The sequence below is a fragment of the Salvelinus namaycush genome, chromosome 35, assembly GCF_016432855.1.
Source record: "Salvelinus namaycush isolate Seneca chromosome 35, SaNama_1.0, whole genome shotgun sequence".
Taxonomy (NCBI): domain Eukaryota; kingdom Metazoa; phylum Chordata; class Actinopteri; order Salmoniformes; family Salmonidae; genus Salvelinus; species Salvelinus namaycush.
The window spans coordinates 4,541,627-4,612,884 of NC_052341.1; the positions used below are offsets into that span (position 1 = coordinate 4,541,627).

The 71,258-nt window shown below is 42.5% G+C and overlaps 6 protein-coding genes across 6 annotated transcripts in view; 2 read left to right on the forward strand and 4 right to left on the reverse strand.

Moving 5' to 3' along the window:
• Positions 1-1,334: 1,334 nt before the first annotated feature.
• LOC120029563 (cystatin-like) lies at positions 1,335-3,964 on the reverse strand. Its single transcript, XM_038974832.1, has 3 exons — positions 3,720-3,964; positions 1,899-2,000; positions 1,335-1,415 (listed from the first exon to the last, which is right to left on the reverse strand). The coding sequence occupies exons 1-3, from the start codon at positions 3,927-3,929 to the stop codon at positions 1,335-1,337; spliced, it is 393 nt and encodes a 130-aa protein (XP_038830760.1). The 5' UTR covers positions 3,930-3,964.
• A 4,244-nt stretch (positions 3,965-8,208) lies between these two features.
• On the reverse strand, positions 8,209-24,977 carry LOC120029362 (epoxide hydrolase 1-like). Its single transcript, XM_038974590.1, has 8 exons — positions 24,895-24,977; positions 13,669-13,894; positions 12,115-12,281; positions 11,639-11,862; positions 10,157-10,265; positions 9,642-9,767; positions 9,538-9,547; positions 8,209-8,578 (listed from the first exon to the last, which is right to left on the reverse strand). Exons 1-8 carry the CDS (start codon positions 24,915-24,917, stop codon positions 8,402-8,404), a joined length of 1,062 nt encoding a protein of 353 aa, XP_038830518.1. The 5' UTR covers positions 24,918-24,977; the 3' UTR covers positions 8,209-8,401.
• A 1,179-nt stretch (positions 24,978-26,156) lies between these two features.
• LOC120029564 (cystatin-like) lies at positions 26,157-28,649 on the forward strand. Its single transcript, XM_038974833.1, has 3 exons — positions 26,157-26,366; positions 27,991-28,092; positions 28,569-28,649. Exons 1-3 carry the CDS (start codon positions 26,157-26,159, stop codon positions 28,647-28,649), a joined length of 393 nt encoding a protein of 130 aa, XP_038830761.1.
• A 10,988-nt stretch (positions 28,650-39,637) lies between these two features.
• On the reverse strand, positions 39,638-42,155 carry LOC120029562 (cystatin-like). Its single transcript, XM_038974831.1, has 3 exons — positions 41,946-42,155; positions 40,202-40,306; positions 39,638-39,718 (listed from the first exon to the last, which is right to left on the reverse strand). Exons 1-3 carry the CDS (start codon positions 42,153-42,155, stop codon positions 39,638-39,640), a joined length of 396 nt encoding a protein of 131 aa, XP_038830759.1.
• Positions 42,156-48,243: 6,088 nt separating this feature from the next.
• LOC120029363 (epoxide hydrolase 1-like) lies at positions 48,244-56,690 on the reverse strand. The gene is made up of 7 exons (XM_038974591.1): positions 56,441-56,690; positions 56,008-56,217; positions 52,862-52,991; positions 51,318-51,541; positions 49,598-49,706; positions 49,070-49,195; positions 48,244-48,510 (listed from the first exon to the last, which is right to left on the reverse strand). Exons 1-7 carry the CDS (start codon positions 56,688-56,690, stop codon positions 48,309-48,311), a joined length of 1,251 nt encoding a protein of 416 aa, XP_038830519.1. The 3' UTR covers positions 48,244-48,308.
• Positions 56,691-70,429: 13,739 nt separating this feature from the next.
• Positions 70,430-71,258, forward strand: part of LOC120029560 (cystatin-like) — a 3,461-nt gene continuing 2,632 nt past the window's right edge. Inside the window, exon 1 of the mRNA XM_038974830.1 lies at positions 70,430-70,750. Coding sequence (XP_038830758.1) covers positions 70,541-70,750 — 210 coding nt within the window. The 5' untranslated portion in view covers positions 70,430-70,540. The remainder of the gene's footprint in view (positions 70,751-71,258) is intronic.

Here is a 71,258-nt window from a genome sequence, read left to right on the forward strand (position 1 = left end):
CTTATATTATTAATTTTTATACTGTTTTTTGTACCGTCTATTGCACATTGCCTATGCCTCTCGGCCATCGCTCATCCATATATCTAAATGTACTTATTCTCATTCACCCCTTTAGATGTATGTATTAAGTTGTTGGGGAATTGTTAGATATTACTGCACTGTCGGAACCAGAAGCACAAGCATTTCGCTACACTCATATTAACATCTGCTAACCATGTGTGTGTGACATTTGATTTGAAGGCCTAGTAGGGGTATTAGCTGTAGGCCCACTGTTGGGGGTATTAGCTGTAGGCCTAATAGTGGGGGTATTAGCTGTAGGCCTACTAGTGGGGGTATTAGCCGTAGGCCCACTAGTGGTTATAACTTTCAGAAGCTTATTTACATTTAAAGTTTTGTTCTGTCCCACTTTTCTTGAATGCCAGGCCGTGCACCATGTTATCAGCAACATAAATAGCCTAATTTGAATGATATGAGTCTGTAGTCTTGTATGAAGCCAAGACACTAACACCATTTTGTATAATCACAAAATTAAGCTTGATTTCAGTTATTTGCCAAGCATTAGGCATCACTGACAGTTAAGCAGTTACTCAGCACTGCAGTAGATGGATTTATCACAAGCCAATTACCTCCACTAAATGGTACCCCCTTGTAAAGGCTTGAAAGCATTTCACTGTAAGGTTTACACCCGTTTTTGGCATACAAACACTTCCTAAGAGTAATACCAAGTGGTAATGCCCAAGGGGGTTGTGGTATATTGGCCATAACACAAATCTGAGGTGCCTTATTGCTATTAACTAGCTACCAACGTAATTAGACCAGTAAAAATAAGTTAGCCTGATACACCATGGCTGTCAGCCAATCAGCATTCAGGGCACCAACCACCCAGTTTATAATACTGCATAAATAGCCAACACCTTTTCAGTAGTCCCTTCTCTGACCTATTTAGAGGTTGTGATGGACAACCTCCATGTTGAATGCATGAGCCTTTTTAACATTGGTCTGTCCTGTGAATCATTGGGCGGGTGACTGAACGTTATATTTCTCAACATTTAACTATTTTTTCACAAAATCATGGGTCTAAGATTTGTTCATCTGGCAACAAAATGAAACATGTAAATGTAACAGGTTTTATTTAGTTCCACTGTTGCATAGCGCTGACAAACCATCATCAACACAGCAGTTCTTATTTTAAGTGCTATATTGGTGTGGGAATGCAATAAGTAGGAAAATGAGTTGGATTCTCTGAATACATCATAGATGAGGTAGATCTGCTTAGGTAAGACTAACACCACCGGTAATAAATATTAACTGGGTAGACTAGACAATTGAAGTCTTTACTCCTCGCAGGCTTGCTTGATCAACTGGCTCGCTCCCAGCCAGGGGCGGCTCCACACCTCAAAGATGCACTGGTAGGTCTGAGGAAACAGGAAGCAACACGAGTTGGTATGGTCACACCCCTTCAGCAGCATAACACCTGACAAAAGGTTTATTGGACATTGCATCTGACTACCTGAGCTACAAATCACCTTGCATCATAAACACATTTATTATTTGTAGAGTAGTTAGGCAAAATGTACCCACAATGAATCATGGTTTTGATGCTCAAACACTGCCAACAGACATTCATCTATAGAAATCTCACCTGAAACTTCCCTTTGCAAAGGAAGCAATTTGTAACAAACTCAATACTGAGCCAATAGTGAAATGGGTAACACGTTAAAAGTAGGATTTACTAACGGTTTATAAGTAGTTTATTAGTTACCAATGTGTTTACTGTTGGTAACAGGTTATAAACTAAAAATGGACCATTCTTAAGCTGTACATGTAGGAAGCACTGAGCTGAAGTGCCAGTGTTAACACAAACAGATCTGGGACCAGGCTAGCCTTGTGGTCCTTACCTCAGCTGGGCCATGATGCACAGCGCAGTCCTTCACACCTTCCTTCCTGCACAGGGTCCTTGCCATCAGCACTGTGAAGATGTACTTCATCCCAGCTACCACCTGTAAGCAGAGGATGGTCAGCACTTCAGACATAGAAATCACCCGTCTTGAATGAGGAACCTGTTCTAGTGATTAATTTATGAATACAGAAGAACAAAGCTCAATGACAGTCATCTCCTGCAACCGAACCGATACGACCAGCCGGCTTGGATAGCAACCTTATGTTTGTGACGTTAATACATCTCGTGGAAGTACGAAATAGTGTTGACTTTAACCAAAATAAAGTTTAATTAAAAAATGTCATTCAATAATTGACTGTTGGTAACCCGTATAAAAAGTGACAATGCCCTCGAAGCCAGTGTTGAGGATATATTGGCATGGTTGCCGGCCCTCGACGAACCCCTGTGCAAATATATCCTCCAAACACCGGCTTCCCAGGGATTAGCACTTAATGCATGCGGTAGAAATACCCTTCAAGCCAAGCTAAGGCCTATTCAACAACGCCATTGTATAAAGTAGTTACGGTGTATTCCTAAATTAACTCGACGTCCAGAGCGCCGTCTGGGCGTTCATAAATGCAGTGTCGTCAGATTGTCCACGTAATTCAGAGGGTGTTGCTGTGAGCAGGGTTGATCCAAGTATTCAGACCTTACAATAGCAGTCAAGCACCCAGGTTAACATCTCGACCACACCGACAGCATCTAGATGTGCGCAACAAGTTACATTCACTTTCTACCATTTGTAGAGCCATAAACGCATACGTTCAATAAAATACAAATATGCACCACACATGCAGCGTTCCATTGGAAATGACCACCAAAATGCAATTAGATTGTTATGGGTGTATAATGGCACAGTGATGCCATCTGTTGGTAAATGTTAATTACTGCAAGTCCAGTGTTTTTACAGGTGTGCTTGAGATACCCGGAGGTATTGCAATGTACTGAACAAGACTGGTTACTCGCATCAATGCCTCGGTCTCGTCATTTAACATTCAAACAATTGTCGGTGCGATTGAACTGTAGTTGGTTAGCTTGCTAACTACTTCCAGAGACAAATTAGTGTACACCTCACTGACCATTTTACTGCCCTAGCAGCAGTGGAACAAGTACCCAAATTGTCACACTTGAGCTAGAGTGAAGAAAATGACTCGTTAGTTACCCAGTAAAAATACTACTTGAGGTAAAGTATAAAATCATTTCACGTTCCTTAAATGAAGCAAACCATTGATCACAACTCTTGTATTTGTCATTAATGGATATGCAGAGGCACACGCCAACAATGAATGAACAAGGCATTAGTGTTTAATGAGTATGCCAGAGCAGAGTAGGTGGGGATGATCTCTTGATAAGGGAACTTGACCATTTCTGTCCTGCTAAGCATTTGAAATGTAACGAGCACTTTTGGGTGTCAGGGAAATTGTATGGAGTAAAAGTCAAATAGTAAAGTAAAAACAGCCAAAAAATGACTTTAGTATTTTAACATGTTTACGCCACTGCCTAGCAGAGTTGGTCAGCTGTCCTCATGTTTAGAGCGTTGATGACTGTTGCTGCCAACAAACTGGGTTTTGGGCGACGTTTACCGACACCGGTCCTATTCGACAGGTGTCGTACATTAACTAAAACATTGACCATTCTGCCGCATTCAGAGTAGATGGAGTGCGTTAATTAATTCACTGGTCTATATTAAGATATTTCAACCGTGGAAACTATGCTACACAATGAATGACCAACATTGTGTCTTCTTTACACTGATAAAAATATTTATAAAAGAACTGACCTGTTTCTGAGCTTTGACAACCTTGGCCACCTGCCAAACATACGGGTCGTTTGTTCCCTTGTTGTATTCGGCCACCGCGAACTTCAGCGCGTCTCTGGTAGCGGGGTCGTTCATATCTGCGTCCACGAGGCCCCCCGGTATCCCATCGGCGCTCGTCACGATGAATGCCACCGCGAGCAAAGGAACGACGATCTTCCAATTCATGAGCATTTTCCCGTCTGATATCGGTCTTTATTGCAACTCCGATCGTATCTAGTAACGTTACACCACAACAAATCCTCGCCTCCGACGACTTTTATATGAACGTGTTGAGGTCACTTCTGATTGTTGAGGGGTGGGGCTTGATTCTGATTCCACTAATCACTTCAATTAAAAACCTAACGCCTCCATCACACCGAGAGTGAGCATTTGCGCCACATGGGAAGTAGCATCGTCTACTGTGCAACAAAAGTTAACCATTCACCTTCTGCTACCATTTCTGTCAAACGAGTTTAGAGTGGCATACCCCGTTTTATTTGCTTGGTTGTAGGCTACAGCTATATAACTCATAATGGAAGTATATTACGAAATGAGAGCCTGCACAGCAATGGATTTCTTAAAAAACTAATTCTCTGTTTTTATATAAGTGACGCTAAACTAAATAGGACTAGGCTTTATCGGCTATTATTGACTTTAGGGAAGATTGGTTATTTATACATTCTAGCATTAAGCCCACTGTTAGACCACAGTTACAAGTTACCAGTGTCTTTGACATTAGACAGTGGTTACATGGGGCTAGGCTATATTCGTGACTTGACTTCTGTGCTTGTTATATGTCAATGGCCTCAAGTTATTGATGACACAAACCTGAGAAATGAAATTAGAATGAATAATTGTATTTTCTTATCATCACTGCGGACATATGTCAATAGTTTAGTGAAATGGTGCTTTCAATACAACTGAGAACTCGGGAACAAAACGAAGTCAAAACATGATGTCAGTGATCTTCAAGTCGGAACTTCTGAGCTCTAGAAAGATGCGTGAGGTCCCGACTTCGAATTCCGAGTTGGATCGCCGTTCAAAAAGATTTTTCCCAATCGGAACTCGTTTGTCCCGAGTTCCCAGTTGTCTTGAAAGCACTGAAGTCGGAGATTAACGAGTTCACAGTTGATTTGAACGCGACAAACGTCCAGACTTCAATCACTGACGCACAGACAGGAGCGCACTTTGGAACTGCAAGACTCTTGAGTAACCATGCAGACTATTGAAGTTCTGAAGTGAGTAGTTCTTTATGTGGATAAATAGGGCGTATTTAATCAAACCATTGCATAAGAGTATATTCATCGCCTATAGATGTGATTAAGACTAAAGAGGTCAATGGAACGCAGACAGTCGGGAGAGAAGAAGGACGGCGGTTTGGCGGAGCACGTTCAACAAACAAAGTAGATATTCGTCAAATCATGATCACAGTTGTCTGGAACAGCTGGTGCTGTCCTGCCCGGCCGGGCACTTCATCCCTATAATAGTCCTACTCTTAGCAGTGTTGTCTATGAGTTGCTGTTTGACCCCAGGCCTCTCTCTCATTCTCTCCCACCAGAATGAGGAGGTGATGGGTTGGAGGCCCGGTCAGTCCGCCACAGGAGGCCTGGACTGGAGGTGGTGCCAGCGTACCTTCCAAGACCTTGAGGAGGTTCTCTAACAACTGGAGGTGCTCTTCACCCTGGGTCCCTGCGTGCTCCTCCTCCTCCGTGAATCCTTCCTCCCCAAGGAGCTGTACGAGGTCAACATGGAGAAGGTGATACTAGCCGACGGTGACCAGAGCCTCCATCTCCTCCTGCCTTATGTAGCTCTTCCGCACGCTCTTCATGGCCAGCCTGTTGTCTGACGCTAAACCTGTCCGGCACAGGGCCATGGTTCTGGCCCATAGGGACTGTGGCGTTGGGTGGTTCCAGCCCAAACTGGATGTTAAGGTCCCCACGCGGGTGAAGAGACAAGTTACTGCTCTGTCTTGTGTCTCTGGGTCTGGGCCCTCTCTGGGAGGAGGGCAGACTGACTGGCAGGATTATGTCTGGTTTCAGGACCCACATGGCAATCAAAGGCAAGTGACAATGAAAGGATTCCCAACCACAGCCATAGTATGAGATGACAGGAGGCCATGATCACAAAACGTTTCTCAGAGTAGGAGTGCTGATCTAGGAGAAAGCTAGGATGAACTGAAAGTCATTGACAGCCACCATACTGATCAAATCCTGCCAATTTGCTTGTAAATATCCTTTGCTATTTATTTTTAAATGTGATCTGTTTTATGACTGCTGCCATATGAATTGCCTCTGAGGACATTAAAGTTGTCTGAATCACTTATCGGAGGCATTTTGCTTATCGTTCATTAGGATAAGTAGCCTATACTAGAGAGATGTGAAGTTTGAATTCAGTTTCCTAATATGGGGGTTTGTTAATGACTACAACCATCAAACTAGTAGTTTAAAAATGATCATTTTAAACTGTGGTGTACATTCATCTTATCAATGTATTATTCATTTTTATCCAGGATTTTTGTCCATATGGCCCAGCGCTGATCTAGGATCAGGTTCCCCTGTCTATATAAACCTGCTGATCTAAAAGGCCAAACTGGAGTGCTGATCTGAAGTCAGTTTGACCTTTTACGTCACAAAGACTAACATTATATGGACAGAGGGTACCTGATCCTAGATCAGCACTGACGATTTGTGACTACAGACAGAGGTGTTGACCGAGCGGATTGACATGTATACACCATACCCCTCTCTCTCTGTCAGGGACGACTCTCTCTCTGTAACCCTGAGCCCAGTCCAGGGACGACTCTCTCTCTGTAACCCCGAGCCCAGTCCAGGGACGACTCTCTCTCTGTAACCCCGAGCCCAGTCCAGGGACGACTCTCTCTCTGTAACCCCGAGCCCAGTCCAGGGACGACTCTCTCTCTGTAACCCCGAGCCCAGTCCAGGGACGACTCTCTCTCTGTAACCCCGAGCCCAGTCCAGGGACGACTCTCTCTCTGTAACCCTGAGCCCAGTCCAGGGACGACTCTCTCTCTGTAACCCCGAGCCCAGTCCAGGGACGACTCTCTCTCTGTAACCCCGAGCCCAGTCCAGGGACGACTCTCTCTCTGTAACCCCGAGCCCAGTCCAGGGACGACTCTCTCTCTGTAACCCCGAGCCCAGTCCAGGGACATTCTCTCTCTGTAACCCTGAGCCCAGTCCAGGGACATTCTCTCTCTGTAACCCTGAGCCCAGTCCAGGGACGACTCTCTCTCTGTAACCCCGAGCCCAGTCCAGGGACGACTCTCTCTCTGTAACCCCGAGCCCAGTCCAGGGACGACTCTCTCTCTGTAACCCCGAGCCCAGTCCAGGGACGACTCTCTCTCTGTAACCCCGAGCCCAGTCCAGGGACGACTCTCTCTCTGTAACTCCGAGCCCAGTCCAGGGACGACTCTCTCTCTGTAACCCCGAGCCCAGTCCAGGGACGACTCTCTCTCTCTAACCCTGAGCCCAGTCCAGGGACGACTCTCTCTCTGTAACCCCGAGCCCAGTCCAGGGACGACTCTCTCTCTCTAACCCTGAGCCCAGTCCAGGGACGACTCTCTCTCTCTGTAACCCTGAGCCCAGTCCAGGTACTATGTTTCTATAGAGGTTCATATGAATGACTGGCATCACTTGTACAGAATGATTGTAATGAATATGTTGTCTGGTGTAGCTTGGGTATGTGCTGTACTGAAAGCAGTGTTGGTGCTGTGACTGTATATAGCCTACTAAGTTACTTTGTGCACTGTATACCTACTTGTCATCTGGTTGTACCTGTATAATGTCTTGGTTTTCTATTGTTTAAAATGTTTTTCTGAAACAATCTTTTGGAAATATACAGTACTGTATGTAAATCTAAACTGGATCACTAAATTATAAGGTTCATTTGAATTATACAGATTTTGCAGCATACATAGGTCAAAGTCTTGTGAGTTATTGACTTGGATGTTAATTTGTTTAATTTCTTTATTTGGATCCTCATAAGCTGATGCCTTAGTGACTGCTAGTCTTCCTGGGGTCCACAGAAAATTCATCATGGTTTCCTGGACATAGATTAGGCTAAATCTAGACCTAGACTAAAAAACATGCTCAATGGAACACATTGAAGTATATTTAGTAAGGAACTCCTCTCACCTGGTTGTCTAGGTTTTAATTGAAAGGAAAACCCACAGACACTTTGCCCTCTGTAGAATGAGTTTGACATCCCTGCCTTACAGGGTCGTCACAATAGACATGATTACAGCAGTATTTCATTATTGCAACAAGAGAAGAACAGACATCTGTGATTGAGGCTGCTTTCACACAGTTGTTGTGCAATCTGGAAGACATTTGTAATCTGTATTTAAGTGCTGATAATTTCATTTTTTTATTACAGTATTGGTCCATTATGTTGACTGTATAGGCTTAATATTACACCAACACAATCACTGAGCATGATCATAATGCAGTGTTAACATCACTGATTGACAAAGTATTTACCTGATAATCAGACAGTGCTTCTGACTTTTTATCATAGATTAACATTTAAATGTTTTTAGTACAGAGCTACAATTCCAAGCTGTAGTGTTATCAAGTTCTGCAGTCATGTTGGTTTTTCTTCCAGGCACTTGGCAGGAGTGGAGAGTCGACCTCTTGTATCCATCAACTCTACAACTTCTCCACCTTCTTCACAAACTGCAGCAGGTCGTCAGCCAGGAGCTGTGGCTCCTCGAAGGCAGCGAAGTGGCCTCCTCGGGGCATGTAAGAGTAGGAGTAGATGTTCCTGAACCTGTCTCTGGCCCACGACTGGGGCACGTGCATTAGCTCGTTGGGAAACGCGGCGTACTGAGGACAGGAGAGACAGGTTAACAAACACAGCCACACATTTACATTTTTAGTCAGAGCAGACACTCATTTTAGCAGAGTGTCTGCCAATCAGTGCATTCAACTAAAGTAGGGAGAAAACAACCACCTGGAACATCTCATTATTGGGAGCCTGTTATCATAACACAAAGCAAGCATGATCATGGGTTCAAGACCCACAAGGATCACATAAAACTACAAAATGTAGTATACGTCCCTTGGCATGTATTATTAAATAGTGTCTATTATTGGTTTTTAGGAACAGCCCGTGTCATATTAAACTGGACAGACCCTGTAGGAACAGCCCGTGTCATATTAAACTGGACAGACCCTGTAGGAACAGCCCGTGTCATATTAAACTGGACAGGCCCTGTAGGAACAGCCCGTGTCATATTAAACTGGACAGGCCCTGTAGGAACAGCCCGTGTCATATTAAACTGGACAGGCCCTGTAGGAACAGCCCGTGTCATATTAAACTGGACAGGCCCTGTAGGAACAGCCCGTGTCATATTAAACTGGACAGGCCCTGTAGGAACAGCCCGTGTCATATTAAACTGGACAGACCCTGTAGGAACAGCCGGTGTCATATTAAACTGGACAGGCCCTGTAGGAACAGCCGGTGTCATTAAATGGACAGGCCCTATAGGAACAGCCCGTGTCATATTAAAAATGGACAGGCCCTGTAGGAACAGCCGGTGTCATATTAAACTGGACAGGCCCTGTAGGAACAGCCGGTGTCATTAAATGGACAGGCCCTATAGGAACAGCCCGTGTCATATTAAACTGGACAGACCCTGTAGGAACAGCCCGTGTCATATTAAACTGGACAGACCCTGTAGGAACAGCCCGTGTCATATTAAACTGGACAGGCCCTGTAGGAACAGCCCGTGTCATATTAAAAATGGACAGGCCCTGTAGGAACAGCCGGTGTCATATTAAACTGGACAGGCCCTGTAGGAACAGCCGGTGTCATATTAAATGGACAGGCCCTGTAGGAACCGCCCGTGTCATACTGGACCATATGACACAACACATACAAACTCACTTGTTATCCAGTCTGTTCTCAATGTTGGTCTTTAAGTTCTCCTTGTAGAACCTCATGGAGGACACGATGGAGCCGGTGGTCCAGTAGATCATGATGTTGGTCAGCAGGTCGTCCAGGGTGAACTTCCTAAAAGACAGGAACCAGGCTCTCAATGAACCAATCAACAGCCCTGGGTTTTATTCATTCTCCAATAAAAACACTTTTTCAGTTGTAAATGTGCACTGATGAATACAACAAAGGTAGTCCCTCTTTCAGTTTGTGATTTTCCCATTTGGTGTCAAGTGAATAGGACTGTGAATGGGTGCTACCAAGGCAACATGTTCATGCAAATAGATTAGGATCATTGTTTTGCTGGGACAAATAAAGTTGTATTGAATGTTTCCCCTACAGTTTTGGCAGATCTGACCATCATTTGGTTAAGAGTAATTGATGGGACAGCAATATATTTACCCCCTAAAAAGTATATATTTCTCCACTCACAACCCAAAGTAAACAAGCTGAACTGTAGCTTGTACCTCTCCAGCCCCCCATCTTCCAAGTCCCTGTTGTTGAAGTCAGTCCAAGTGGAAAACTTATCCAGTATGTAAGCAGCCAGGCCAACTGGAGAGTCATTCAGTCCACAACCTGCAGGGGGAGACATTTCACAATATGATTAGAACGACTACTACAGCTAAACTATCAGAGGTCTGTGTGTCCGTGCATTTATTTATTTTACCAGGGAGTCATACTGAAACCATGGTCTCTTTTACAGCCCTGAAATACATACAATACACACAAAATATAAATAAAGAAAGAAAAACAAGATCATAAAAAACACATTCATTGGTAATAAGGTCATCACTCAGCTTTCTGAATTGCCCTAGAGGCACCAAAACATAAAATGGAAAAACATTTTGAAGATAGTTCTTAGACATTATTTGTGGAACAAAAATCTGCATGAGAGCACCAGCTGTTCCAGAGGACCAGCTACGGTATGTTTTGTCACATCTATATTTTCAATTTGTTTTCTATAACATTGATGTGGGGTTTAGAACAGTAGGCGTATTGGAAAAATTCCAGTTTTATATTTAACCTAACTTTACACATTCTTTGCGACTGTGTTCCAGACGACTGTGTGATCATGCTCTCAGTTGCCGATGTGAGTAAGACCTTTAAAAACAGGTCAACATTCACAAGGCCGCAGGGCCAGACGGACTACCAGGACGTGTACTCAGAGCATGCGCTGACCAACCGGCAAGTGTCTTCACTGATATTTTCAACCGCTCCCTGACCGAGTCTAATACCTACACGTTTCAAGCAGACCGCCAAAGTCCCTGTGCCCAAGAACAGCCAAGGTAACCTGCCAAATGACTACCGACCCATAGCACTCACATCTGTAATGTTTTAACCCGTTACATGCAGCCTGGTCTAGGACAATTGAGGAAAGCCTCTGAATTAGCAGCGAGTGATCAACAGTATCAAAAGCCTTTGACATGTCATTGAAGAGGGCAGCACAATGTTGCCTTTCATCCAGACAGTTAACCACATCATTTATAACTAGGGATGCAGAAGAGTTAGTGCTATGACCTGGTCTAAACAGACTTATTTAATTTTAAAATACATTTCAAAGACACAAAAGATCTTAGCTGAGATTTATTCAAGGATTCTAATACTTTAGCTAGGCAAGAAAGTTTAGAAATAGGCCAATAATGATTTAGGGCACAATGGTCACCACCTTTGAAGGTTGGAGTACATGGGCCGTCTTCCAAACCTTGGTGCCAGTACCAGATATAAATCGTCAGGTTAAAGATTCAGCCATCAGGGGGACAGAGAGCTGCAGCAAATCTGGATCAAGCATATCACCAGGTGTGTGGTGGTGGTGTTAGGAGTACTACAGACGGATGGTAAAAACTGACCAACAAAGCAGTCCATTCATGCTCAAACAACAAGCCTGGGAGTTGTGGGTCATCAAAACGCCAGGTGAAATATCAGGTAAAATAAAGCTGTGACATTCTCACCAGCGGAGTCTGGCTTGGTGCCCTGGATGTGCAGGTAGCCAGTCTCTCTGATGATCTCATAGATGTTCCTTTCCATGAAACCTACTGAACCAAACAACCTTCTGACATCTTCCCTGGTGAACCCAACCAGCCAGGGCACGTAGCGGCCAATCAGGATGGAAAACAGGACACCGAACCCCCTCAGTTTGCTAGTTAACATGTTGAGGTGGAGACCCTTCACACACCTACACAGTAGCACAGGAAGAGAAGATAAAGAGTGTGGTCATCCAACAGAGAAATCTTTCTGCTTGATGGTTACAGTGTTGATGTTCTGAAGACATTTTCTTCTGTGTACACTAAATGTCCCCGTGACCTAGCGTTTCCCAAACTCAGTCCTGGGGACCACAATGGGCACAATTTGCTCTTAATTAAAATACTAAAACTTGATGAGTTAAATCAGCTGTGTATTGCTGTACAGTAAACACCCAAATGTGTACACCTTGGAGTCCCCAGGAGCGAGATTGGGAAAGGCCACTGTAACCCTTCGATATTTGCAGATATGAAGGTTCTGGACAGGTATAATCAGTATAGTGGTGGAGCTGTGTATCTGAAGGGTCTGGATAGGTATAATCAGTGTAGTGGTGGTGCTGTGTATCTGAAGGGTCTGGATAGGTATAATCAGTGTAATGGTGGAGCTGTGTATCTGAAGGGTCTGGATAGGTATAATCAGTGTAGTGGTGGAGCTGTGTATCTGAAGGGTCTGGATAGGTATAATCAGTGTAATGGTGGAGCTGTGTATCTGAAGGGTCTGGATAGGTATAATCAGTGTAGTGATGGAGCTGTGTATCTGAAGGGTCTGGATAGGTATAATCAGTGTAGTGGTGGAGCTGTGTATCTGAAGGGTCTGGATAGGTATAATCAGTGTAATGGTGGAGCTGTGTATCTGAAGGGTCTGGATAGGTATAATCAGTGTAATGGTGGAGCTGTGTATCTGAATAGGTATAATCAGTGTAATGGTGGAGCTGTGTATCTGAAGGGTCTGGATAGGTATAATCAGTGTAATGGTGGAGCTGTGTATCTGAATAGGTATAATCAGTGTAATGGTGGAGCTGTGTATCTGAAGGGTCTGGACAGGTATAATCAGTATTGTGGTGGAGCTGTGTATCTGAAGGGTCTGGATAGGTATAATCAGTGTAATGGTGGAGCTGTGTATCTGAAGGGTCTGGATAGGTATAATCAGTGTAATGGTGGAGCTGTGTATCTTAAGGGTCTGGATAGGTATAATCAGTATTGTGGTGGAGCTGTGTATCTGAAGGGTCTGGATAGGTATAATCAGTGTAATGGTGGAGCTGTGTATCTGAAGGGTCTGGATAGGTATAATCAGTGTAATGGTGGAGCTGTGTATCTGAAGGGTCTGGATAGGTATAATCAGTGTAGTGGTGGAGCTGTGTATCTGAAGGGTCTGGATAGGTATAATCAGTATTGTGGTGGAGCTGTGTATCTGAAGGGTCTGGATAGGTATAATCAGTGTAATGTTGGCACTTCCACCATATTGTTCCCACTAACAGATCAACAAATATCAAAAGGGTTTGAGTTCCAAGGGGAAGGACTAGAGAGAGAATTGGGGCCGGCTGTCTTATTTTTTTTAATTAAGTCAGTTAAGAACACATTCTTATTTACAATGGACGGCCTTCCCCAGCCAAACCCGGACAACAGTTTTTGTCCCCGACAGTGGATAGAAATGTTGATGATCTGACATTGTTTTAAATATACAAATTAATTAAACACATGTTATACAATTGCCCGTTGAAATTTGGTTACCATGATGACATAATCCTGTGGTTGAAATTTCACCCTCAAAACAACAAACAGTTTACTTCTTTCAAATCTAAATGTATTTTACATGAAGATTCCATGTCACAATATGTTGGAAAATTAAGTTAAAACAAAGTGGACTGAACCAGTTTGTGCCCAGTGGAAACTGACAGTTAGACCTGCAGCAATTATGAACTTCATATAAAGTATTAAGTTTCACCCCCTTATTATCCTACCTGTATCTCTTCATCAGAAGTTTGGACCTGAAAGGGGAAAACCTTCTCATCCTCTGACTGAGGCTTCTCTCCTGCCCCCCACCACCCACCCCCTATTGGAATGCGCTTGGCCTTCATCCCTTGATACACCCAGTAATAACAGGTCAGCAGCCCGCCCACGGCCACCGCAGACCCGGCCACCAAGAGCTGCTGCTGCTGGGTAGGATCCAGGCTGGAGAGGGCCTGTCTGGAATACCAACACACAAACAACCCGGAAATTAAAAAACATGTTAGCATCACAAACCAGGTTTCCATTCAACCTTTCTATGCGAGTAAAGTACATATTAAAACAACATAACGACAGGCCTGATGAACACAGAACATTAGTTGGTAAACTTTCTAAATGTCGACAAAACACGCTAGACAAGGTGTGATCTTTTTGTCTGTAAAATTAATTATGCGAGAAATGTCGTTGGAAATGCTTTTATGCGCAAATATTGATATAATAACCACCATCATCAAAGTAAATTTGGAATCAAGCAATGCCATGTCGTTTGGTCCGTTCACTACTACTCGTTGGGAAAGCATACAGTTTATTAGGCTAGCGATTCAATCAATTATGAAAGTGCAAGGTGATGAATTTGATGCCTCGTTCCAATATATAACGAAGGTTTATTCTGGTGAAATGATCATCAATGCTTGGCTGCCGTTTGACAAATAAACATTTCGCTCTTTTGTCCATAATAATCTCACCATGTAGGCAAATTCGTTTTTATCTTGGCTTCCTTCGTACATATAAACAAACTTGCTCTCATCATGTAGGCAGCGCCTACCCACACCGTATCTATGAGCTGTTGCCAAAACCAGAGATTCGCTATATAGCAAAACATTTCTTACAAAACTATCAGTAGTTGAAAATGCGATGGAAACCCATTGAACTTGTTTTTTTATTTTGGCACATGGGAATTTAACTATTTCATTCAACCTCCCAAAACCTACTCATTGCCCCCCAGGGAATTTTTATTTATTTCAGAGGTAAAAATCTGAATAAAATGCTTGTATGGATGTCAACCCTAATATATTTATGTCGTCATCACCAATCAACTGCATTACAGTTAAAGCTGCAAAACATCACTTTTTGAGCAACCCAACATCTGTCACTCTCATTGAAAGCAAGTCTAAGAAGCAGTAGATCTGTTCTGTGCGACATTTCTATGCATCTTTTTACTTGGTGTTTTGTACACAAGCTTCAAGCAGCTGATATTACTATATGTGGTAATGGAAAATATATTTCCAAATTGTTTAAATAGTGTAGAATATCATCGTTCCATACTTGTAGTCAAATAAAACTGACAGTAGGCGAACTATTAGAAGTTTTGCAACCAGAAAATAGCGAAGTGATTTCTGCACGTGCACCTTTAAAAACGACACGCCTCCAAACACAGATTTCTACATGTGCACCTTTAAAAACGACACGCCTCCAAACCCAGATTTCTACATGTGCACCTTTAAAAACGACACGCCTCCAAACCCAGATTTCTCTATCCTAGCTATGCTACCAGTTTATACAAATGGAGTTAGCATTTTGCGGTCACTTCTTCCAAACCTGAAAAGGGACGATTTCTAAATGTTATGCATCGAAAACAGCCAAATATATCCAAAATCGAACATTGGTAACCAAAGTGTGGGCCTGTTACAATACATCGATCATGATTTGACGAATCTCCACTTTGTTTGTTGAAAGTGCGCCGCCAAACCGCCATCATTCTTCTATCCCGACTGTCTGCGTTCCATTGACCTCTTTAGTCTTAATCACATCTATAGGTGTTGATATCACAAGTTTACTGGAGAACTGAGACGAAGTAGAGACTCTGGACAGGGTGGATATTCGTATAATAAAAAGCAGTTTATTCAGAGGTAAAGATATCTGAAATAGCGTGCACGGACTCGTTCATTCAGCTCGTAAGGAACCTGCAGACAGAGCCCCGAAACATAGTGCAAATGTATTTTATACAGGTAATAAAGTAGGTTGAGTCTGGTAGATCTGGTCTTCTGGTTGGTCCTGATGAGTTGGGCGAGGTCCACTTCAGGCTAGTATCACTGTCCCATTGGCTCTAAGTAGAGTTCTTTGTCTTCAGAAATGTTCAGCTAAAACAGGAGATTAGGTGTGTGCGTAGATGTTCCTATTTTGACATATCTGTGTGTCTCTGTGAAATGTTCAGCTAAAACAGGAGATTTTGTGTGTGCGTAGATGTTCCTGTCTTAATCAGTGTTTATGAAAGGTTTACGTCAGCCCTCTGTCCTTGGGTGTGTGTGTGTCTCAGTATCTCGTGAAATGCAGACCCAAGCACCCTTTTGATCAAGGCCTTTCCTGCCTTATCAGTTTTTATGAAAGGTCTGTGCCAGCCCTCTGTCCTTGGGTGTGTGTGGGTCTCAGTATCTGCTTATGAGTTTGTGAGAAACCCTGTTTTGAAAGAAGTTAGTTATAACAACGTAATACCAATATGCTTGTGTTATTTTAAATGGTATTTATTACAAATCCCCCTCTTCACGTCTCATAAGAGACGTGACAAAAGCTAGGACAAAAGCTATAAATGGCAAAAATAGAGTAAACTTTATCAGAAGATAAAGTTTTGATTCCCCCCTCTTCACGTCTCACAAGAGACGTGACAAAAGCTATAAATGGCAGAATAGGGTAAACTTTATCAGAAGATAAAGTTTTAATTCCCCCTCTTCACGTCTCACCAGAGACGTGACAATAGTAGAGCAAGATCTGGTTCGTCTGCCGCAAGCAAAGAAAAAATAAGGATATAATGAAAACAATAAGCCCCCTCAAGTATGGGTAAATGAGTAAGGACAAAAAGGAGACCACTCCAAGTGCTACACCTGGAGTGGCCAATCACACATTAGTAACCAAAAAAGCGAGAACATGTTAAACCCTCAGGTCCATCCCTCTATACAACCTGTACCAGGTGGGCTCGTCTCCACCCGGGAACTTCAAACCTTCACAACAGGGAGGACAAACATAACTTTTTATTCATTCGACAACATCAACTACAGCAAACCAAGGGTCCTCCTCTGTCAGGCACACTCTCCTGCGAAAGCTTGATTCCGTATCAGCCTCTCCTACTGGAGCATCAAGCAGCGGCATCATACCAGAGGCCCTTGCCACATCTGTAACAGACTTCTTCAAACAAGGTATGATACAGGCAGCACAGAAATGAAAAACAACAACTAGTGTCAGAAATCCAGTAATCATCATTGCAGTGTACTTACCAAACCAACCACCCAGCCAAGGGACCAGTCCACTCTCCTCCACACCTGCAAGACCCTTCATCTCCACTGATAACCTTGCCAACCCACTCAGAGATTTTGAAATGCTCCCATCCGAACTAGTATTGTTAGGGACAAACGTGCAACACTGTTCTCCAAACATTTTACATACGCCTCCCTGGATGGCCAGAATCATGTCCAGTGCTAGTCTATTTTGTCTACTGGTTTGAGAGGTAGCATCCAATTGTTCAGCCATTCCCGTAAGTGCTGTGTGGGTGTATTTAACAAATCATTATTAATTATAGTAGATATAATTGATCCAGACATTTTGTTTTAGCATCAACAATAGCTGGGCCAATGATGGGCATCAGATGCCACAGGCCATCTTTCCTGTTTAATGTCTGGAATTCGTGGGGGACCCCTATTGGGACCCCCAACAGGTTGGTGTGAATGTTATCTGTACCCTCGGACCAAGGAGCGTCACGTTTCTGCCGCCTCCTGGGTTGGTCCCGAACCTCTGTGTCATGTGCAGCTCCCAGAAGTTGGTTAGCTGTAACCTCAATAATAAGCAATGGTGTTTATCAGACTGGCCAAAGTACATGTGCCCTGACAATCTCCTTTCAAAATGGGGTCAACCGCCTGGCAGGTCCACACATCCACCATACATCAGCAACACCTCTATTTAATAGTGACATTAGTGATGCAGGCAGCAGTAGGGAACCTCCCATAGTCTATACCTCTACCTATACCAGTGTTACAGCTGTAATATCCCCCATATGCCTTAACCCCCCCATGGTGTCTTCTGGGGAGGGACTTCTGGGAACACAAGACTCAGAGTTTTACACAGGGTTGAATTTGGCTTAAACTTTCCAATATGCACATCCAACCTTCCCACTGCTTAGGGCAAATGGGTGAGCAGCCAGAATAGGTCTGGCATGTCCACATACGACACAGTCCTTTCTATTAAGTGTTTTGTAGGCCAACCACATATTCTCCCTTCCCTCATAACCATCTTCAGTCCCCAATTGGTCACTATCTGAGATGTCTTTTACATTTATTACCTATACCAGATTGTAGAGCTTAGGTGATGGCGTGGGACTTGGTCTTGAAGTGGTGGAGGAGGCCGGCTGAACCCTGGTCCGTTGGAACTGGTGGTGGTTCTGGCAGTACTGTGATGGTAACATCTCCATCGTATCCCAAACAGACAGCTCAGGACTACAAGCAGTCCTGTAAAGCCCCACCCTCTCCCAGAGAGCACATCATCAGCCAGAGATCAAGCAACACTTTCACTTCTATGAACGTACACAGTGAGGAAAGGTCGGGGGCAGGGAATTTTCATTAAGGAGTTGACCCCCGAACTCTATTAGTAACGGTTCTTCTCCTTAACTCTGTGATCATTCGGCAGTGTCAGTGTGTCTCACCCTCCAAGTGCGATATGCCCCCAGGTCGGGTGAATCACCTTCTCCTTTAATTCACCTGTAATGCATAAAATCTTGGACATACAGGTTTGGTTAACAAACAGTTTCTCATTTGTTCTATCTGATTATATATTTAACTTCTATGCCTATTTTTTTAGCTAGAATTTTTTAATTTTAAATTAGTTTATTATTCAATAGGCCCCATCCTATCCTAGACCACAATATACCCCTCCCCCGTTTGATACCTGGCCCTGGCCAGGTATCAACCTTACCTACTCTAAATAATGACTTAGTACATTATAATATAGGAACGTCCCTTTCATTCGCCGCATATCCAATTCTCCCTTGGGCGTACATTCATATCTATTCTTTTCCAATTCTCTGTCAAGTAACTTATCTACTTTAAAATGTATCTGTGCTGCTTATATATGTTAAACCCTTTCTCTCCTATCTTATTTCACAGCCTACCTTGCTCATTTCCTGGTCCACCCTCCCCACTCTACTCTCAAACCTTCAAGGTCTCAATAGTGCGGGGTAGACCCATCTGTCTGCCTTTTTCTAATAATAGTCAATAACAACTATGTGTTCCTTTGCAATATTAACTAAGTGTCTCACTGTTTTGACTTTATCTGAAATCATGGATTTAAAAATAACAACATGTCTTATAGTGTCAATCTCTAAAGTCCTTACATAACCTTAATAAACCTATCTCTATCTTCTAATGGCCAAAACAAATGCTAACCTTATGGTCAAGAGTCATAAACTCTATTATAATCAATTTACCTCAAAACTAGCATCCCAAATGACACAAATTCATTATTCTCACTACATCCCCCCGTGAGTGATCAAGTCACAGGAAAATGCAATGAAAATAGGTCAAAAGGTTACACCTACATTCGTGTTCCATACCATATCTAGACATACCAAAAGAACCCTTTATCTTAACAAAGTCCCTTGCCTAAATAAAACTCAGAAAGTAAAACTCCTATTCCAATATGAGTGTATTCTTTTAAGATATCTTGTCTCTGGGAACACGGAAAACCCCTTAACCCAAACGTTTACCACAAAAACAAAACCTAATAATTATGATAATACCCTTAAATCATTCGTTTTAAATTTCCCCGATGTTTCATGTAACACAACTGTGATAAACGTGTACTGTCCCTTTAAAAACTCCCTGCCAGCCATACCAGGTTGCGAGTCGTTCATTGTTCCCCATAATGAAAACAGATCACGTTTAGAATACGTTTACTTATTGTTCGAATTCTCTGGTGTTACCTAAACAAAAACCAATAACTTTCAGCAACTTTTGAAAAGTATCTCAAAGCTATAATGTACACATTTTCCCTCTATATGTCACAACCAATTTTCTCTAGCATAATTTAATACGGCCACACCCGGTGGGGAAAGTACAAATTGTATCCCGTTCCTCCTATAATACCCAATGCTAAATTCAAAGTTGTGGTTAAATATATGGATTTGCCAATCATTATCAAATGTTAAATATACAGGTTTAGTACTTTTATCAAATAGATTAGTATAGTTCAAATACAGATATGCATTTACTAGCGCTCAACCTGTGTTCAGAACGCAGCAACTAGCCAATATAATACCAAAAATGACTGTCTTATTCATGCCTCTAGGCAAAACATCTAGTTACTCCAACTGAGTTTAGCAGCAAAACTATCGTATAAGTAAAATCAACTTCTCAACTTTCTCCATTCCAAAGTGTAAACTTACCATATACTTCGCTAAATGTATGTCGCATGTCAGCCAATCCATAACAATAATATCATTAATCTGTAAATTTAACCTAAATAAGTTATTAAATGTATTCTCTCTACTCCGAATTGGTTTTAAGTTTTTTCTCTGTCACCAGCATTCAAACAGGCTCCCCGTTTGCTGGGAGACCGTTGAGTGCTGCAATACTGCCATCTTCTGTCCATTCTCTGTATAGCTCTCCACCCCCAGACTATTCTAAGAGTTATGAGTGTGTGGAGGAATATCACAAATAAGGGGCCAGATATCCCTAGCCTTGCCCAGGGAGGGAGAAATGTCCCTCTAACTGGGCGAGGTTCCTTTTTCAGGGGAGGCGGAGTTTGATGCCGCATCACCTGAGTCAGGAGTATCTTCATTTGGAATCGAATTTAGGCCGCTCAAATCAGCTCTGACTTCTGTCAGTGTTCTGGAAGGAATTGGAGCTGGAGTGCAATGTGTGAGGTGGTGCCAAGGTGCGCCTGATTTACCTTTGACCTGAACTGAGTGTGAAGTAACCTCCTTCACTTCGTACAGTTCAGTCCACCTGGGTTCCAGCCACTTTCTCTTGTGGACTTTAACCCTCACCCAGTCACCATTTTACATTCAGCGGTGCCGGATCTCCCGTCAGCTCCCCCTCTCGGACCTTGTGAATCTGTTTGGAGAGAGCTGCAGAAAGTTCCGTCAGTTTTTTCACATATTTACATCAAGAGCGGGCATATGACCTCCCTCTCTTGGTGGACCAGGTATGACTCTTCCAGTCATTATCTCATGAGGAGAGAGATGGGTGCCTGCCCCTGGAGAGGCTCTCATGGCCATCAACGCCAGAGGCAGGGCTTCAACCCATGTCAACTTCGAACCTGCACATACCTTGGCTATCTTAGCCTTCAAAGTTTGATTGGCGCGTTACACGAGACCTTGAGATCGGATTTGTCGTGGGACACCATACCTAGGTATGAGTTCTGTTTGTAGCCACTTAATGACCGACTTAGCATCTTCCCCTGCCGTTGGTACTGCCTCAACCCATGATTTTTTGTCTAAAAATTCATTACACTTAAGCTTGGGCACAGTGGATGTAGTCATTGTGTTATTCAATGTCGGGTATCTATGGTTTATAGTTCTACATCATGTCTGGTTTTTTATATGGGTGTGCTCGTCGTGTTTCCTCAATTGCCCACATTCCTATCTTTAGCTCAGCCTCTGCTCTCTCTCTGTGTTTAGTTCCTTCCTTCTTAAATAAGTGAGACTTATTCTTTTCCACCTCACTTTCTATTCCTTCCTTTACTGCCTCCTCTAGCTCTTTCTCCATAGTGGTGAGTTGCCCTTTTGACGGGGCACCTCCACTAAGGTAACCTGCCTGTGTCCATTTCAGCTTGACTCCCTCCCACACCTTCTTTATTGTTTTATACTGTTCTTTACCCCCTGCCCTGTCTTGTATTTTTTGGTCTAGGTATTCATTGAACTTTAGTTTTGGGGCATTAGCGGCAGCCATGGTAAATTTCAGGATCAGGTTTGACTATCTTAGTGCACTTAGCCCGTCACTGGCCGAGGCCAGCAATGTATTCTCGGCGCTGACACCGACTTATCTCTGGTGCCCCACACTCGTACACAAAGAATTATTTACAGCAGTTATTACTGTTAATCAGTTTTTCGAGTTATTATATATCTGCCCAAAAGGTATCAGAATCGCCCTTCTGGAACAATATATTAACAAACTCAAGCGCTCCTAAAATAATTATCAATTCAATTTTAGGAATTATTTTGCAATAGTTATTATCGTTTTTCAGTTTTTCGAGTTGTTATATATTTTCCCAGAAGGTATCAGAATCGCCCTTCTGGAACAATATATCAACAAACTCAAGCGCTCCCAAAATAATTATCAATTCAATTTTAGGAATTATTTTGCAAAAGTTATTATCGTTTTTCAGTTTTTCGAGTTGTTATATATTTTCCCAGAAGGTATCAGAATCGCCCTTCTGGAACAATATATCAACAAACTCAAGTGCTTCTAAAATAATTATCAATTCAATTTTAGGAATTATTTTGCAATAGTTATTATCGTTTTTCAGTTTTTCGAGTTGTTATATATTTTCCCAGAAGGTATCAGAATCGCCCTTCTGGAACAATATATCAACAAACTCAAGCGCTTCTAAAATAATTATCAATTTAATTTTAGGAATTATTTTGCAAAAGTTATTATCGTTTTTCAGTTTTTCGAGTTGTTATATATTTTCCCAGAAGGTATCAGAATCGCCCTTCTGGAACAATATATTAACAAACTCAAGCGCTTCTAAAATAATTATCAATTCAATTTTAGGAATTATGGAAATACCAACATCACAATAGAGGAAAAATACAAGTCAGTTTTCAGCTCGGCGGCTGTACCACGGGCCAAAAGAAGACTCAGCTGTCCTCCCAAAAGTTATCAACTAGTGAGTCTCGTGAAAAGGCCAATCTTACACAACATTCAAATTAACATTTCCACATTTGTATTTTATTACATAACAACATTAATACATTGATCGCAGGTTAAGTTCTTCACAGTGCATCTAGTTAAGTGCCAAGTCAACCATTGCCCGCTATCTGAACTTGTATTTTTATTTTGTTGATTCCCCCTAGGTAACTTCCAAGTGTTTTAACCAATCAAATGTTGTTAAGTCTGGGGAACCTTTTCTAGACTTGGATTCTCACGGAATTCTCACTCAACCCGACTATCTGAATCTTTTTATCAAGTCAGTTACAATTATAACACAATTACTTGGATTCTCACGGCTTCTACCCGACTATGTGAATCTTTTTACAACACACATTTACTTAGATTCTCACGGCTTCTACCCGACTATGTGAATCTGAGTCTCACGGCTTCTACCCGACTATGTGACTCTCTATAAGTTATTTGGATTCTCACGGCTTCTACCCGACTATGTGAATCTCTTTTTAATTACTTTAGAGTCTCACGGCTTCTACCCGACTATGTGACTCTGAGTCTCACGGCTTCTACCCGACTATGTGACTCTCTATATCTCAGATATCTTTACATGTTTACTTTTACATTTACAATAGACATTTATCATAAATTTAACAGTAACCCATACTCAACCTCAGTACTTCTGATCTTTAATTTGGATTTTCCTAATATACAATATGCAGATTTTTGATTTAACAGGTTCTGCTTACCTTTGTTTTGTAGGCCTTATAGATCAGTTTCCTGAGGCGAGCTGGATTCCCGGCTGCTCCTTCGGACAGGTCACCCTTCCTTTCTGATCCGTCTCTCACTTGTCTCTTTTCTCTATCAACTTTTTATGGACCGAATTCAGAGAAGAAAACCATCCTCTGCTACCAATTTGTTGATATCACAAGTTTACTGGAGAACTGAGACGAAGTAGAGACTTGTAGGAGTACATGAGATACATATATAACATATATACGTATAGGACAGCACATAGATGTATAAGCTAGCTGAACATTAAAAATAGGCAACTGAACAATAGACATAGTCTGCTGATTCCATTAAAGTGCATACATACCAGACACATAGGCGCCTAAGACAATTGGACACACTAAGGATAGGGGAGAACAGAACAAAGAGTAGATTGACAAACTACTGCTAGAAGAGACACATAGTCTGCTGATTCCATTAAGTGCATACTGACCAGACACATAGGCGCCTAAGACAATTGGACACACTAAGGATAGGGGAGAACAGAACAAAGAGTACATTGATTTATTAATGTAAGGAAGAGACACAGAATCTGCTGACACACTAAGATAGAGGGTCCGGCCACCATTATAAACTAATTGAAAGCAGATGGTGTTATTGGGCGTGAACAAGTAGGAAGCTTGAACTAAAAGATAATGGTGGTGAATGACTTCAGAAAATAAACTTCATTTGCATAAGGGATGGACATAATACTATGTGTGTATAAATATAGAAGCTGGAGTTCTGAGAGGTGTGTGTTCCGCGGGGCATTCCAGCTGGCTATACAATTGTATTAAAAAGCATGTTTGATTTTACAAGTTCTTGTAAGCGTTATATTTGAACTGATTTTCCACGACAGACTCTGGACAGGGTGGATATTCGTATAATAAAAAGCAATTTATTCAGAGGTAAAGATATCTGATACAAGCGTGCACGGACTCGTTCATTCAGCTCGTAAGGAACCTGCATACAGAGCCCCGAAACATAGTGCAAATGTATTTTATACAGGTAATAAAGTAGGTTGAGTCTGGTAGATCTGGTCTTCTGGTTGGTCCTGATGAGTTGGGCGAGGTCCACTTCAGGCTAGTATCACTGTCCCATTGGCTCTAAGTAGAGTTCTTTGTCTTCAGAAATGTTCAGCTAAAACAGGAGATTAGGTGTGTGCGTAGATGTTCCTATTTTGACATATCTGTGTGTCTCTGTGAAATGTTCAGCTAAAACAGGAGATTTTGTGTGTGCGTAGATGTTCCTGTCTTAATCAGTGTTTATGAAAGGTTTACGTCAGCCCTCTGTCCTTGGGTGTGTGTGTGTCTCAGTATCTCGTGAAATTCAGACCCAAGCACCCTTTTGATCAAGGCCTTTCCTGCCTTATCAGTGTTTATGAAAGGTCTGTGCCAGCCCTCTGTCCTTGGGTGTGTGTGGGTCTCAGTATCTGCTTATGAGTTTGTGAGAAACCCTGTTTTGAAAAAAGTTAGTTATAACAACGTAATAGCAATATGCTTGTGTTATTTTAAATGGTATTTATTACATAGGCGATGAATATACTCTTATGCAATGGTTTGATTAAATACGCCCTATTTATCCACATAAAGAACTACTCACTTCAGAACTTCAATAGTCTGCATGGTTACTCAAGAGTCCTGCAGTTCCAAAGTGCGCTCCTGTCTGTGCGTCAGTGATTGAAGTCTGGACGTTTGTCGCGTTCACATCAACTGTGAACACGGAAATCTCCGACTTCAGTGCTTTCACGACAACTGGGAACTCGGGACAAACGAGTTCCGACTGGGGAAAATATTTTTGAACGGTGATCCAACTCGGAATTCGAAGTCAGGACCTCACGCATCTTTCTAGAGCTCAGAAGTTCCGACTTGAAGATCACTTACATCATGTTTTGACCTCGTTTTATTCCCGAGTTCTCAGTTGTATTGAAAGCACCATTTCTCTAAACTATTGACATATGTCCACAGTGATGATAAGAAAATACAATAATTCATTCTAATTTCATTTCTCATGTTTGTGTCATCAATACCTTGAGGCCATTGACATAGGCTATATAACAAGCACAGAAGTCAAATCACGAATATAGCCTAGCCCCATGTAAAACTCATTCCAAGGAGGGCAGAGTGTCTGCAGGTTTTTGCTCTACCCCTGTTCTTGATTGATGAATTAAGGTCACTAATTAGTAAGGAACTACCCTCACCTGGTTGCCTAGGTCTTAATTGAAAGAGAAACCAAAAACCCGCTGACACTCGGCCCTCAGTGGAATGAGTTTGACACGCCTGGCCAGGCCTAGCTTGTAAGTAACCACTGACGAATGTCAAAGACACTGGTAACTTCTAACTGTGGTCTAACAGTAGGCTTAATGCTAGAATGTATAAATAGCCATAGCTTCCCCAAAGCCAATAATAGCCAATAAAGCCTAGTCCTATTTAGTTTAGCGTCACTTATATAAAAACAGAGAATTAGTTTTTTAAGAAATCCATTGCTGTGCAGGCTCTCATTTCATAATATATTTCCATTATGAGTTATATAGCTGTAGCCTACAACCAAGCAAATAAAACGGGGTATGCCACTCTAAACTGGTTTGACAGAAATGGTAGCAGAAGGTGAATGGTTAACTTTTGTTGCACACATATCCAGACGATGCTACTTCCCATGTCCCGCAAATGCTCACTCTTGGTGTGATGGAGGCGTTAGGTTTTTAATTGAAGTGATTAGTGGAATCAGAATCAAGCCCCACCCCTCAACAATCAGAAGTGACCTCAACACGTTCATATAAAAGTCGTCGGAGGCGAGGATTAGTTGTGGTGTAACGTTACTTGATACGATCGGAGTTGCAATAAAGACCGATATCAGACGGGAAAATGCTCATGACTTGGAAGATCGTCGTTCCTTTGCTCGCGGTGGCATTCATCGTGACGAGCGCCGATGGGATACCGGGGGGCCTCGTGGACGCAGATATGAACGACCCCGCTACCAGAGACGCGCTGAAGTTCGCGGTGGCCGAATACAACAAGGGAACAAACGACCTGTATGTTTGGCAGGTGGCCAAGGTTGTCAAGGCTCAGAAACAGGTCAGTCCTTTTTGTAAATCTTTTTATCAGTGTAAAGAAGACACAATGTTGGTCATTCATTTGTATAGCATAGTTTCCACGGTTGAAATATCTTAATATAGACCAGTGAATTTATTAACGCACTCCATCTACTCTGAATGCGGCAGAATGGTCAATGTTTTAGTTAATGTACGACACCTGTCGAATAGGACCGGTGTCGGTAAACGTCGCCCAAAACCCAGTTTGTTGGCAGCAACAGTCATCAACGCTCTTAACATGAGGACAGCTGACCAACTCTGCTAGGCAGTGGCGTAAACATGTTAAAGTACTAGTCATTTTTTGGCTGTTTTTACTTTACTATTTGATGACTTTTACTCCATACAATTTCCCTGACACCCAAAAGTGCTCGTTACATTTCAAGTGCTTAGCAGGACAGAAATGGTCAAGTTCCCTTATCAAGAGATCATCCCCACCTACTCTGCTCTGGCATACTCATTAAACACTAATGCCTTGTTCATTCATTGTTGGCGTGTGCCTCTGCATATCCATTAATGACAAATACAAGAGTTGTGATCTCTGGTTTGCTTAATTTAAGGAATGTGAAATGATTTTATACTTTACCTCAAGTAGTATTTTTACTGGGTAACTAACGAGTCATTTTCTTCACTCTAGCTCAAGTGTGACAATTTGGGTACTTGTTCCACTGCTGCTAGGGCAGTAAAATGGTCTGAGGTGTACACTAATTTGTCTCCGGAAGTAGCTAGCAAGCTAACCAACTACAGTTCAATCGCACCGACAATTGTTTGAATGTTGAATGACGAGACCGAGGCATTGATGCGAGTAACCAGTCTTGTTCAGTACATTGCAATACCTCTGGTTATCTCAAGCACACCGGTAATTAACATAACGTGTGGTGCATATATATTTGTATTTATTGAACGTATGCGTTTATGGCTCTACAAATGATAGAAAGTGAATGTAACTTGTTGCGCACATCTAGATGCTTTCGGTGTGGTCGAGACGTTAACATGGGTGCTTGACTGCTATTGTAATGTCTGAATGCTTGGATCAAGCCTGCTCACAGCAACACCCTCTGAATTACATGGACAATCTGAAGACACTGCATTTATGAACGCCCAGATGGCGCTCTGGACGTCGAGTTAATTTAGGAATACACCGTAGCTACTTTATACAATGGCGTTGTTGAATAGGCCTTAGCTTGGCTTGAAGGGTATTTCTACCGTATGCATTAAGTGCTAATGTCTGGGAAGACGGTGTTTGGAGGATATATTGGCACAGGGGTTCGTCGAGGGCCGGCAACCATGCCAATATATCCTCAACACTGGCTTCGAGGGCATTGTCACTTTTTATACGGGTTACCAACAGTCAATTATTGATAGACTTTTTTAAATTAAACTTTATTTTGGTTAAAGTCAACACTATTTCGTACTTCCACGAGATATATTAACGTCACAAACATAAGTTTGCTATCCAAGCCGGCTGGTCGTATCGGTTCGTTTGCAGGAGATGAGACTCAGTCATTGAGCTTTGTTCTTCTGTATTCATAAATTAATCACTAGAACAGGTTCCTCATTCAAGATGGGTGATTTCTATGTCTGACGTGCTGACCATCCTCTGCTTACAGGTGGTAGCTGGGATGAAGTACATCTTCACAGTGCAGATGGCCAGGACCCTGTGCATGAAGGGACGTGTGAAGGACTGCACTGTGCATCAGTACCCAGCTGTGGTAAGGACCACAAGGCTAGCCTGGTACCAGATCTATTTGTGTTAACACTGGCACTTCAGCTCAGTGCTTCCTACATGTACAGCTAAAGAATGGTCCATTTTTAGTTTATAACCTGTTACAAACAGTTAACACATTGGTAACTAATAAACTACTTATAAACGTTAGTAAATCCTACTTGTAACGTGTTACCCATTTCACTATTGGTTCAGTATTGATTTTGTTACAAATTGCTTTGTTTGCAAAGGGAAGTTTCAGGTGACCTTTCTATAGATGAATGTCTGTTGGCAGTGTTTGAGAGCATCAAAACCATGATTCATTGTGGGTACATTTTGTCTGACTACTCTACAAATAATAAATGTGTTTATGATGCAAGGTGATTTGTAGGTCAGGTACAATGTCCAACAAACCTTTTGTCAGGTGTTATGCTGCTGAAGGGGTGTGACCATACCAACTCGTGTTGCTTCCTGTTTCCTCAGACCTACCAGTGCATCTTTGAGGTGTGGAGCCGCCCCTGGCTGGGAGCGCTCCAGTTGATCAAGCAAGCCTGCGAGGAGTAAAGACTTCAATTGTCTAGTCTACCCAGTTAATATTTATTACCAGTGGTGTTAGTCTTACCTAAGCAGATCTACCTCATCTATGATCTATTCAGAGAATCCAACTCATTTTCCTACTTATTGCATTCCCACACCAATATAGCACTTAAAATAAGAACTGCTGTGTTGATGATGGTTTGTCAGCGCTATGCAACAGTGGAACTAAATAAAACCTGTTTTGTTACATTTACATGTTTCATTTTGTTGCCAGATGAACTAATCTTAGACCCATTATTTTGTGAAAAAATAGATAAATGTTAAGAAATATAACGTTCAGTCACCCGCCCAATGATTCACAGGACAGACCAATGTTAAAAAGGCTCATGCATTCAACATGGAGGTTGTCCATCACAACCTCTAAATAGGTCAGAGAAGGGACTACTGAAAAGGTGTTGGCTATTTATGCAGTATTATAAACTGGGTGGTTGGTTGACAGCCGTGGTGTATCGGGCTATAACTTATTTTTACTGGTCTATTTACGTTGGTAGGTAGTTATTAATAGCATTAAGGCACCTCAGATTTGTGTTATGGCCAATATACCACAACCCCCTTGGGCATTATTACTCTTAGGAAGTGTTTGTATGCAGGCTATAGCTGTGACTTGACATCGAATTTGTCTTACGCGCCAAAAAGAGTGTAAACCTTACAGTGAAATGCTTACAAGTCCCTAACCAACAATGCAGTTTAAAAACATTTAAAGAGCAACAGTAAAATAACAATAGCAAGGCTATATATACAGGGGGTACCATTTAGTGGAGGTAATTGGCTTGTGATAAATCAGTCTACTGCAGTGCTGAATAACTGCTTAACTGTCAGTGATGCCTAATGCTTAGCAAATAACTGAAATCGAGCTTAAATTGGTTATACACAATGGTGTCAGTGTCTTGGCTTCATACAAGACTACAGACTCATCATTCAAATTAGGCTATTTTTGTTGGTGATAACATGGTGCACGGCCTGGCATTCAAGAAAAGTAGGACAGAACAAAACTTTAAAATGTAAATAAGCTACTGACAGTTATAACCACTAGTGGGCCTACGGCTAATACCCCCACTAGAAGGCCTACAGCTAATACCCCCACTAGAAGGCCTACAGCTAATACCTCCACTAGAAGGCCTACAGCTAATACCCCCACTAGAAGGCCTACAGCTAATACCCCCACTAGAAGGCCTACAGCTAATACCCCCACTAGAAGGCCTACAGCTAATACCCCCACTAGAAGGCCTACAGCTAATACCCCCACTAGAAGTCCTACAGCTAAAACCCCCACTAGAAGGCCTACAGCTAAAACCCCCACTAGAAGGCCTATAGCAAAAACCCCCACTAGAAGGCCTACAGCTAATACCCCCACTAGAAGGCCTACAGCTAATACCCCCACTAGAAGGCCTACAGCTAATACCCCTACTAGGCCTTCAAATCAAATGTCACATACACATGGTTAGCAGATGTTAATATGAGTGTAGGGAAAATGCTTGTGCTTCTGGTTCCGACAGTGCAGTAATATCTAACAATTCCCCAACAACTACTTAATACACACATCTAAAGGGGTGAATGAGAAAATGTACATATAAATATGGATGAGCGGCATAGGCAATGTGCAATAGACGGTACAAAATACAGTATAAACATGAGTAATGTAAGATATGCAAACATTAAAGTGACTAGTGAACAATTTGTTAGTGGCCAGTGATTGGGTCTCCATGTAGGCAGCAGCCCCTCTCTAAATTAGTGATGGCTGTTTAGCGGTCTGATGGTCTTGAGATAGAAGCTGTACTGGATGCACCTGTACTGACCTCGCCTTCTGGATGGAAGCGGTGTGAACAGGCAGTGGCTCGGGTGGTTGTCTTTGTTCTTTTTTTTTTATCTTCCTGTGACATATCGGGTGCTATAGGTGTCATGGAGGGCAGATAGTTTGCCCCCAGTGATATATTGTGCAGACCGCACCACCCTCAGCCTTGCGGTTGAAGGCGGTGCAGGTGCCGTACCAGGCGGTGATACAGCCCGACAGGATTCTCTCGATTGTGGATATGTAAAAGTTAGTCCGGGTTTTGGGTGACAAGCTGAATTTCTTCAGCCTCCTGAGGTTGAAGAGGTGCTGTTGCGCCACCTTCACCACACTGTCTGTGTGGGTGGACCATTTCAGTTGGTCGTTGATGTGTACGCCGAGGAACTTAACTTTCCACTTTCTCCACTACTGTCCCTTGGATGTGGATAGGGGGTTGCTTCCTCTGCTGTTTCCTGAAGTCCACGATCAGCTCCTTTGTTTTGGTGACGTTGAGTGAGAGGGTGTTTTCCTGACACCACACTCCAAGTGCCCTCACCTCCTCCCTGTAGGCTATCTCCTCGTTGTTGGTAATCAAGCCCACTACTGTTGTGTCGTCTGCAAACTTGATGATTGAATTAGAGGTGTGCATGGCCATGCAGTCGTGGGTGAACAGAGATTACAAGGGGGAGCTGAGCACGCACCCTTGTGAGTCCCCAGTGATGAGGCTCAGCGTGGTGGAGATGATGTTTCCTACCTTCACCACCTGGGGCGGCCCGTTAAGTCAGGGACACAATTGCACACTGCGGGGTCCAGGCCCAGGGCCTCCAGCTTGATGATGAGTTTGGAGTGTACTATGGTGTTGAATGTTGAGCTGTAGTCAATGAACAGCATTCTTACATAAGTATTCCTCTTGTCCAGATGGGATAGGGCAGTGTGATGGCAATTGCATCATCTGTGGACCTGTTAGGGTGGTATGTAAACTGGAGTGGGTGGCGGTAAGGTGGAGGTGATATGATCCTTGACTAGTCTCTGAAAGCACTAAATGATGACAGTGAGTGCTACGGGGCGGTAGTCATTTAATTTGTTTTCTTTGCCTTCTTAGGTACAGGATCAATGGTGGCCACCTTGAAGCATGTGGGGACAGCAGACTGGGATAGGGAGCGATTGAATATGTCTGTAAACACACCAGCCAGCTGGTCTGCGCAAGCTCTGAGGACGCGCTTGGGATGCCGTCTGGGCCAGCAGCCCTGCGAGGGTTAACATGTTTAAATGTTTTATTCACATCAGCCATGGAGGGGTGCGCAGTTCTTGTTAGTGGGCCGTGATGGTGGCACAGTATTATCCTCAAAGCGTACGAAGAAGGTGTTGAGTTTGGAAGCGTGACGTCGTTGACCGTGACGTGGCTGGTTTTCTTTTTGTAGTTTGATTTCCTGTAGACCCTGCCACATACGTCTCGTGTCTGAGCCGTTGAATTGCGACTCCACTTTGTCCCTATACTGGCATGTCGCTTGTTTGATTGCCTTGCAGAGGGAATAACTACACGTTTTATATTCAGCCATATTCCCAGACTTCTTTCCATGGTTAAATGCGGTGGTTCGCGCTTTCAGTTTTGCACGAATGCTGCCATTTCGTCCACGGTTTCTGGTTAGGGAAGGTTTTAATAGTCACAGTGAGTACAACATCTCCAATGCACTTTCTTATAAATTCACTCACCGAGTCAGCGTATAGGTCAAGGTTATTCTCTGAGGCTGACCGGAACATATCCCAGTCCGCGTGATCAAAACAATCTTGAAGCGTGGATTCTGATTGGTCAGACCAGCGTTGAATGGTTCTAGTCACTGGTACATCCTGTTTGAATTTCTGCCTATAAGACGGGAGGAGCAAGATGGCGCCTTGGTAGGATTTGCAGAAGGAATGGCAGGGGAGGGCTTCGTATGCATGTGGTCGAGTATATTACCCCCCGACAACATATCCCGAGAGAGCCATGTTTCCGTGAAACACAATGTTACAATCTCTGATGTCTCTCTGGAAGGCAACCCTTGCTCGAATTTCATCTACCTTGTTGTCAAGAGACTGGACATTTGCGAGTAGTATACTCGGGAGTGGTGGGAGATGTGCACATCTACGGAGCCTGACCAGGAGGCCGCTCCGTCTGCCCCTTGTACGCCGTTGTCTTGGGTCGGCTTCTGAGATTAGATCGATTGTCTTGAGTGGTGGTCCAAACAGAGGATCCGCTTCTGGAAAGTCGTATTCCTGGTCATTATGTTGGTAAGTTGACATCGCTCTTATATCCATTAGTTCTTCCGGGCTGTATGTAATAAGACTTAAGATTTCCTGGGGTAATAAATAATACATAAAAAACGAAATACTGCTTAGTTTCCTGAAGACTCGAAGCGTGGCGACCATCTCTGTCGGCGCCATCTAGCTAATACATGCAGGCCCTAAATGTGATAAAGATGAGACAAAAGATGAGACAAAACGACAAAAATAAATATAAATACTGAGCTATATTGTATGCCAAAAAAAATTGAAAATTATATTTTATACTAATACAATTGCTCAGAGAAAGATTGTTTAACACCTAGTCTTTTTTTCTCAAAGATAGGAATCCAGATGATTCAATACTTCACCTTGTGAGGATAACGGCACTCAGCATTTTTCTAAAACTTTTATGAGATTGGAGAACACATTGGGAGGGATCTTAGACTATTCCTCTATACAGAATCTTTCCAGATCCTTGATATCCTTTGTTTGCAACGTGGTCTCAGAGCATTTCGCATGATTCTGTACGTAAATCCGATCAATATAGTTAGTATATGTTACGGTTCCTATGGTATGTGTTAATTTGTGCATGTCAATCATCCATTCTGTATAATTACAATTCGTAACGTGCTATTTTTTCTAAAGTAACCCATCTCATGTAACCATACCAAATGTAACATATCATGCTAATTTGAGAGTCCCAGATTTACATTTACCATGTTACATCTAGTCTGAGACCAGTCTGCTGTCTGTGCTTATGGACTGCCATATAGTACAAGCTTTAAGTTTGTTGTCCTAGGCTACCTGGCTAAAATACTTGCTCGCTAGCTTAAGTTTGTTTCATGGGCAACGATGCGACAGGCCAGCTAGTTAACATTAACCTATTAAATCTAGCTAGCTACATATTGAACTTCCATCATCTCAGTCCAGGGGCACAATGAAGGAAAACCACAAGTTCAAATCCCTATTCCAATTCGTGAGTTTTTAAGAAAGGAAAGATTTTAGCTAGCCAACCACCGGAGGAAAACGACGCAACACTTCATGTTCTCTGTAAATTACGGTCTGCTTTTGATGTGATTGGTGTGACGCCAAATCCAAAATGGCATCCCTTGACAATTTTTTATGGGGCACCAGGACAAAATAAATGATCTTGTTTGTTTTTAGGGGGGGGGGCGGGGGTGGCTTCCATTGGCATCCATGATTCACTGGTTACGGGGTATGCAGATATAGCTTGTTCCCGGGAGGGACGTACAGTCTTTTGGGAAAGTATTCAGTCCCCTTGACTTTGTTACGTTACAGCCTTATTCTAAAATTGATTAAATTGTTTTCCCCCCTCATCAATCTACACACAATACCCCATAATGACACAGCATAACACTTATTTTAGAAAAATGATTGCAAATAAAAAACTGAAATCACATTTACATAACTATTCAAACCCTTTACTGTACTTTGTTGAAGCACTTTTGGCAGCGATTACAGCCATGAGTCTTCTTGGGTTTGACACTACAAGCTTGGCACACCTGTATTTGGGAAGTTTCTCCCATTCTTCTCTGCAGATCCTCTCAAGTTATTTCTTACATTGTTACCCCGGGAAATTGTAAGTCTATTACATACAGACAGGAAGAACTATTGGATATAAGAGCGACGTCAACTTACCAACATAATGACCAGGAATACGACTTTCCAGAAGCGGATCCTTTGTTTGGACCACCACCCAGGACAATCGATCTAATCCCAGAAGCCGACCCAAGACAACGGCGCCGCAGAAGGGGCAGACGGAGCGGCCTCCTGGTCAGGCTCCGTAGATGTTCACATCTCCCACCACTCCCGAGTATACTACTCGCTAATGTCCTGTCTCTTGACAACAAGGTAGATGAAATTCGAGCAAGGGTTGCCTTCCAGAGAGACATCAGATATTGTAACATTCTGTTTCACGGCAACATGGCTCTCTCGGGATATGTTGTCGGGGGGTAATTAACTCGACCACATGCATACGAAGCCCTCCCCTGCCATCCCTTCTGCAAATCCTACCAAGGCGCCATCTTGCTCCTACCGTCTTACAGGCAGAAACTCAAACAGGATGTACCAGTGACTAGAACCATTCAACGCTGGTCTGACCAATCGGAATCCACGCTTCAAGATTGTTTTGATCACACAGACTGGGATATGTTCCGGTCAGCCTCAGAGAATAACCTCGACCTATATGCTGACTCGGTGAGTGAATTTATAAGGAAGTGCATTGGAGATGTACTCACTGTGACTATTAAAACCTTCCCTAACCAGAAACTGTGGATGAATGGCGGCATTCGCGCAAAACTGAAAGCGCGAACCACCTCATTTAACCATGGAAAGAAGTCTGGGAATATGGCTGAATATAAAACGTGTAGTTATTCCCTCTGCAAGGCAATCAAACAAGCGACATGCCAGTATAGGGACAAAGTGCAGTCGCAATTCAACGGCTCAGACACGAGACGTATGTAGCAGGGTCTACAGGAAATCAAACTACAAAAAGAAAACCAGCCACGTCACGGTCGACGACGTCACGCTTCCAGACAAACTAAACACCTTCTTTGCCCGCTTTGAGGATAATACAGTGCCACCGTCACGGCCCACTAACAAGAACTGCGCGCCCCCTCCTTCTCTATGGCTGATGTGAATAAAATATTTAAACATGTTAACCCTCGCAAGGCTGCTGGCCCAGATGGCATCCCAAGCGCGTCCTCAGAGCATGCGCAGACCAGCTGGCTGGTGTGTTTACAGACATATTCAATCGCTCCCTATCCCAGTCTGCTGTCCCCACATGCTTCAAGGTGGCCACCATTGATCTTGTACCTAAGAAGGCAAAGATAAATTAAATGACTACCGCCCCGTAGCACTCACTGTCATCATGAAGTGCTTTGAGAGACTAGTCAAGGATCATATCACCTCCACCTTACCGGCCACCCACTCCAGTTTACATACCACCCTAACAGGTCCACAGATGATGCAATTGCCATCACACTGCCCTATCCCATCTGGACAAGAGGAATACTTATGTAAGAATGCTGTTCATTGACTACAGCTCAACATTCAACACCATAGTACACTCCAAACTCATCAAGCTGGAGGCCCTGGGCCTGGACCCCGCCGTTTGCAATTGTGTCCTGGACTTAACGGGCCGCCCTAGGTGGTGAAGGTAGGGGGGTAATTATCTCCACCACGCTGACCCTCAAAAATGGTGTCGTGTCTTTACGGTCATTAAATTGAAGACTTATAGTTTATATCAAAGATTCCTGTAATTAGGGATTACGCGATCAACTGATTAATAACGTAACTAATTAACTATGAATTTGGGGCACCAGGGAAGGTATTCAGATTACAAAGTTATAATTTCCCAATATAACCTTTCAGATATTTTCATATCTGATCAATAGTCTGCTGATTAATGATTTATTTATTTTACCTCACGTTAGTCTCATTCCAAACGTCGTAAATTGTTGGTTATCTGCACGAACCCAGTCTTCACTATGAGTCATCCATACATCAATTGTCTTAAATCATTTATTTATTACTAAGTAATTCACAGAAATGCATAAACAAACAAACTTAAAATGGTGATATGAAATGATAGGAGAAATATGCCCTAGTGGGCTGAACCGGCATGGCGGCTTGTTAGACAAAGGGAAAATTGGGGGTCGACTAAGAAGTCACTACAGAGTTCATAATTATAACAATTGACATGCTAATCCTTTACACATGAACTCTCACTCATTCGGGAACAATTGCAATCTATATATATATATATTTACGCTCAGTGTGTCGTGTTGATCGTTGGTGAAAAGTTAGTTTCTGTTGGAGAGTTTCGTCTGTCTTTCTCTGTCTTGGTTAATGTGGGTAGTTCAGAGTGACCCTCGTTATAGAATGGATGTTTCGGCGGTTGTCGTTCTTCGCGTTCAATGATACCGAATTCCTAGCTGCAGACTAGTAGTAAATATCAGAGACTTGTTCTTATTCGTCTAAGAGTTTAACCACGTGGTATGGTTAAAAGATTCAGCAATGGTACACAACCTTTGTTCTCCTCCTAATGGAGAAAAACATGGTCTAGTGATAATTTCTCAGAGTTGGGTTTTTATTAGGATTGCAGAAAGGGGCTGTCCCAGGATGTCTGACCCTAACTGGGCTCAGGGGCAGTCCTTTGATTTAGTTCAAATCAAAAGGGAATTGTATTTTTCTTCATTAAACAGTCCAAAATCATATTACACAATTATACAAACAGTATCATACTCACTCATTCATCTTATACAACAATTAGATGTAAAGCTCATATCTGAGGCTATTATATAAACAGCGGTATGGTAATGTAGCCACACAGTCTCCCAAGTTGTGACAAACGGACCAGTTAATAGCTGGAATCTTCACCGATCTTTTATACTTTATCCGGAACATGAAATCTGTTCGTACCTCAGGTTCTGTGAGGTGGAAGAAATCCCTTTGTCCTGAAAGTTTACCCCATCTAATACTGTTTGGCCATGAGGAGATTCTCAGGAATTTACGACGTCTCTCTGTGACCACAGCATGGGTTGAAGGAGGAAAGGGGGAGGCAGGGAGTGGCAGGGAGAGGGGGATGGGGCTTGATGTACCCAAACAGGCAACGTCATGACACTGGGGACTCACAAGGGTGCGCGCTCAGCTCCCTCTTGTAATCTCTGTTCACCCACGACTGCGTGGCCATGCACACCTCCAATTCAATCAAGTTTGCAGACGACACAACAGTAGTGGGCTTGATTACCAACAACGACGAGACGGCCTACAAGGAGGAGGTGAGGGCACTCGGAGTGTGGTGTCAGGAAAACAACCTCTCACTCAACGTCACCAAAACAAAGGAGCTGATCGTGGACTTCAGGAAACAGCAGAGGGAGCAACCCCCTATCCACATCCAAGGGACAGTAGTGGAGAAAGTGGAAAGTTAAGTTCCTCGGCGTACACATCAACGACAAATTGAAATGGTCCACCCACACAGACAGTGTGGTGAAGGCACAACAGCACCTCTTCAACCTCAGGAGGCTGAAGAAATTCGGCTTGTCACCCAAAACCCGGACTAACTTTTACAGATCCACAATCGAGTGAATCCTGTCGGGCTGTATCACCGCCTGGTACGGCACCTGCACCGCCTTCAACCGCAAGGCTGAGGGTGGTACGGTCTGCACAACATATCACTGGGGGTAAACTATCTGCCCTCCATGACACCTATAGCACCCGATATGTCACAGGAAGATAAAAAAAAAAGAACAAAGACAACCACCCGAGCCACTGCCTGTTCACACCGCTTCCATCCAGAAGGGGAGGTCAGTACAGGTGCATCCAGTACAGCTGGGACCGAGAGACTGAAGAACAGCTTCCACCTCAAGGCCATCAGACCGCCATCACTAACTGAGGGGCTGCTGCCTACATGGAGACACAATCACTGGCCACTAACAAATTGACCACTAGTCACTTTGTTTGCATATCTTATATTATTAATTTTTATACTGTTTTTTGTACCGTCTATTGCACATTGCCTATGCCTCTCGGCCATCGCTCATCCATATATCTAAATGTACTTATTCTGATTCACCCCTTTAGATGTATGTATTAAGTTGTTGGGGAATTGTTAGATATTACTGCACTGTCGGAACCAGAAGCACAAGCATTTCGCTACACTCATTAACATCTGCTAACCATGTGTGTGTGACATTTGATTTGAAGGCCTAGTAGCGGTATTAGCTGTAGGCCCACTGTTGGGGGTATTAGCTGTAGGCCTACTAGTGGGGGTATTAGCTGTAGGCCTACTAGTGGGGGTATTAGCTGTAGGCCTTCTAGTGGGGGTATTAGCTGTAGGCCTACCAGTGGGGGTATTAGCTGTAGGCCTTCTAGTGGGGGTATTAGCCGTAGGCCCACTAGTGGTTATAACTTTCAGAAGCTTATTTACATTTAAAGTTTTGTTCTGTCCCACTTTTGAATGCCAGGCCGTGCACCATGTTATCAGCAACATAAATAGCCTAATTTGAATGATATGAGTCTGTAGTCTTGTATGAAGCCAAGACACTAACACCACCATTTTGTATAATCACAAAATTAAGCTTGATTTCAGTTATTTGCCAAGCATTAGGCATCACTGACAGTTAAGCAGTTACTCAGCACTGCAGTAGATGGATTTATCACAAGCCAATTACCTCCACTAAATGGTACCCCCTTGTAAAGGCTTGAAAGCATTTCACTGTAAGGTTTACACCCGTTTTTGGCGCATAAGACAAATTTGATGTCAAGTCACAGCTATAGCCTGCATACAAACACTTCCTAAGAGTAATAATGCCCAAGGGGGTTGTGGTATATTGGCCATAACACAAATCTGAGGTGCCTTATTGCTATTAACTAGCTACCAACGTAATTAGACCAGTAAAAATAAGTTATAGCCCGATACACCACGGCTGTCAACCAACCACCCAGTTTATAATACTGCATAAATAGCCAACACCTTTTCAGTAGTCCCTTCTCTGACCTATTTAAAGGTTGTAATGGACAACCTCCATGTTGAATGCATGAGCCTTTTTAACATTGGTCTGTCCTGTGAATCATTGGGCGGGTGACTGAATGTTATATTTATCAACATTGAACTATTTTTTCACAAAATAATGGGTCTAAGATTTGTTCATCTGGCAACAAAATGAAACCAACATGTAAATGTAACGAAACATGTTTTATTTAGTTACACTGTTGCATAGCGCTGACAAACCATCATCAACACAGCAGTTCTTATTTTAAGTCCTATATTGGTGTGGGAATGCAATAAGTAGGAAAATGAGTTGGATTCTCTGAATAGATCATAGATGAGGTAGATCTGCTTAGGTAAGACTAACACCACTGGTAATAAATACTAATTGGGTAGACTAGACAATTGAAGTCTTTACTCCTCGCAGGCTTGCTTGATCAACTGGCTCGCTCCCAGCCAGGGGCGGCTCCACACCTCAAAGATGCACTGGTAGGTCTGAGGAAACAGGAAGCAACACGAGTTGGTATGGTCACACCCCTTCAGCAGCATAACACCTGACAAAAGGTTTATTGGACATTGCATCTGACTACCTGAGCTACAAATCACCTTGCATCATAAACACATTTATTATTTGTAGAGTAGTTAGGCAAAATGTACCCACAATGAATCATGGTTTTGATGCTCAAACACTGCCAACAGACATTCATCTATAGAAATCTCACCTGAAACTTCCCTTTGCAAAGGAAGCAATTTGTAACAAACTCAATACTGAGCCAATAGTGAAATGGGTAACATGTTACAAGTAGGATTTACTAACAGTTTATAAGTAGTTTATTAGTTACCAATGTGTTCACTGTTTGTAACAAATTATAAACTAAAAATGGACCATTCTTAAGCTGTACATGTAGGAAGCACTGAGCTGAAGTGCCAGTGTTAACACAAACAGATCTGGGACCAGGCTAGCCTTGTGGTCCTTACCTCAGCTGGGCCATGATGCACAGCGCAGTCCTTCTCCACACCTCCCTTCCTGCACAGGGACCTGGCCATCAGCACTGTGAAGATGTACTTTATCCCAGCTACCACCTGTAAGAACAAAGCTCAAACTGAGTCGCATCTCCTGCAACCGAACCGATAGTACAAACGACCAGCCGGCTTGGGTAGCAACCTTATGTTTGTGACGTTACTACATCTCGTGGAAGTACGAAATAGTATGAAAACTTACCAAAATAAAGTTTAATAAAAAAAAGTCTATCAATAATTGACTGTTGGTAACCCGTATAAAAAAAGTGACAATGCCCTCGAAGCCAGTGTTGAGGATATATTGGCATGGTTGCCGGCCCTCGACGAACCCCTGTGCCAATATATCCTCCAAACACCGGCTTCCCAGACATTAGCACTTAATGCATACGGTAGAAATACCCTTCAAGCCAAGCTAAGGCCTATTCAACAACGCCATTGTATAAAGTAGCTACGGTGTATTCCTAAATTAACTCGACGTCCAGAGCGCTGTCTGGGCGTTCATAAATGCAGTGTCTTCAGATTGTCCATGTAATTCAGAGGGTGTTGCTGTGAGCAGGCTTGATCCAAGCATTCAGACATTACAATAGCAGTCAAGCACCCAGGTTAACGTCTCGACCACACCGACAGCATCTAGATGTGCGCAACAAGTTACATTCACTTTCTACCATTTGTAGAGCCATAAACGCATACGTTCAATAAATACAAATATATGCACCACACAATACATGCAGCGTTCCATTGGAAATGACCACCAAAATGCAATTAGATTGTTATGGGTGTATAATGGCACAGTGATGCCATCTGTTGGTAAATGTTAATTACTGCAAGTCGAGTGTTTTTACCGGTGTGCTTGAGATACCCGGAGGTATTGCAATGTACTGAACAAGACTGGTTACTCGCATCAATGCCTCAGTCTCGTCATTTAACATTCAAACAATTGTCTGTGCATTGAATTGTAGTTGGTTAGCTTGCTAGCTACTTCCAGAGACAAATTAGTGTACACCTCACTGACCATTTTACTGCCCTAGCAGCAGTGGATCAAGTACCCAAATTGTCACACTTGAGCTAGAGTGAAGAAAATGACTCGTTAGTTACCCAGTAAAAATACTACTTGAGTTCAAGTACAAAATAATTTCATGTTCCTTAAATTAAAACAAAATCAGAGATCACGACTTGTATTTGTCATTAATGGATATGCAGAGGCACACGCCAACAATGAATGAACAAGGCATTAGTGTTTAATGAGTATGCCAGAGCAGAGTAGGTGGGGATGATCTCTTGATAAGGGAACTTGACCATTTCTGTCCTGCTAAGCATTTGAAATGTAACGAGCACCTTTGGGTGTCAGGGAAGATGTATGGAGTAAAAGTCATCAAATAGTAAAGTAAAAACCCCCAAAAATGACTAGTACTTTAACATGTTAACGCCACTGCCTAGCAGAGTTGGTCAGCTGTCCTCATGTTTAGAGCGTTGATGACTGTTGCTGGAAACAAACAGTTTTTTGGCCGACGTTTACCGACACCGGTCCTATTCGACAGGTGTCGTACATTAACTAAAACATTGACCATTCTGCCGCATTCAGAGTACGTTAAATTCACTGGTCTATATTAAGATATTTCTACCGTGGAAACTACGCAACACAATGAACGACCAACATTTTGTCTTCGTTCAACTGATAAAAAGATTTACAAAAAGGACTGACCTGTTTCTGAGCCTTGACAACCTTGGCCACCTGCCAAACATACGGGTCGTTTGTTCCCTTGTTGTATTCGGCCACCGCGAACTGCAGCGCGTCTCTGGTAGCGGGGTCGTTCATATCTGCGTCCACGACGCCCCCCGGTATCCCATCGGCGCTCGTCACGATGAATGCCACCGCGAGCAAAGGAACGACGATCCTCCAATTCATGAGCATTTTTCCCGTCTGATATCGGTCTTTATTGCAACTCCGATCGTATCTAGTAACGTTACACCACAACTAATCCTCGCCTCCGACGACTTTTATATGAACGTGTTGAGGTCACTTCTGATTGTTGAGGGGTGGGGCTTGATTCTGATTCCACTAATCACTTCAATTAAAAACCTAACGCCTCCATCACACCGACAGTGAGCATTTGCGGGACATGGGAAGTAGCATCGTCTGGATATGTGTGCAACAAAAGTTAACCATTCACCTTCTGCTACCATTTCTGTCAAACCAGTTTAGAGTGGCATACGCCGTTTTATTTGCTTGGTTGTAGGCTACAGCTATATAACTCATAATGGAAATATATTATGAAATGAGAGCCTGCACAGCAATGGATTTCTTAAAAAACGAATTCTCTGTTTTTATACAAGTGAAGCTAAACTAAATAGGACTAGGCTTTATTGGCTATTATTGGCTTTCGGGAAGATTTGCTATTTATACATTCTAGCATTAAGCCTACTGTTAGACCACAGTTAGAAGTTACCAGTGTCTTTGACATTAGACAGTGGTTACTTACAAGCTAGGCCTGGCCAGGCGTGTCAAACTCATTCCACTGAGGGCCGATTGTCAGCGGGTTTTTGGTTTTTCTTTCAATTAAGATCTAGGCAACCAGGTGAGGGTAGTTCCTTACTAATTAGTGACCTTAATTCATCAATCAAGAACGGTGGTGGAGCGAAAACCCGCAGACACCCTGCCCTCCTTGGAATGAGTTTTACATGGGGCTAGGCTATATTTGTGATTTGACTTCTGTGCTTGTTATATTGCCTATGTCAATGGCCTCAAGTTATTGATGACACAAACATGAGAAATGAAATTAGAATTAATAATTGTATTTTCTTATCATCATTGCGGACATATGTCAATAGTTTAGTGAAATGGTGCTTTCAAGACAACTGAGAACTCGGGAATAAAACGAGGTCAAAACATGATGTCAGTGATCTTCAAGTCGGAACCTCTGAGCTCTAGAAAGATGCGTGAGGTCCTGACTTCGAATTCCGAGTTGGATCACCTTTCAAAAATATTTTTCCCAGTCGGAACTCGTTTGTCCCGAGTTCCCAGTTGTCGTGAAAGCACTGAAGTCGGAGATTTACGAGTTCACAGTTGATTTGAGCGCGACAAACGTCCAGACTTCAATCACTGACGCACAGACAGGAGCGCACTTTGGAACTGCAAGACTCTTGAGTAACCATGCAGACAATTGAAGTTCTGAAGTGAGTAGTTCTTTATGTGGATAAATAGGGCGTATTTAATCAAACCATTGCATAAGAGTATATTCATAGCCTATAGATGTGATTAAGACTAAAGAGGTCAAGGGAACGCAGACAGTCGGGATATAAGAATGATGGCGGTTTGGCGGCGCACGTTCAACAAACAAAGTAGATATTCGTCAAATCATGATCACAGTTGTCTGGAACAGCTGGTGCTGTCCTGCCCCCCCCCCTATGGGGGGCAAAGTATCCGGCCGGCCGGGCACTTCATCCCTATAATAGTCCTACTCTTAGCAGTGTTGTCTATGAGTTGCTGTTTGACCCCAGGCCTCTCTCTCATTCTCTCCCCCCAGAATGAGGAGGTGATGGGTTGGAGGCCCGGTCAGTCCGCACAGGAGGCCTGGACTGGAGGTGGTGCCAGCGTACCTTCCAAGACCTTGAGGAGGTTCTCTAACAACTGGAGGTGCTCTTCTCCCTGGGTCCCCGCGTGTTCCGCCTCCTCCGTGAATCCTTCCTCCCCAAGGAGCTGTACGAGGTCAACATGGAGAAGGTGACACTAGCCGACGGTGACCAGAGCCTCCATCTCCTCCTGCCTTATGTAGCTCTTCCGCACGCTCTTCATGGCCGACCTGTTGTCTGACGCTAAACCTGTCCGGCACAGGGCCATGGTTCTGGCCCATAGGGACTGTGGGGTGGTTCCGACTGTGGGGTGGTTCCAAACTGGATTTTAAGGTCCCCACGCGGGTGAAGAGACAAGTTACTGCTCTGTCTTGTGTCTCTGGGTCTGGGCCCTCTCTGGGAGGAGGGCAGCCTGACTGGCAGGATTATGTGTGGTTTCAGGACCCCCATGGCAATCAAAGGCAAGTGACAATGAAAGGATTCCCAACCACAGCCATAGTATGAGATGACAGGAGGCCATGATCTAGGAGAAAGCTGGGATGAACTGAAAGTCATTGACAGCCACCATACTGATCAAATCCTGCCAATTTGCTTGTAAATATCCTTTGCTATTTATTTTTAAATGTGATCTGTTTTATGACTGCTGCCATATGAATTGCCTCTGAGGACATTAAAGTTGTCTGAATCACTTATCGGAGGCATTTTGCTTATCGTTCATTAGGATAAGTAGCCTATACTAGAGAGATGTGAAGTTTGAATTCAGTTTCCTAATATGGGGGTTTGTTAATGACTACAACCATCAAACTAATAGTTTAAAAATGATCATTTTAAACTGTGGTGTACATTCATCTTATCAATGTATTATTCATTTTATCCAGGATTTTTGTCCATATGGCCCAGCGCTGATCTAGGATCAGGTTCCCCTGTCTATATAAACCTGCTGATCTAAAAGGCCAAACTGGAGTGCTGATCTGAAGTCAGTTTGACCTTTTACGTCACAAAGACTAACATTATATGGACAGAGGGTACCTGATTCTAGATCAGCACTGACGATTTGTGACTACAGACAGAGGTGTTGACCGAGCGGATTGACATGTATACACCATACCCCTCTCTCTCTGTCAGGGACGACTCTCTCTGTAACCCTGAGCCCAGTCCAGGGACGACTCTCTCTCTGTAACCCTGAGCCCAGTCCAGGGACGACTCTCTCTCTGTAACCCTGAGCCCAGTCCAGGGACGACTCTCTCTCTGTAACCCCGAGCCCAGTCCAGGGACGACTCTCTCTCTGTAACCCCGAGCCCAGTCCAGGGACGACTCTCTCTCTGTAACCCCGAGCCCAGTCCAGGGACGACTCTCTCTCTGTAACCCCGAGCCCAGTCCAGGGACGACTCTCTCTCTGTAACCCCGAGCCCAGTCCAGGGACGACTCTCTCTCTGTAACCCCGAGCCCAGTCCAGGGACGACTCTCTCTCTGTAACCCCGAGCCCAGTCCAGGGACGACTCTCTCTCTGTAACCCCGAGCCCAGTCCAGGGACGACTCTCTCTCTGTAACCCTGAGCCCAGTCCAGGGACGACTCTCTCTCTCTGTAACCCTGAGCCCAGTCCAGGGACGACTCTCTCTCTGTAACCCCGAGCCCAGTCCAGGGACGACTCTCTCTCTGTAACCCCGAGCCCAGTCCAGGGACGACTCTCTCTCTGTAACCCCGAGCCCAGGGACGACTCTCTCTCTGTAACCCCGAGCCCAGTCCAGGGACGACTCTCTCTCTGTAACCCCGAGCCCAGTCCAGGGACGACTCTCTCTCTGTAACCCCGAGCCCAGTCCAGGGACGACTCTCTCTCTGTAACCCTGAGCCCAGTCCAGGGACGACTCTCTCTCTCTGTAACCCTGAGCCCAGTCCAGGGACGACTCTCTCTCTGTAACCCCGAGCCCAGTCCAGGGACGACTCTCTCTCTGTAACCCCGAGCCCAGTCCAGGGACGACTCTCTCTCTGTAACCCCGAGCCCAGGGACGACTCTCTCTCTGTAACCCTGAGCCCCGTCCAGGGACGACTCTCTCTCTGTAACCCTGAGCCCAGTCCAGGTACTATGTTTCTATAGAGGTTCATATGAATGACTGGCATCACCTGTACAGAATGATTGTAATGAATATGTTGTCTGGTGTAGCTTGGGTATGTGCTGTACTGAAAGCAGTGTTGGTGTTGTGACTGTATATAGCCTACTAAGTTACTTTGTGCACTGTATACCTACTTGTCATTTGGTTGTTCCTGTATAATGTCTTGGTTTTCAATTGTTTAAAATGTTTTTCTGAAACAATCTTTTGGAAATATACAGTACTGTATGTAAATCTAAGCTGGATCACTAAATTATAAGGTTCATTTGAATTATACAGATTTTGCAGCATACATAGGTCGAAGTCTTGTGAGTTATTGACTTGGATGTTAATTTGTTTAATTTCTTTATTTGGATCCTCATAAGCTGATGCCTTAGTTACTGCTAGTCTTCCTGGGGTCCACGGAAAATTCATAATGGTTTCCTGGACATAGATTAGGCTAAATCTAGACCTAGGCTAAATCTAGACCTATGCTAAAAACCATGCTCAATGGAACACATTGAAGTATATTTAGTTAGGAACTCCCCTCACCTCCAACTCAATCATGAAGTTTGCAGACGACACAACAGTAGTGGGCTTGATTACCAACAACGACGAGACAGCCTACAGGGTGGAGGTGAGGGCCCTCGGAGTGTGGTGTCAGGAAAATAACCTCACACTCAACGTCAACAAAACAAAGGAGATGATCGTGGACTTCAGGAAACAGCAGAGGGAGCACCCCCCCTATCCACATCGATGGGACAGTAGTGGAGAGGGTAGTAAGTTTTAAGTTCCTCGGTGTACACATCACGGACAAACTGAATTGGTCCACCCACACAGACAGCGTGGTGAAGAAGGCGCAGCAGCGCCTCTTCAACCTCAGGGGGCTGAAGAAATTCGGCTTGTCACCAAAAGCACTCGCAAACTTCTACAGATGCACAATCGAGAGCATCCTGTCTGGCTGTATCACCGCCTGGTACGGCAACTGCTCCGCCCACAACCGTAAGGCTCTCCAGAGGGTAGTGAGGTCTGCACAACGCATCACCGGGGGCAAACTACCTGCCCTCCAGGACACCTACACCACCCAATGTCACAGGAAGGCCATAAAGATCATCAAGGACAACAACCACCCGAGCCACTGCCTGTTCACCCTGCTATAATCCAGAAGGCGAGGTCAGTACAGGTGCATCAAAGCTGGGACCGAGAGACTGAAAAACAGCTTCTATCTCAAGGCCATCAGACTGTTAAACAGCCACCACTAACATTTAGTGGCCGCTGCCAACATACTGACTCAACTCCAGCCACTTTAATAATGGGAATTGATGGAAATGTATGTAATACATGTATCACTAGCCACTTTAAACTATGCCACTTTATGTTTATATACCCTACATTACTCATCTCATATGTATATACTGTACTCTATACCATCTACTGCATCTTGCCTATGCCGTTCTGTACCATCACTCATTCATATATCTTTATGTACATATTCTTATCCCTTTACACTTGTGTGTATAAGGTAGTAGTTGTGGAATTGTTAGGTTAGATTACTTGTTGGTTATTACTGCATTGTCGGAACTAGAAGCACAAGCATTTCGCTACACTCGCATTAACACCTGCTAACCATGTGTATGTGACAAATAAAATTTGATTTGATTTTGGTTGTCTAGGTCTTAATTGAAAGGAAAACCCACAGACACTTTGCCCTCTGTAGAATGAGTTTGACATCCCTGCCTTACAAGCTCGTCACAATAGACATGATTACATCAGTAGTATAGTATACTATTGCAGTACAGCAGTAGTATAGTATACTATAGCAGTACAGCAGTAGTATAGTACAACAGTAGTATAATATACTATAGCAGTACAGCAGTAGTATAATATACTATAGCAGTACAGCAGTAGTATAGGATAGCAGTACAGCAATAGTATAATATGCTATAGCAGTACAGCAGTAGTATAGTATACTATAGCAGTACAGCAGTAGTATAGTATACTATAGCAGTAGTGCATTATTACAACAAGAGAAGAACAGACATCTGTGATTGAGGCTGCTTTCACACAGTTGTTGTGGAATCTGGAAGACATTTGTAATCTGTATTGAAGTGCTGATCATTTCATTTTTTGATTACAGTATTGGTCCATTATGTTGACTGTATAGGCTTAATATTACACCAACACAATCACTGAGCATGATCATATTGCAGTGTTAACATCACTGATTGACAAAGTATTTACCTGATAATCAGACAGTGCTTCTGACTTTATCATAGATTAACATTTAAATGTTTTTAGTACAAAGCTACAATTCCAAGCTGTAGTATTATCAAGTTCTGCAGTCCTGCTGGTTTTTCTTCCAGGCACTTGGCAGGAGTGGAGAGTCGACCTCTTGTATCCATCAACTCTACAACTTCTCCACCTTCTTCACAAACTGCAGCAGGTCGTCAGCCAGGAGCTGTGGCTCCTCGAAGGCAGCGAAGTGGCCTCCTCGGGGCATGTAAGAGTAGGAGTAGATGTTCCTGAACCTGTCTCTGGCCCACGACTGGGGCACGTGCATTATCTCGTTGGGAAACGCGGCCAGGCCTGTAGGCACATACACCCCCGTACTGAGGACACGAGAGACAGGTTAACAAACACAGCCACACATTTACATTTTTAGTCAGAGCAGACACTCATTTTAGCAGAGTGTCTGCCAATCAGTGCATTCAACTAAAGTAGGTAGAAAACAACCACCTGGAACATCTCATTATTGGGAGCCTGTTATCATAACACAAAGCAAGCATGATCATGAGTTCAAGTCCCGCAAGGATCACATAAAACTACAAAATGTACTATACGTCCCTTGGCATGTATTATTAAATAGCGTCTATTATTGGTTTTTAGGAACAGCCCGTGTCATATTAAACTGGACAGACCCTGTAGGAACAGCCCGTGTCATATTAAACTGGACAGACCCTGTAGGAACAGCCCGTGTCATATTAAACTGGACAGGCCCTGTAGGAACAGCCGGTGTCATATTAAATGGACAGGCCCTGTAGGAACAGCCCGTGTCATATTAAACTGGACAGGCCCTGTAGGAACAGCCGGTGTCATATTAAATGGACAGGCCCTGTAGGAACCGCCCGTGTCATACTGGACCATATGACACCACACATACAAACTCACTTATTATCCAGTCTGTTGTCAATGTTGGTCTTTAAGTTCTCCTTGTAGAACCTCATGGAGGACACGATGGAGCCGGTGGTCCAGTAGATCATGATGTTGGTCAGCAGGTCGTCCAGGGTGAACTTCCTAAAAGACAGGAACCAGGCTCTCAATGAACCAATCAACAGCCCTGGGTTTTATTCATTCTCCAATAAAAACACTTTTCCAGTTGTAAATGTTTATCTACGGTGTGCACTGATGAATACAACAAAGGTAGTCCCTCTTTCAGTTTGTGATTTTCCCATTTGGTGTCAAGTGAATAGGACTGTGAATGGGTGCTACCAAGGCAACATGTTCATGCAAATAGATTAGGATCATTGTTTTGCTGGGACAAATAAAGTTGTATTGAATGTTTCCCCTACAGTTTTGGCAGATCTGACCATCATTTGATTAAGAGTAATTGATGGGACAGCAATATATTTACCCCCTAAAAAGTATATATTTCTCCACTCACAACCCAAAGTAAACAAGCTGAACTGTAGCTTGTACCTCTCCAGCCCCCCATCTTCCAAGTCCCTGTTGTTGAAGTCAGTCCAGGTGGAAAACTTCTCCAGTATGTAAGCAGCCAGGCCTACTGGAGAGTCATTCAGTCCACAACCTGCAGGGGGAGACATTTCACAATATGATTAGAACGACTACTACAGCTAAACTATCAGAGGTCTGTGTGTCCGTGCATTTTTTTTATTTTACCAGGGAGTCATACTGAAACCATGGTCTCTTTTACAGCCCTGAAATACACATAAAATATAAATAAAGAAAGAAAAACAAGATCATAAAAAACACATTCATTGGTAATAAGGTCATCACTCAGCTTTCTGAATTGCCCTAGAGGCACCAAAACATAAAATGGAAAAACATTTTGAAGATAGTTCTTAGACATTATTTGTGGAACAAAAATCTGCATGAGAGCACCAGCTGTTCCAGAGGACCAGCTACGGTATGTTTTTTCATATCTATATTTTCAATTTGTTTTCTATAACATTGATGTGGGGTTTAGAACAGTAGGCGTATTGGAAAAATTCCAGTTTTATATTTAACCTAACTTTACACATTCTTTGCGACTGTGTTCCAGACGACTGTGTGATCATGCTCTCAGTTGCCGATGTGAGTAAGACCTTTAAAAACAGGTCAACATTCACAAGGCCGCAGGGCCAGACGGACTACCAGGACGTGTACTCAGAGCATGCGCTGACCAACCGGCAAGTGTCTTCACTGACATTTTCAACCGCTCCCTGACCGAGTCTAATACCTACACGTTTCAAGCAGACCACCAAAGTCCCTGTGCCCAAGAACAGCCAAGGTAACCTGCCAAATGACTACCGACCCATAGCACTCAAATCGGCTACAGATACGGCTTACCCACATCGGCTACGGATAGCATGATCACACAGTCGTCCAGAACAGCTAGTGCTCTCATGCATGCTTCAGCGTTGCTTGCCTCGACGCGTGCAGAGAAGTCATTAAGTTCCCCTGTTAGGCTCGTGTCACTGGGCAACTCGCGGCTGTGCTTCCCTTTGTAGTCCATAATAGGTCTGCAAGCCCTGCCTTATGCCGGTGTAGTAAAATATTAAGTTCTGTCAAGTAATGTTTTAACCCGTTACATGCAGCCTGGTCTAGGACAACTGAGGAAAGCCTCTGAATTAGCTGTGAGTGATCAACAGTATCAAAAGCCTTTGACATGTCATTGAAGAGGGCAGCACAATGTTGCCTTTCATCCATACAGTTAACCACATCATTTATAACTAGGGATGCAGAAGAGTTAGTGCTATGACCTGGTCTAAACAGACTTATTTCATTTTAAAATACATTTCAAAGACACAAAAGATCTTAGCTGAGATTTAATCAAGGATTCTAATACTTTAGCTAGGCAAGAAAGTTTAGTAATAGGCCAATAATGATTTAGGGCACAATGGTCACCACCTTTGAAGGTTGGAGTACATGGGCCGTCTTCCAAACCTTGGTGACAGTACCAGATATAAATCGTCAGGTTAAAGATTCAGCCATCAGGGGAACAGCGAGCTGCAGCAAATCTGGATCAAGCGTATCACCATGTGTGTGGTGGTGGTGTTAGGAGTACTACAGACCGATGTTAAAAACTGACCAACAAAGCAGTCCATTCAGTCTCATGCTCAAACAAAAAGCCTGGAAGATGTGGATCATCAAAACGTCAGGTGAAATATCAGGTAAAATAAAGCTGTGACATTCTCACCAGCGGAGTCTGGCTTGGTGCCCTGGATGTGCAGGTAGCCAGTCTCTCTGATGATCTCATAGATGTTCCTTTCCATGAAACCTACTGAACCAAACAACCTTCTGACATCTTCCCTGGTGAACCCAACCAGCCAGGGCACGTAGCGGCCAATCAGGATGGAAAACAGGACACCGAACCCCCTCAGTTTGCTAGTTAACATGTTGAGGTGGAGACCCTTTACACACCTACACAGTAGCACAGGAAGAGAAGATAAAGAGTGTGGTCATCCAACAGACAAATCTTTCTGCTTGATGGTTACAGTGTTGATGTTCTGAAGACATGTTATTCTGTGTACACTAAATGTCCCCGTGACCTAGCGTTTCCCAAACTCAGTCCTGGGGACCACAAGGGGGACACGTTGTGTTTTTCTTTGCTCTAAATTAAAATACTCAAACTTGATGAGTTAAATCAGCTGTGTAGTGCTGTACAGCAAACACCCAAATGTGAACACCTTGGGAGTCCCCGGGAGAGAGATTGGGATACGCCACCCTAACCCTTCCATATTTGCAGATATGACAGTTCTGGATAGGTACAATCAGTGTAATGGTGGCACTTCCACCATATTGTTCCCACTAACAGATCAACAAATATCAAAAGGGTTTGAGTTCCAAGGGGAAGGACTAGAGAGAGAATTGGGGCCGGCTGTCTGTTATTTTTTTTAAATTAAGTCAGTTAAGAACACATTCTTATTTACAGGGGACGGCCTCCCCAGCCAAACCCGGACGACGCTGGGCCAATTGTCCACCGCCCTATCGGACTCCCAATCACGACCGGTTGTGATACAGCCTGGAATCGAACCAGGGTGGTTGTAGTGACGCCTTTAGCACTGAGATGCGGTGCTTTAGACCGCTGAACCAGGGTGGTTGTAGTGAAGCCTTTAGCACTGAGATGCGGTGCTTTAGACCGCTGAACCAGGGTGGTTGTAGTGACGCCTTTAGCACAGATGCGGTGCTTTAGACCGCTGAACCAGGGTGGTTGTAGTGACGCCTTTAGCACTGAGATGCGGTGCTTTAGACCGCTGAACCAGGGTGGTTGTAGTGACGCCTTTAGCACTGAGATGCGGTGCTTTAGACCGCTGAACCAGGGTGGTTGTAGTGACGCCTTTAGCACTGAGATGCGGTGCTTTAGACCGCTGAACCAGGGTGGTTGTAGTGACGCCTTTAGCACTGAGATGCGGTGCTTTAGACCGCTGAACCAGGGTGGTTGTAGTGACGCCTTTAGCACTGAGATGCGGTGCTTTAGACCGCTGAACCAGGGTGGTTGTAGTGAAGCCTTTAGCACTGAGATGCGGTGCTTTAGACCGCTGCGCCACTCTGCAGTTCTTATGCTGCTTCCTGGTTTTAAACCCTTCTTCCAAAGAGTACAGGTGCACACTTTTCCCCCTCATGGATTAGACACTGCTGGCAACTCACTCCAGCCAATGCTTACATCAATTATATGCTTTAAAATCCATGACGGGGAATGTGCAAGTGCACTTATCTCAATAAGAGGAGAATTGTTCTTACTCTGGCTTCATCTGGGCCATGTTAGTAGTGATGAGTGAGCCCCAGTCTCCTCCCTGCAGATAATACTCTGAGAAACCCAGACGCTCCATCAGCTTGTGGAAGACCCTCGCTGCAGCCAGAGAGTTAAACCCTGCAGGGAGGAACACCACAGAAGAAGAGCAGATACATTAGTATTACACCACAGAAGACCATTGTCAGGTTTTGGCCAGGACTATTCAGGTTTTGGTCACTAGATGTCCCCATTGCGCCTTTTTGAACCTTTTGTTTATTTTCCCTTCTAGTTATCATTTTCACCTGTGCCTCATTTCCTTGTAGGTATTTAAACCATTAGTGTCCCTCAGTTCTTTGCTCTGTGTTTGTATGTTAGCACCCAGCCCCAGCCATGCTGTGAACATACATTTCTCTTGTTGGATTTTCCAGAGGTACTCTGGTTTTGTTCTTGTTTATTTTTGATTAGTCTTTTGAGGTTTGTTTTTCCCCTGCTGTTCTTACCACTTTGTGGATTTTCATTGTATTTTGGAGGATATCCATTTTTTCTCTTGGCTTTACTTTTGACGTTGTGGATTTATATTTTTTGCCTGAAGATCTTTTACCTTGATTAAACCACCGTCTCTAGTACTGCTGTGTCTGCCTCATCTTCTGGGTTCTGCCGACTATTAGTGACTGTTTCTCACACCGGGTCCTGACAACCATAGCCCTTAACTCATCTATTCCTAGTATAGTGAACTAATAGTAACTTTACTAAATAGGGCTGGGTTAAAAAGCCAAAAAGATGAATTACCACAATCAGAAAATAAAACAAAACCTTGAATCTCCTTGCTTGAGTAATAAAAAAGAGAAAAACAGTATTAGTGGGATATTTATTGCTATTCTAGGTTCTACAAAACCCCCAGCCTGTCATGATGGGGTTATTGTAACCTAACCCTGTATTACTGTGGTGTGGAGTTATGATATAACCAGATAGAGATACATAACAAGTCACTTAGCAGGACATATGGATATGTCCAGCTCAAATTCTTGCAACAAACAATGTGACAGAACGTTTGGCCGTTTGCAAAAACTGGTCTATGCCATCAGTTCTTTAGAATTGGGGTGTCAAACTTACAGCCCCCGTCTAATCTGGCCAGCGAAGGGTTGGACAAACTCGATATACTTTAAAATTACTAACACCAAATCACAACTGCGTAGAAATGATAATGGACCTACACTGAACAAAAACACAAAATGCAACAATTTCCAAGGTTTTACTGAGTTACAGTTCATAAAAGGGAAATCAGTTTAAATAAATTCACTAAGCCCTAAAATATGGAATTCACACTGCTGGGAATACAGATATGCATATGTTGGTCGCATATACCTTTATAAAAATACACTGCTCAAAAAAATAAAGGGAACACTTAAACAACACAATGTAACTCCAAGTCAATCACACTTCTGTGAAATCAAACTGTCCACTTAGCAAGCAACACTGATTGACAATAAATTTCACATGCTGTTGTGCAAATGGAATAGACAAAAGGTGGAAATTATAGGCAATTAGCAAGACACCCCCAATAAAGGAGTGATTCTGCAGGTGGTGACCACAGACCACTTCTCAGTTCCTGTGCTTCCTGGCTGATGTTTTGGTCACTTTTGAATGCTGGCGGTGCTTTCACTCTAGTGGTAGCATGAGACGGAGTCTACAACCCACACAAGTGGCTCAGGTAGTGCAGCTCATCCAGGATGGCACATCAATGCGAGCTGTGGCAAGAAGGTTTGCTGTGTCTATCAGCGTAGTGTCCAGAGCAGGGAGGCGCTACCAGGAGACAGGCCAGTACATCAGGAGACGTGGAGGAGGCCGTAGGAGGGCAACAACCCAGCAGCAGGACCGCTACCTCCGCCTTTGTGCAAGAAGGAGCAGGAGGAGCACTGCCAAAGCCCTGCAAAATGACCTCCAGCAGGCCACAAATGTGCATGTGTCTGCTCAAACGGTCAGAAACAGACTCCATGAGGGTGGTATGAGGGCCCAACGTCCACAGGTGGGGGTTGTTCTTACAGCCCAACACCGTGCAGGACGTTTGGCATTTGCCAGAGAACACCAAGATTGGCAAATTCGCCACTGGCGCCCTGTGCTCTTCACAGATGAAAGCAGGTTCACACTGAGCACATGTGACAGACGTGACAGTCTGGAGACGCCGTGGAGAATGTTCTGCTGCCTGCAACATCCTCCAGCATGACCGGTTTGGCGGTGGGTCAGTCATGGTGTGGGGTGGCATTTCTTTGTGGGGCCGCACAGCCCTCCATGGGCTCGCCAGAGGTAGCCTGACTGCCATTAGGTACCGAGATGAGATCCTCAGACCCCTTGTGAGACCATATGCTGGTGCGGTTGGCCCTGGGTTCCTCCTAATGCAAGACCTCATGTGGCTGGAGTGTGTCAGCAGTTCCTGCAAGAGGAAGGCATTGATGCTATGGACTGGCCCGCCCGTTCCCCAGACCTGAATCCAATTGAGCACATCTGGGACATCATGTCTCGCTCCATCCACCAACGCCACGTTGCACCACAGACTGTCCAGGAGTTGGTGGATGCTTTAGTCTAGGTCTGGGAGGAGATCCCTCAGGAGACCATCCGCCACCTCATCAGGAGCATGCCCAGGCGTTGTAGGGAGGTCATACAGACACGTGGAGGCCACACACACTACTGAGCCTCATTTTGACTTGTTTTAAGGACATTACATCAAAGTTGGATCAGCCTGTAGTGTGGTTTTCCACTTCCAAATCCAGACCTCCATGGGTTGATAAATTTGATTTCCATTGATAATTTTTGTGTGATTTTGTTGTCAGCACATTCAACTATGTAAAGAAAAAAGTATTTAATAAGAATAGTTCATTCATTCAGATCTAGGATGTGTTATTTTAGTGTTCCCTTTATTTTTTTGAGCAGTGTATATATATATATACACAGTTTCTTGACTGTGTCCAGCTCGCGAATATTCACCAAAATGAAAGCTAGGCAGTCAGTTATTGACGGCGAGGATATATATATATATATAACACATTTTCAGTGCAGCCGTTTGGACCTCGTTGAAGACCGAAAGCGGCCCCGGCGGCAGAATGAGTTTGACACCCCTGCTTTAGAGAATGCTTATGCCCCATATGCGAGTCCTCACCTTGCTTACGAGGGGCCTCGGAGAAGCCATATCCTGGGATGGAGGGGCAGATGACCTCGAAAGCCAGACTGTCCAGCGAGTCAGTGAGTAAAGGCAGGATCCTATAGAACTCATAGACAGAGCCAGGCCAGCCATGCACCAGCATTAGAGGCAACACCCTCTGACCCTCACGGTGAGGTGGACGCACATGGATGAAGTGTACATCTAATCCTGAAGGAAGAGGAATCAGGGGTTAGAGAATGGGGAGCAGTGGGTAAAACATTGGGGGAACTTGTTATAAGCATGTATGAGCCTTTTATAAAAGGCCTTATTCTTTATATCAACATTTAAAAAAAAATGACTTTAATGATTATGCCTGACAAATTTCCAAACAGAGTGAGAGACAGAAACTGGCACTATAAAGATCATGATGTGATCATCAAGGCCTACTAACCCTCGATATTGGTTTTGAATTGAGGATACTTGTTAAGTATTGCAATCTGCTTCTTCCAGTTAAACTGATGCCTCCAGTGGGAGACCACCTTCTTCAGGTAGGTAGAGTTGAAGCCGTACTGGAAACCTGCGTCCTCCAGGGGTTCAGTGTACCGGGTCCTGTCAATACGGTCATACAAGTCCTGTAGAGGAGGAAGATGATGATGGAGGAGGAGGAAGAAGACCACCTGTGTTAGGCCTGTTGTGGTCATACAAAGTTACATGTTCCCTTGATTTTCACATGAAATTAAAAGATACTCAGCCATAACTCACTGGGCAAACAACGTCATTTCAACATGGATAATTGGGTAATATTTAGTTGAGACATTGATCAATGAGATTACAACCTATACCCACTCAAAAAGATAAAAGTTAGTTGAATTTCTAATGTGTTGTCACTACGCTTTCAACCATCTAAAAGCACAACCAAATTCCAATGGAAAAACAATGTCTGATTTTTGGTTTAATTGTTACCGAAATGTATATTACTGCAAATTTGGAAGACAATGTCAGATATTTTGTTTATTTATACAACAGATTAATGTATTATCACTGTGCTGTAGATACATCAATTCTCCAACAGGAGGTGCTGCCCAGCCTATTGTTTTTGTCCTTACAGTTTTTTCCCCCAACAGTGGATAGAAATGTTGATGATCTGACATTGTTTTAAATATACAAATTAATTAAACATATGTTATACAATTGCCTGTTGAAATTTGGTTACCATGATGACATAATCCTGTGGTTGTAATTTCACCCTCAAAACAACAGTTTACTTCTTTCAAATCTAAATGTATTTTACATGTAGATTCCATGTCACAATATGTTGGAAAATTAAGTTAAAACAAAATGGACTGAACCAGTTTGTGCCCAGTGGAAACTGACAGTAAGACTTGCAGCAATTATGAACTTGATATAAAGTATTAGGCGTGAACAAGTAGGAAGCTTGAACTAAAAGATAATGGTGGTGAATGACTTCAGAAAGGAAACTTCATTTGCATAAGGGATGGACATAATACTATGTGTGTATAAATATAGGAGCTGGAGTTCTGGGAAAGGGGGTGTTCCGCGGGACATTCCAGATTGCTATACAATTGTATTAAAAGCATGTTTGATTTCACAAGTTCTTGTAAAGCGTTATATTTGAACCGATTTTCCACGACATAATTTGGCGAGCTTGCCAGGAGGGACAGGGACTGCGGAATGGCGTTCAGGGCTGGAGATAGTTTCTTTGGACAATCTTGCAAACACTATGGCCACAACTATGAAAAAGGTAAGCTTGTTCTTACATAGTTGAAATGTTTGTATGGATTGCTTCAGAGATCCTGTCTCAGCGAGAGGGGCGCCATGTAAGTCTCTCTTTCAAATTTCCTAAAAAGAAACCAGTAAATACTAAAGAACTTTTGAATTCAATGAATTTGCATGTATGTGTAATTTGGGGAATTGTATTAAATATAAATGTATGCGCATGTATAGAGACTGAGTGAATAGGCGCTGTGAACTTTGCTTGTGTTAGGTGTTTAGCGGAGTGGGCATGCATGCGCTCGTTCTGATCAGACCGTTCGAATGTGTAGCTTAAATGATGCGGTTGTTTGCGCATCTGGCTGAGATGGCTGGCTATAATAAGGGACAGCCCATACGGTCAAAACAGATAATGTAGGTAGAAAATCCTGTGATACCTCTTCAATAAAATTAGTAGAAGGAATGCTTGGACAGGTTACTTATGAATAACGGCTCTAAAAATAATAGAGAACTGCATAAATAAGTAGTTAGGAAGCCACGATACCGCTCTTTAAAAAAGGAACATTTTTAAAGAGGTCTGCTTGGGTGGGATATTCACGGCAGAAGAATCTGTGGGTGAATATTTAGTAAATAAATATTTCATGGTTACCGCTCCGAAAGGAGGACTGTACGGGTGAAATATTTAGGACGCAGGAAAAACGTTGGCCCGATTGTGCGGCGTTCAAATGCAAAAGAAATCCTGCGAATAAAAAACGCTCTGTCTAGCTAACGGGGTTTTGTAATTCAGTAGGTCACGCCACAATACTACTCTAAAATAGAAGAAAAGATCAGTATTGGGGGGTGAATAGGATATGAAGACAAGCTGATCCGATTAGACAGTAGTCTCGTCATATCGTAGAAATCCTATCAGTCTAGGCTTATGTTGAAGAAATGGATTACGTCAATAAAGACAGACTGTAAGTTGTTTTTAGGTAAAAACAAAGGGATTGAATGAACTAATGGAAAAATAAACGAATGTATGAAAATACTGTAAGAGAATGAGTGGATCTGTGTAAAGATAGAACATTAGGAATAAGGAAGGACAGGTTGTGTGTGTTTAAGCAGAGCGTCCAGAAGAGGAAGCGCGCAGCCTTCCTGTGACAGAGTAGAAAGTTGAGGAAGGGTGCCACTAAACTACTGTTAGGCAGAGGGAACGGAATTAAGAAACATCGAAGTAAAATAAGTTGTAATCAAGGATAAAAACACTGACGTGATAAAGTAATAAGCGACCATAGTAGAATTACTAAAAAAGGTGTCAAAATAAATAATGAATAAAAATAATTTAAAAAAAACTTTAACCGAATAGTATAAAACGAATAGAAAAGTGTGAAACAAAACAAAGTAGAATCGCCGATAAATTGAAATTATACTATAAAGTTAAAAACGAATCTAGGTTAGTTAAGATAAATAGTGAAATCCAGGACACATTAAGAATTCACGAACGGTGTAACAAAGAAAGAGGAAAAAACAGGCCGTCAGTCACTCTGTGTCTACAGAAGCTACGGTCTAAAAATAGCCTGAAGGGCAGAGAGGGGTGCAAAATGGAGTGGCCAGGATAAAACAGGAGAACAGGGGAGGCTTGACTCACTAGTAAATTGACCATAGGATCAAACAATAAGAATATAGAGAAGAGGTAAGAAAGTATAGACAAAATAAATAAATAAAGGTAAAAGTAAGACGTTAGATAGAGATCTTAACGGAGCGGGCAGTGGACCTGTGTGGCTCAGTTGGTAGAGCATGGTGCTTGCAACGCCAGGGTTGAGGGTTCAATTCCCACGGGGGGACCAGGATGAATATGTATGAACTTTCCAATTTGTAAATCGCTCTGGATAAGAGAGTCTGCTAAATGACTTAAATGTAATGTAAATGTAATCATAAAATTGATTAGAACTGTAATAACAGAACAAACCAAACGAATAAAATGAATAAATAATGATATCTGTAAAGGGAAAAACACAGTGATATTTGAAGTACTGTACTAGAATAAGACATTAAGTCATCTGTAGTATTCAGAAATAATGTCTGTACTACATAGAGTAGGCTTTGATAAGAGAAATTAAGTGATGTGACCAATGAATTATTAATTGGAAAGGGGATTAGCTCTACCTCAGAAAAATAGTAAATAAAAGGTGTATAATACATGGGAGTATTTAGGAAAAATAAATAAATAAATAGTGGCATGAAAACAAAATGACTGTTTCCATAGCATAGAGAGATGAGGGATTTTTTTTTAAAGCCATGGAGTCACTAAAAGAAGGGCACATTAGTTCTACCGAATTCGAATTGAATATGAAAAAACTGGATAATGGAGGACACTATTACCTGATAAACAGGATAAATAGAATAAGGGAGGCACAGTCGCATGGGACCAAAATGTGAAGCTCGATTTGCAGGCGTTCTGATGTCAACATTCTATCATAAGAAAATACATTATGATGAAGCACAAATGTGGTTTCTCTCGTCCTCGCAGACGTGCGGGTGATTAGCAGAACTATTGACAATATCTAAGAACAAATAAGAATATAGCTCCCTGTTTTGGATATGGTTATAGCGGGGGTTGGGAAAATTAGTGTAAGGTGACACTAGAACTTAGTGCAATAGCAGGAAATGTCGCTCTACAAGAGTTTGTATCTTTGTCAAAATAACAAACGACTAATTGGTTTGAGGTTAGTAGGTATGGAATTTTCACTTGGCGGTGTATAGTCTCTGATTGATCAATGAGTGGTTCATAGAGATTACAGTTTATATGTGATGAAAAAAGTATTAGATCATGTTTTTACCTAACTTCTAGTAGAGTACCGATGGAATTTTAATTGTTAGACATTCTATACCACAATTCTCTGGAACTGTTAAAGACGATTATAGAATAAAATCTATGTATAAGTAAAACTATTGGTTTGCTGACTAAAAGGTAACATGAATATTAACGTTATGTACACTTTCTTTTCCAGAAAGAATAAGAAAAAAAGGGTTTTAATCTTCTCTGGTCAAAATGTCATTGGAGACTGCATTACTGTGGAAAGCAGTTAGTTAAAGTCAGCCGCTTTAAAAAATAAAAATATCTGGATAAGGCTAAAAAATGGAGTTCTGGATAAGTGAGTCCAGTCCCTTTGTGTTATTGGCCTATGGTTCACTAGTAAGTACACCATGTACTGGGAATGTATATGCATTAGTAGATTTATTGGAAGGGTTTTTTCCAATTCAGTTTCAAATTGGGTATGCAGAAGGATGGAAATGTTTTTTGAAAAATGTTTATTTAAGTTGTTCCTAAAGAAAGGGGAGTGGAAACATAATAATGGTGTCAAAATGCCCTGAATCCTAAGAATTTCCTGTGAAAGACTGATCACCTTTACTAGAAATTGTTGGAACAGGTGGGATTTAATTATAAAATGATTAAAAGACACCAGACTCTATTCAAAATGTATAATTACTTTGAAAATCTATTATGTCCCTGGGAAAATTATGAAGAGTTGTACCCTTAAATTGAATAAGTTATTCAAATAGGTTTATTTTAATTTTAATTTTGATATAACATGGGTTCATAGGTAAAATTATCAGTTCCTTGGGGTTATGGTCTTTGGGTAAATACACAAATGTGCTTTGTTCATTCTGCATATAAAAAGTGATGAAAGTTACTCCAAAGGGTATATTGGAGTGTGGGTCTCTGTGAAGGTTTTGTTGATAAATACCTCATCTGTAATTCGTCTGAGAAATCACCGGTAGAATAAGGGAGTTATCATAGAAGGTGACGTCAGAATGCTTTAAAGCATGGGAGAGAATATCACCACAAGTGGGTGTGGAGCTCAAACCCACCCTAACCGACTGAATAGTGAGGGACAACTGTGTCTGATGACCTGTGAACTGTATCTAAAAATAGACATGCTGACATTATATTTGTTGGGAGAATAATGACTTGAAGGAATTGGGGTACTGACTTTTTATTACCAGGCCACTCATGAGAGAGAAACTGAGACAAAAGGGCTATTGGGAAAATAGATAGTACTGGTAATAAAAGTGTTTAGTATAAATGTTAATTATTAAAGGGATGATGTGTATTGAATAGATAAGGTCAAATTTGAGTTAAAGTAAACACTAAGGATTGTTATCCTGAATATTGGGTTGGAAAATGTATAAAAAAAATAACTGTTTAGTTATTTAGATATAGAACTGTTTAAATTTAATAGGCCTAGGGCAGCTCTGGAATCTAATCCTGAGACAAGGTGGTTGACAAAACTTACAGAATATTAGATTAAAGGTTTTTTGTTTCTTTTGTTTTATAATGTCATTGGAATTGTAATGATAAAAATGTTATAATATAATTGAATAAAAAGGTAGTCTGTTGTGCGAAGATACCCAATGATGAAGAAGAAAGTGACCAACAATAACATTGGCATAGAATGAAACGGATGGACATTTTCCCCAGGTTTAATTACATTACAAGTAGTGGTAATATTGCAAATGTGCAATTATTATAATTTCTTTTTCTCTTTTTCTCGTTTGGTCAATTTATTTTTGTTTTGAGGAACATAAGGTTGTGTATATGTTCCTGAGGAGGGACTGATACTGATATAAATGATATATAAATTGATTTAAGAATGTTTTAAGTATGTATCAAACAAATGGTAAAAATAATAAGTGGTGGCATTTTGAACATTAGAGCAAAAGTTTAAGAAACTTATGACTTAGTTTTGTTAGGATTGGATATTAATCCAACTGGAAGACGCTTGACTGATTACATGTTATTTTACAGCAGTTGCTGTAGGGACCATCATTTGACTATCATTATGAATATTTCTGTGGCAGGAGGCCAGGTATTGAGGCAGAATGTTTACATAGGGCTGTTATTAAAAATTAAGATTTAGTGATCTTGCTATAAGAAGAAAGTCTGTTGTCAGGGAATAACCCATGTGTTAGTGTGTATGTCCTCAGGAAAAAACAGCCAGAAATGGAAGGGCTTGGGCTGCATTCTGGAGACTGAGTGTACATCAAGATACACCAGGCTGGTGGTATACTTCTTACAGCACTGCAGTGGTAAAGATCTTCATGTCTCTCTTTGGTGGGTGCATAAGTCTCACGAGAAGTGAGGTCCAGCTGAATAAGGGGTGAGCTTGAAAACACCATGACAGAGGAAGTGGAATCAGAGAGAGAGAGACTAGATTCCACTATAGACATACTGGGTTGAGTTTGGGTGTTACTTGTTTCATTTTTTTAATGCATCATGTGAAAAAGAATAGATGATAGGATATTATACTCTAAACAAACATGTTAAAGGAATTGATGTGAAAGCATATATAGTGTTGAATTACGTCAAGAAGAGATCATGTTGATTAAGGTTATGCACATGATTATCAGTTAAAATGGAGTAGATGGGAAACTAAGTAAAAAATGACATGATTTGGGAACACCTCTCAGAACCTGGGGCCAAAAGGGGAAGACTGGGTGGAAGCATGAGGAAGCTTTTTAGGGCTTTTATTTTTGTGGAGTCCAGCAGAAAAGTATCCTGGAGGCATAGAGTCAGGTGAAGAGAGAGTGGGAATTGTCATGGTCTCAGATTTCAGTTTTCATGAATATGTTTATGCATAACACATAACATTGTCAATGCTGTTATGTTTGTCTGTTGTTTTCCAAGTCTTATGTTTAGGAAATAAGAAGGAGAGGGGTTCGTCAGCTTCAGCTGGAATGTCAGTTTGTTGTGTGATGAGAGATGGAAGTAAGAGGATGTATGGTGCAATCATAGAACAGAGGCCATAAGTCTCTAAGTATGAATGCCTCACAGAAAGTAGGCAGAAACCTGAACCAGGACGAGAGGTTCTGCATCTGATGATCCAAGGGGACCAGAAGGACCTCTCCCAGTGATACCAGGAGATCTAGTCCACGTTCGAGTGTTCCGGAGGAAGTGGGATCAACCGAGGAGAGAAGGACCCTATGAGGTGGCCAAAGCAACAAGAACGGCCGTCCAAGTGAAAGGAAGCCAGACGTGGTACCATCTGAACCACTGCACCTGAGTCCCAACAGAGAGAAGGACACAACCATATAGAGATGAAGACACAGAGGATGCTGATTCACCAGGGAGGAGCCAAGAAAACAGCAAATCAAGTGAAAGCCAAAATGTGACAGGTGCACCGAATAATGCACCCAGAAGAGGAGGAGAGGCCTCACAAGGAACAGAATGAGAACATTTCTTCCCTAAAATTGAAACCCTTCCAGATGGAAGCTAAGTCCTGCCTGAGGAGGGAGCCTCAGGTGAAGAAAGAGGAGGAAAAGTCCCGCAAGCTGAAGAAAATGGGGATTTCCCCACAATTGACTTTTCAACTCTTGAATGGTCTCCTTTACAGACAATTGAAGTTAGAACAACAAAAGAATAATGACATTGACATAACAGAAGTAACAGTGAATGCTAGTATAGAAACAACAGACTCACGCACAATCAAGACGTATGGTGGAAGCAGGAAGAGAAGAAAGGAATCAGCCGAACAATCCAAAAAGACTGACAAGGTTAGAATCTCTGTTCCACCTCAATTTATAACAGAAGCAGGAGAACTGAAGTCTATCTCAATCATAAGGATCAAACCCTTACCGGAAATGGCACTCTGTGGATGGACACATCACCAAACAAAGGGACAAGTCGTTTGGGATCCGAAAGGATGTGACCTGACATTAATCAAAGAACAAGACGAGAGGGTGCTCATCATGAATCAGATTGAACCAGTTGAAGGTGAAGAATTAATAGTTGAAATAACAAGAACAACAGTGACCGAAGGGAGTAGCACCACGGTCATTAAGATTGATCCTACTCCTGCACCTGAACAGGAAGAACCTGTGACAATAACAAGGGTGGCGGCTGCTGTGACGACCACAGTAGCTACCACTAAGATGACATCGACCTCCCTTACCAAGCAGACCACCGTACCCACAAAGCAACCTGAGACATCAGAGTCAGGAGAATTTTTTACTGACATTTGGAACTTTCTGATAAACTCTAATGATCTACCTCAAGATAAGAACATTGAAAAAGCAACAGAATTAGATATATCAGAATCAGAACCACTCAAGGACAGCACACGAGAAGAAGTAGTGAAGAAGGAGTGATACGAATGAGCTAAGTATATGGCAAACAAACACAAAATGGACAATTGTATTTTGTGTAGAAAATCAACCTTGTCTGATCTTTTAATAGTCTCTGAACCAGCATCATTTAAAAATTGTGTAAGTTGGAAAAATGACCATTGTACCAATAGAAAGTATTCTATTCCCTTGTGTGACATAGAATGTAGGATTGCTCTGGGTAAGCATTAGGGGTAAAACTATGTTTAATGAGACCATGCTGGGAGACAACGATTGTGCTGCCTATAACATTAGCACTGAATCAAATGGACCTCAATTAGACAGAAGTACTGTGGTTAAAGGAAAATATGAATGTTTTTACAGACACCACACCGAAGGAATGGATGTAGGAAACACCACTGTAGAATGTGATACTATTTGGGTGTTAGAGAATGTGGGAGTACGTAGAAATAATGATAAAGGGTTGATAATGAATAGAGAAGGGTTGTGTGGTAAAATAACTCAGGTTGCGCCATCTCTTACTATGTTGAAAAATCAAGACAGAGGTATTGCTGATTGTTCTTTCCACACATCCAGAAACTAACTGTTGAATGTATTGTCTGATGAATGGATTGGTCTTTGTGCCTTAGTTATAGCAATTAAATAGGTTACTATTATTAAATCACCCCATGATGACTATGTTAAACCTAGAGTTAAAAGGGCTTATGAGAAGGATCCTGAGGTATACCTTAATGCAATTGGACTGCTTAGAGGTGTACCTAGGGATTTCTAGGCCAGAGAAGAGGTTAAATCAGGATTTGAATCTATATTTTTGTGGATAAGACCAAATAAAAACTTAGAGTGGATTAATTATATATACTACAACCAACAGAGATTCATTAACTATACTGACTCGGATCTGACGGCGTTGGGGGAACAGGTACAGGCTACCAGTAAAATGACTTGGCAAAATAGACAGGATCTCAATTGGCTCTTAGCGGAGAAGGGTGGAGTTTAGTTATGTTTGGGGATGATTGTTGCACCTTTATTCCCAATAACACTGCGGCTAATGGATCCTTTGCAATTGCTATGGCTAAACTTAAAGGTTTACGAGCAGAGGTTAAGGCAAATGCTGGGTTTGACTCTCATGTTTGGGATTGGTTGGATTTAGCATTAGGAAAGTGGGGAGCTATGTTTGCTAGGATGGCTATTATGTTGGGAGGAGGGTTATTGGCTCTGGGTATTGCATTTTGTTGTGTTATACCCCTGGTAAAGTCAATTGTGGTTCAGACAACAGTTAAACAGATGTCTGTAAGGAGAGATGACCCTCCTGTGGTGATTGATCCTGTACCGGGTAGCCCAGGCAAGTATACTAATAAGTATGGAAAGCCTTGTAATGCGGTTGGAGGATCTCTTGACTGCCCCTTTGGTAACCCTAACTGTCTCTATGAAGTGATTGGGGGAGGGTGGTCATGCGTGTCACGATTTTCATAAGGATGGTTTCCATGTATATGTTCAATTACCCAGTTCAGATGAATGTTTACTTATACATGTCCACAAAAAGTGTCATTCGCGTCACAATTGCAAGTGGTGTACAAAAATTCATGAGGATGGTCATAACCATCACCCAGAACCTTTTTTCTGTGCCAAGTGTTAAAGAGGAGATTGTCTTATTTGTAAGGATGAGGGCTGTGCTCCTAGATAATGGGGTTTTAGCATTTTTATTTTGCCTAATGCTTTGTGTTCTTTGTATGTTTCTTTGAATTTTTAGATATATATATTGATGAATATATATGGTTTCCTTTAATTAAAGCTAGTTATGCCTTCTAAAAAACTAGGTTAATTTCAAGAACATGTTAGGTGACAGAGGGTATTCTGGTTACAAGTGTCTACGGATCATGTCCTTAAATCTTCTAACTAAGGTTGGTATCATTGATATCACTTTATTAGAGAGGTGTCTGCAAGGGAGGATCATGTTGAAATGCTTAAATTTAGAATGATGTTGTGTCAATTTTCTTTTGTAAACTGCATGTAGGTTTTTAATTTTCTCATATTCAATTTCTTATTATACTCATTGTATTATTTTCTTTTTAATTTTCACATAACTGAGATAACCTCAGGCAAGGCTAGGTATCTACATGCTCATGCTTCATCAAAAATGTAATATATTAATTTTTATTAGTTCTATACCAAATTAGATATTTTACTCTTATGAATTACTAGAGATGTTTGGTCTAGTTAGGTTTTCATTAATGTTTCTAATTGGATCTTTTACTCCTATTTCACATTGGAGATGTTTGGTCTAGTTGGTTTATATGCTTTACTTTGTTTTTATTTTTTATTTTATTTTATTGTCCATCATATGTATTCTCATTTACCATTCCAAAGTCATATTTGCATAATTTATGTGGCTATTTAGCCTCAGAGGGATTTGTAGGAGTACATGAGATACATATATACGTATAGGACAGCACATAGATGTATAAGCTAGCTGAACATTAAAAATAGGCAACTGAACACAATAGACAGTCTGCTGATTCCATTAAGTGCATACATACCAGACACATAGGCGCCTAAGACAATTGGACACACTAAGGATAGGGGAGAACAGAACAAAGAGTAGATTGACACACTACTGATAGAAGAGACACATAGTCTGCTGATTCCACTAAATGCATACATACCAGACACATAGGCGCCTAAGACAATTGGACACACTAAGGATAGGGGAGAACAGAACAAAGAGTACATTGATATATTAATAAAAGGAAGAGACACAGAATCTGCTGACACACTAAGATAGAAGGTCCGGCCACCATTATAAACTAATTGAAAACAGATATGGGCGTTATTAGGCGTGAACAAGTAGGAAGCTTGAACTAAAAGATAATGGTGGTGAATGACTACAGAAAGGAAACTTCATTTGCATAAGGGATGGACATAATACTATGTGTGTATAAATATAGGAGCTGGAGTTCTGGGAAAGGGGGTGTTCCGCGGGACATTCCAGATTGCTATACAATTGTATTAAAAGCATGTTTGATTTCACAAGTTCTTGTAAAGCGTTATATTTGAACCGATTTTCCACGACACAGGTCAGCAGCCCGCCCACGGCCACCGCAGACCCGGCCACCAAGAGCTGCTGCTGCTGGGTAGGATCCAGGCTGGAGATGGCCTGTCTGGAATACCAACACACAAACAACCCGGAAATTTAAAAAAAAGTTAGCATCACAAACCAGGTTTCCATTCAACCTTTCTATGCGAGTAAAGTACATATTAAAACAACATAACGACAGGCCTGATGAACACAGAACATTAGTTGGTAAACTCAGCGCCTACCCACACCATATCTACGGCCTGTTGCCAAAACCAGAGATCCGCTATATAGCAAAACATTTCTTCTTACAAAACTATCAGTAGTTGAAAATGCGATGGAAACCCATTTAACTTGTTTTTTATTTTGGCACATGGGAATTTAACTATTTCATTCAACCTCCCAAACCTACTTTTAGGTATTTCAGAGGTAAAAATCTTAATAAAATGCTTGTATGGATGTCAACCCTAATATATTTTCGTGTCGTCATCACCAATCAACTGCATTACAGTTAAAGCTGCAAAACATCACTTTTTGGGCAACCCAACATCTGTCATTCTCAATGAAAGCAAGTCTAAGAAGCAGTAGATATGTTCTATGGGCGACATTTCTATGCATCTTTTTACTTTGTGTTTTGTACACAAGGTTCAAGCAGCTGATATTACTATATGTGGTAATGGAAAATATATTTCACAACTGTTTAAATAGTGTAGAATATCATCGTACCATACTTGCTTGTAGTCAAATAAAACTGACATTAGGCGAACTATTAGAATTTTTGCAACCAGAAAATGGCGAAGCGATTTCTGCATGTGCACCTTTAAAAACGACATGCCTCCAGACCCAGATTTCTCTATCCTAGCTATGCTACCAGTTTCTACAAATGGGAGTTAGCATTTTGTGGTCACTTCTTCTAAACCTGAAAAGGGACGATTTCTAAATGTTAAACATCGAAAACAGCCAAATATATCCAAAATCGAACATTGGTAACCAAAGTGTGGGCCTGTTACAATACATCGATCACGATTTGACGAATATCCACTTTGTTTGTTCAACGTGCGCCGCCAAACCGCAGTCCTTCTTCTATCCCGACTGGCTGCGTTCCATTGACCTCTTTAGTCTTAACCACATCTATAGGCTATGAATATACTCTTACGCAATGGTTTGATTAAATACGCCCTATTTATCCACATAAAAAAGTACTCACTTCAGAACTTCAATTGTCTGCATGGTTACTCAAGAGTAATGCAGTTCCAATGTGCGCTCCTGCCTGTGCGTCATTGACCGAAGTCTGGACGTTTGCGGCATTCAAATCAGCTGAACTCGGAAATCTCCGACTTCAGTGCTTTCAAGTCAACTGGGAACTCGGGACAAACGAGTTCCAGCTGGGAAAATCTTTTTGAACGGTAATCCAACTTGGAATTCGAAGTCGGGACACTGCGCAGCGCACCTTTCTCAAACTCAGACTTTACGATTTGAAAATCAGACCACTGACGTCATGATTTGACCTCGTTTTCCCCCCCGAGTTGCCAGTTGACTTGAAAGCACCATTTCACTAGACTATTGACATTATGACCAAGATGATAAGAAAATACAATTCTTAATTCTAATTTCATTTCTCAGGTTTGTATCATCAATAACTTGAGGCCAGTCACCATAGGCTAAATAACAAGCACAAAAGTCAAATCACGAATATAGCGTAGCCCCATGTAAAACTCATTGCAAGGAGGGCAGAGTGTCTTCGCTCTAACCTTGTCCTTGATTGATGAATTAAGGTCACTAATTAGTAAGGAACTACCCTCACCATGTTGTCTAGGTCTTAATCGAAAGAAGAAATACAAAAGCGGCAGACACTCCGCCCTCGGTGGAATGAGTTTGACCCCCCCCCCCCCTCAATCCACTGGGAACGTCTAACAGTAGGCTTAATGCTAGACTGTATAAATAGCCAATCATCCCTAAAGCCAATAAAGCCTAGTCCTATTTAGTTTAGTGTCACTTACAGAGATTTAGAGTTTTGACAGCCATTGGTGTGCAGGTTCTCATTACGTTTCATAATATTTTTCCATAATGAATTATTTAGCTTAGCCTACAACCAAGCAAATCAACGGGGTAAGCCGCTCTGCAAAACGGCCAACTCTAGTTAGCTACATTCATTTCCAATGCGTTTGCATTGCAGCATTGGGTTGCAGAGGCAATTCGTTCTGTGGTGCACACGTTGGATTTATCGAACTTTTGCAACGAATTGTAGGTGTTAAATGGCTTGACAGAAGTAGTAACAGAAGGTGAACGTTTAACTGTTGCACGCATGCGTCCCATTTTGCACAAATTGCGCAAAGTTCATTGTCGGTGTGATAGAGGCGGTCGCTTTTGTGTTGATATTGCTTCTACACCTGCATTGCTTGCTGTTTGGGGTTTTAGGCTGGGTTTCTGTACAGCACTTTGAGATATCAGCTGATGTAAGAAGGGCTATATAAGTAAATTCGATTTGATATTGATTCCACTAATAATTAAGCCCCACCCCTCATCAAGCAGAAGTGACGTCACCGCGTTTATATAAAAGTCGTCGGAGGCGAGGATTTGTTGTGGTGTAACGTTACTTGATACGATCGGAGTTGCAATAAAGACCGAGATCAGACGGGGAAAATGCTCATGAATTGGAAGATCGTCGTTCCTTTGCTCGCGGTGGCATTCATCGTGACGAGCGCCGATGGGATACCGGGGGGCGTCGTGGACGCAGATATGAACGACCCCGCTACCAGAGACGCGCTGCAGTTCGCGGTGGCCGAAAACAACAAGAGAACAAACGACATGTATGTTTGGCAGGTGGCCAAAGTTGTCAAGGCTCAGGAACAGGTCAGTCCCTTTTTATACACCTTTTCATTAGTTGAATGACGTCAATGTTGATCGTTCGTTGTGTAGCGTAGTTTTCTTGTTTTTCATTCCGCTGTTCAATACCTAAATTCACTCTGGCTATCTACTCTGATTTCAGGACAATCTCGTATGTGTGCCAGGGGCAGAATAACTAATGATGTGAATTCGTAAAATCATATGTCGAAATTGACCGGTGTCAGTTAACGTCGGCCAAAAACGTAATTAAATTGTTGCCAGCAGCACAGTTGGTCACCAACGCTCCAGATAACAGCCTAACCAGCTCAGCCTGTGCAAGTGGAATGATCAGATGTTCTCTCATTAGTGTCTGGAAGAAGCAAGCTAACTAACTTTACGCCTCGATCACACCTGACAGGAATTTTACATTTTGCCCGAGAAAGCTGTGTTTGGATATTGGCACAGGTGTTAGACCCGAGAGGAAGTCGAGGACCGGGAAACCGTGCCAATATATCCTTAACACCGGTTTAGAGGA

Excerpts from the sequence above, each read along its gene's own strand:
- LOC120029563 (XM_038974832.1), bottom strand. The coding sequence starts at position 3,929 with ATGCTCATGAATTGGAAGATCGTCGTTCCTTTGCTCGCGGTGGCATTC. Across the intron at positions 2,001-3,719 it reads TTGTCAAAGCTCAGAAACAG|GTGGTAGCTGGGATGAAGTA; the intron begins GTCAGTTCTTTT and ends CTCTGCTTACAG. Across the intron at positions 1,416-1,898 it reads TGCATCATGGCCCAGCTGAG|ACCTACCAGTGCATCTTTGA; the intron begins GTAAGGACCACA and ends CTGTTTCCTCAG.
- LOC120029362 (XM_038974590.1), bottom strand. The coding sequence starts at position 24,917 with ATGCAGACTATTGAAGTTCTGAA. Across the intron at positions 13,895-24,894 it reads CAGACTATTGAAGTTCTGAA|ACAGGCCCTCTCCAGCCTGG; the intron begins GTGAGTAGTTCT and ends TTGGTATTCCAG. Across the intron at positions 12,282-13,668 it reads CTTCTGATGAAGAGATACAG|ACCCTTCAGATACACAGCAC; the intron begins GTAGGATAATAA and ends ATACCTATCCAG.
- LOC120029564 (XM_038974833.1), top strand. The coding sequence starts at position 26,157 with ATGCTCATGACTTGGAAGATCGTCGTTCCTTTGCTCGCGGTGGCATTC. Across the intron at positions 26,367-27,990 it reads TTGTCAAGGCTCAGAAACAG|GTGGTAGCTGGGATGAAGTA; the intron begins GTCAGTCCTTTT and ends CTCTGCTTACAG. Across the intron at positions 28,093-28,568 it reads TGCATCAGTACCCAGCTGTG|ACCTACCAGTGCATCTTTGA; the intron begins GTAAGGACCACA and ends CTGTTTCCTCAG.
- LOC120029562 (XM_038974831.1), bottom strand. The coding sequence starts at position 42,155 with ATGCTCATGAATTGGAGGATCGTCGTTCCTTTGCTCGCGGTGGCATTC. Across the intron at positions 40,307-41,945 it reads TTGTCAAGGCTCAGAAACAG|GTGGTAGCTGGGATAAAGTA; the intron begins GTCAGTCCTTTT and ends TTGTTCTTACAG. Across the intron at positions 39,719-40,201 it reads TGCATCATGGCCCAGCTGAG|ACCTACCAGTGCATCTTTGA; the intron begins GTAAGGACCACA and ends CTGTTTCCTCAG.
- LOC120029363 (XM_038974591.1), bottom strand. The coding sequence starts at position 56,690 with ATGACCACAACAGGCCTAACACAGGTGGTCTTCTTCCTCCTCCTCCAT. Across the intron at positions 52,992-56,007 it reads CGAGGCCCCTCGTAAGCAAG|GGTTTAACTCTCTGGCTGCA; the intron begins GTGAGGACTCGC and ends TCCTCCCTGCAG. Across the intron at positions 48,511-49,069 it reads GACAACAGACTGGATAATAA|TACGGGGGTGTATGTGCCTA; the intron begins GTGAGTTTGTAT and ends TCGTGTCCTCAG.